At 36.3% G+C, this 72,089-nt stretch overlaps 5 protein-coding genes and 1 long non-coding RNA gene across 6 annotated transcripts in view; 2 read left to right on the top strand and 4 right to left on the bottom strand.

The window, feature by feature from the left end:
• LOC140181968 (uncharacterized) overlaps positions 1-1,602 on the bottom strand; it is a 6,687-nt gene extending 5,085 nt beyond the window's left edge. Inside the window, exon 1 of the mRNA XM_072227805.1 lies at positions 849-1,602. Within this exon, the coding sequence (XP_072083906.1) occupies positions 849-1,476 (628 nt within the window). The 5' untranslated portion in view covers positions 1,477-1,602. The remainder of the gene's footprint in view (positions 1-848) is intronic.
• A 243-nt stretch (positions 1,603-1,845) lies between these two features.
• LOC140181967 (uncharacterized) lies at positions 1,846-4,599 on the bottom strand. The gene is made up of 4 exons (XR_011877678.1): positions 4,455-4,599; positions 4,309-4,363; positions 4,092-4,220; positions 1,846-1,981 (listed from the first exon to the last, which is right to left on the bottom strand). It is a non-coding gene; the product is annotated as an uncharacterized lncRNA (long non-coding RNA).
• Positions 4,600-26,317: 21,718 nt separating this feature from the next.
• LOC112775019 (protein NEGATIVE GRAVITROPIC RESPONSE OF ROOTS) lies at positions 26,318-29,372 on the top strand. The gene is made up of 6 exons (XM_025818490.3): positions 26,318-26,463; positions 26,559-26,637; positions 27,477-27,997; positions 28,141-28,309; positions 28,407-28,467; positions 28,761-29,372. The coding sequence occupies exons 1-5, from the start codon at positions 26,458-26,460 to the stop codon at positions 28,424-28,426; spliced, it is 795 nt and encodes a 264-aa protein (XP_025674275.1). The 5' UTR covers positions 26,318-26,457; the 3' UTR covers positions 28,427-28,467; positions 28,761-29,372.
• Positions 29,373-36,074: 6,702 nt separating this feature from the next.
• On the top strand, positions 36,075-39,985 carry LOC112775407 (uncharacterized). The gene is made up of 5 exons (XM_025818994.2): positions 36,075-36,436; positions 37,444-38,362; positions 39,020-39,115; positions 39,360-39,496; positions 39,573-39,985. Exons 1-5 carry the CDS (start codon positions 36,237-36,239, stop codon positions 39,742-39,744), a joined length of 1,524 nt encoding a protein of 507 aa, XP_025674779.1. The 5' UTR covers positions 36,075-36,236; the 3' UTR covers positions 39,745-39,985.
• Positions 39,986-43,926: 3,941 nt separating this feature from the next.
• On the bottom strand, positions 43,927-45,275 carry LOC140182184 (uncharacterized). The gene is made up of 3 exons (XM_072228316.1): positions 44,583-45,275; positions 44,120-44,270; positions 43,927-44,024 (listed from the first exon to the last, which is right to left on the bottom strand). The coding sequence occupies exons 1-3, from the start codon at positions 45,273-45,275 to the stop codon at positions 43,927-43,929; spliced, it is 942 nt and encodes a 313-aa protein (XP_072084417.1).
• Positions 45,276-56,678: 11,403 nt separating this feature from the next.
• LOC112775570 (exocyst complex component EXO70A1) overlaps positions 56,679-72,089 on the bottom strand; it is a 23,529-nt gene continuing 8,118 nt past the window's right edge. The window contains exon 3 of the mRNA XM_072226918.1: positions 56,679-56,860. The gene's annotated coding sequence lies outside the window, so the exon portion shown is untranslated. The remainder of the gene's footprint in view (positions 56,861-72,089) is intronic.

Genomic DNA, 72,089 nt, shown 5'->3' with positions numbered 1-72,089 from the left:
GGATCGCAAATCAATCTTAGAAAATACACCGGCACCCTGTAACTGATCCATTAGATCATCGATTCTAGGCAACGGATATTTATTCTTCACAGTGATCTTATTCAATTGCCGATAATCGACACACAGCCGCATACTCCCATCCTTCTTCTTTACCAGTAACACTGGCGCTCCCCACGGAGAAACACTTGGTCGGATAAAATGCTTACCCAACAGATCTTCCAGCTGAGCTTTCAGTTCAGCCATTTCTAAAGGCGACATCCTATAAGGAGTAATTGAAATTGGACCGGATCCAGGTACCAACTCAATTGCAAATTCAACCTCTCGGTTAGGTGGGAATTCATTAATATCATCCGGAAACACATCTGGAAATTCACATACAACCGGAATTTGCTCTAAACTCTGATCATCACCTGATACTCCCGCAGTTAATAACATAATACCCTGACATTCGGTTCCAGAACAGTTTACTATCATAGAGTTCAAATAGTAACTATTCACCACAACCGGTGCTTCTGACCCTTCTGGCATAAACTGTACTGACTTCTCAGAACAATCAAGCAAAACATGATTCTTGGATAACCAATCCAATCCCAAAATGAGATCAAGACCAGTCATAGGCAAACAAATCAAATCATGCACAAATTCACGCTGTTGCACTCGAAAAGGAACTTGTGGACATTCTATCCTAGTCACCATAGCTTCATGAGTAGCATTATATACTTTCAAATCATAACCTAGAACCACCATTCTCAATCCTAATTCATGGGCCTTTTCAAATGCAATAAATGAATGACTTGCTCCTGAATCAAATAAAGCATTTAAGATTTTACCAGCCATTTCACAATTACCTCTAATCAGTGTCTCAGATCTCTCAGCACCAATGGTAGAAGTGGTGTATACTCTCCCCGGCTGTTGCACCCTACCAGTCTCATACTTCTTCTTCTCAGGGCAATTACTGGCTATATGCCCGGGCTGTCCACAGGAATAGCACACTCCAAGTCCTAGTCTGCACGGAACTCCAGGATGATACTTTCCGCACTTTTGACAATTCAGATCTTGCTGTGGCTGCTTCCCAAACCTTTTTCCTTGACTAGCATTGGTATTCGGCCTTCTGTAATTACCTTGACCCTGAGTCTGCTGTGAAACAAAGCCTCCATGTTTGAAATTCCTACCTCTCGGAGCAAAGTTCCTCCCTGAAGGCCTCTGAAAAGGAATCCTCAAACTCCCTTTCTCTGCTGCCGCCTTCTTCACACAATCCTCAGCCACCCTACTCTTATTCACCAATTCAGAAAATACCCTGATCTCCATTGGGGCAACGAAGCTCAGAATATCGCTCCGAAGACCTCCCTCATATTTAATACACTTCCATTCAGCAAAATCTTCAGGCGCACCTTGACAGATACGAGAAAAGCGACATAACTCCTCAAATTTGCTGGTATACTCAGCAACAGTCATTTGTCCCTGCTTTAACTGCATTAATTCAAGTTCCTTGGCATTTCTAGCTGAATTAGGAAAGTATTTCTTATAGAACTCTGTCCGAAAAACCTCCCAAGGAATCGCAGCACCATCAGGCTGCAGGATACGTCGTGTTCCCTGCCACCAATACTGAGCTTCACCTTGCAACTGATAAGTCCCAAATTCAATCCATTGCTCTTCAGGAACCTGTTGTGCCTGTAACGCCCTTTCCATAGCCTGAATCCAATTATCTGCATCAGTTGGATTTGAGGTTCCCCTAAAAGTCGGAGGGCGAACTTTCAGAAATGTAGCAAGTGTCATAGGACCGTCCTCATCATTATTGTTCCCATGATTACCCTGATTTATTTGATTACCCAGTGCCTCAGCTGTCGCCTGCATAGCTGCAGCCATATTTCCCAAGGCAGCCATAAAGTCTACTGGATCAGTCCCTGTGGGTACAGGAGTAACGGTGCCTGTCCTACCTCTACCTCGCCCGCGACCGCGTCCGCGAGTCGACATCTGGTCCCTATACACACCAAACAAGTGATATTAAGTTGATCAGTCTCAATATCGCAGGTCTAATGCTTTAAGTTCCAAATGCATGCTCACAAACGTTTATGCCATATATATCAATCAGATATCCTAATAGCACATAAACACATATACAGAGAATGCACAGAAGCACAATCAGTCCGTCTTTCAGGCTCTATAAGAACGAACTGCTCTGATACCATAATTGTAACACCCTACCACACAAAGCTTTACGCTTAAGTCGTAAAACAAAGGTGATGTGGTATTACGACCTCTAAAATAAAATAAGTACATATAATAGCAGAAGAGTTATAATATGCTAGGAGCCTTGAAGGATAGGGAAAATAAAAATCGCGAGATAAAAGCGCAACGCTCAAGGAACGAGTTAACTTGCATGCTAAGAAAACTGTAACTGTCAAACATAAGATAACAGAAGTAGGAATAGAGTGCCAAAGATACAAAATATCAAGCTCCTAACTCAGCCTGCGAAGTCAAGACTGGCCGGAGAATATTTACACATATATATACATACATATCCAAAACCCAAAAGTACATATACACAATCCTGCCTCTCCATAAACCTCTAAGAGGATCAAAAAGAATAAGTCATGCGGAGAGAAAACTAAGTACATATATATACATCATAGCATAACAAAATATCCCAGTAACCACTCCGCTTCAAGAGTCCAGACGCCTAACGAGATGCCTCTCGACCTGCATCTGAAAATTAACAACATAGTATGGAATGAGAACCGGAGGTTCTCAGTATGGTAAAGGTGCCACACACATAATATATAAGGTCCTGGGAATGCCAGAGGCAATCCTAGAACGCCGACACTCAGATTGTAGAGCTTAAAGTATTAAACAGAAGCCATAAAAGGTGGTTTCCTAGAAATATTTAATCCTAACTTAACTTAACCTTAAATCTAAGTCCTATACTGCCATTTCTCCATACCTCCAATTCCATCATGCATTTTCACAGACAAATAAACAGATAAAGGCAAACACAAGAAAGTTACAACTACTGCAGGTAACAAATACACATTTAGCATGGCAAATACAGATAGGCACACCCAATTAGAGCACAAGCAAGTAATTCAGGTAATATGCATATGATGCATGCCTGTCCTATGGCTGATGAGGCTCATCTGTCGGTTATCCAGCCAACCCGACAAGTCTGAATTGTCCTTAGACTGTCCCCCGACGTGCATCCCCAAGAGTCTATGCATAGATTTTTCTCAAATAATCAATATTGCTCAATGGGGGTAACATTCCCGGGAATTTATGTAGTGCCCGGTCACACTTACGTCGTAGGGTCAACAGAGTATCGAGTTTTCAACCTGGTACACGTGGTGGCAAGCCACGGCACTTAATCCAGGGAATCTCGTATCTCAGATTATTCAAATTCATAAGCCATATAAATAATTCAATTATAATTCATCAACATCCACATCATTCCCAATTGCATCTCATTCATCATCATACATTAAACATATTCAATCCTTATCCTTCATTATATCACCTCCCATTCCATCCATCAATAGTTTCAATTCAAAACATAATTCATCCTTTTCTAAGAATCAAACTTCAAACTTAAAACATACTCACTATCTTAATAACTCAAAATCAAACCATATAACCTTTAAATCTAAATCTCTTTTAAATAATCATCTAAATAAAATCTCTAATTTTTTATAAAATTTCGGCAGCATCTCCTCTAAAACTCGGACTTTGCCACCCTTTTCGGGTCCAAACCTGCTTTCTTTTCAATTCAACATACCCTTCCTCATCATCATAACAATCACCACAATAAATCTACTTCAAATCAACAATTAAACTCATACAATATTCAAATCCAACAACCAAAATTCAACTAAGAATCATAGTTCACAAATCCTAGGCTTTTAACACAAATACCTCAAATCAATAATTCACCAAATCGTTAGTTAATAGCTAATTATCCAATAAACTTCAACCAAATATATATATTCATCGATAAATTACTAAACATTAAGCATACACCTGCATTCCAACTTATCCTATGGTCATCTAGCCTAAGTTTTCACAGAACATTATATATTAAATGCAAGAAACCTAAACCATACCTTAGCCGATTTCCACGTAACGACCAAAGCTATTTATTCAAAACCAAAACAGCCCCTCAAAACTCAACTAATCCGCTTCCTCCAAGTTCCAGTATTCACAATTTCAAGCTCCAATTATTTATTTTCAACCTAATACACATTCATAATACATGTATACCCAATTTAATACTCAAAGCTCAAATTTAATGAAATTAAAATAGAATTATCATATCCTCACCTTACCCAAGCTTCACATAAGCAAGAGTGAACGTTTCTCTCAAGCTAATTGGATCCTAAAACATCAGAAATCAAAGAAATTCAACATTCCCACTTAAAATTCGAAAATTGGGAGAAAAGAGGGCTGAGAGTGATTAAACAAGTTACCAGTGAAATTGTTCCGGTAGAAATGTAGAGCTCGACGCGGTGGACGCGTGGCCGCAAACGGTGCGGCGATCGGAGCTCGAACGGAGGAGTTACGTGCGTTGGAAAGTAACGTAAGGTTAGGGAAAGTTTTCTCTTCTCTCCCCTGCTATGGCTTCAGCGTATCATTTGCTGAAATGGGGAGGAAGAAACCACAATTCACTTAAACGTGTTGGGCTGGTTGGGCCCACGGGCCCGGTTTGGGCCCGGTTCGACCGGTTCGGTCCTTTCGGTCCATTCTTGGACCGTTTTCTTCAAAATTAGTGTCAAAATTCTCGTTTCGATGAGCTCTACCCTATTTTGATATAATATTCGCATTTCTAATCCTCCTTATAAAAAAATAATTTATTAACTAATTATCTACTAATTTAACCGGGGTTTACAATATACAAAATAAACAGAACAAATGCTAAAGCCTACTCTGCCTTATCACCTATGCTGGATCCCTAACTCTCACTTCCAGCAACACCCTCATCTTCCACAAGTTCACTGTTCACGATTACCTTCATAACGTCAAGTTTTGAAGGATCAGCTTCCGGATACAACACCTTGACCTGGGAAACAGCGCGGTCAAACCTTTGAGCAAAGGCCTCATAAATCCCACCTTCCAATTCTTTGATCCGAGCAGAGAGTTGCTCATTCTCGGATTCCACGACCTTCAACTTTTCAGACGAAGCCTTCTGGAGCTTCCGCTCATCTGCCAATTCCAAATCTTTCTTCTCCATGGAAGCAGAGAGCTCGGCAATCCTTTGATCTTTTTCCTGGATGATCCCAGACAATTCTTCAACCCGAGAAGCTTCCTTCTCCTCCCGGTCCAAGGCAAGCTCCTGTGCCCGGCCAATAGCAACGATCCGAGCACCAATCACCTACAAGTAAGTAAAACAAGTAAATAAGTGACATCAACCAAAAGTCACAAGAACAATAAAAGAACTTATACCTAAAGAAATCGGCTGACACCAGCTCGGCCAACCTCGTCAATCATCTTCATGTCATCCGGGAAACAGCAAAGCTCGTCAGCCATAACGCCAAAAGGATAAAGCTTTGCCCATAACTCGTCATATCCATGAAGTCTCTTTTGCGATTCATAAGCTGATTCAACCATTTGTAGTATCAGCGATGATTCCCCCTTAACATCCAGCACCTTGGCAAGGCTACCTTTGGCCTGGCCTCTCTTTCGTTTAGACCTCGGCCCAGGACCATACTGGGCTATCATAGCAGCAGGCCCCTTCCCCACATTGGAAGAAACTTCCTTCTCACTTTTCTTACGTTGGTTGAAGTAGGACTTCAACCCTGCAGTAGTAATTGCAGGAGCTTTCTCGGCTGAAAATTGCAAACAACCAAATCAGAAACGACAGAGTGAAGCAGAAATACGAAACAAACATAACAAAACACAATTACCTATATGATCATACACAGCCTGCCTATCGGTATCCTATTTCAACATCTCGGCAACTGACAACAAACCCTTCGGACCCAAAGACTTAAACAAGAAATTCATGATAATATCATCATCCAGTGACCTATCATCTACATCCAATGCCTGGTAAGGCTCGGCACACCAAAACAAAGGAAACTTTTCAACCAAATGCTCGTTCAAGTAAAAGGGAAAGTCCTCGGGAATACTCCTAACCTTAACAAACATCGATTTGAAATCCTTAAATGAAGACTTGTACAGACCAAATACTGCCCGACGAGGATAGCTACTAAGATTCACCCACAAACCCCTATTCACCCCCTTCGCTTGAAATAAGGAGAAAAACAACCTAAGAGACGGCGGATACTCTAAAAATTTCATCAAAACCTCAAAAGCTCGAACAAAACCCCATGAGTTGGGATGCAATTGGGTTGGGGCGCAGTTCAACCAGTACAAAACACCACACTCGAAATCGGTAAAAGGAAGCCTTACCCCCACCTCTGTAAAAAGACAACTATACATATAAAAATAAGACCAGTCATCTAATCGATCACAAACACGATCCTCCTTCCCACAAGGTAACAACTCAATCTTAACATTACTACCAGGCGTAACCCAAATACCCGACCCCAATAGCTTCACAGATTCTTCATCATCAAACTGGGACTTGCGCTCTCTCACTCTAACGTCAACCCAATCATATGAACTACCCACATTACAGTTCTCCATCAAGAGCAAGGAAAGAAAAAAGTAAGAAGATGAAGAAGAAAGAAGGAAAGAATCAGCACTGACCTTGCTTGCTCATTTTTTCAGACAAGGAGAAGAAAATGACCTTTATCCCAAAATACAGCAGTTTGGAAAGAAAAAGAAAGTGCAAGTAACATAAGTTCCACAAAAGAAACGGTTACTAACCCTATGCATTTACTTCAGATTGGCAAAAAAGAGGAAGCATTAAAACCACTACAGAAACTAATGGACAGGGGCGCCTAGAGAAGCAGAGCGGTTTTCACATCAATCACTTCACACTGGCGCAAAGTACGAAGCCACTCAAAACGTTCTGCATTCTCAGCAGAACTAAGCCGAGCTTGGGGGCTACAAGGACCATATACGACAAACAAAGTCAGCAACCGAGGATTCAGCACTCTTGGTCCGAAAGCTCGCCTTAGCCCTGTCCGCACCAAGGCAAGCTTGGGGGCTATGATACGTCACCCTTATCCTCGGTTGCGCAATAAGCTCGGCACGTGAGCCAAAAAGCTCGGTCCCGTATCAATCGCCCGAAAAGCTCGGAAGGAGAGCAGGACTGAAACGGCATCACCCAGTTGAAAATAAGAAACGTGCTCAATTAGTTTATAGCACCAAAACAGAATAATATAACTAACCTAGAAACTAGGACTTATCCACTAACGGGTAAAAACAACTCCTATAAAACCGAGCCAATATCCTCGGTTAAGGGTCAGGTTCTATCACTCTCAATCTTCTACTCTTTACTTTAACTCACTCACTGAGAATCATTACTGACTTGAGCGTCAGAGTATCTTGTGCAGGTATTTCCGCCGCAGTGTTTGACTTCGGTCGACGTAAAGCTCTTCCTCCTCGGTGGCGACTCACTCGGAAGCGCTTAAGCTCGGCCTCCCTAGTGTTCGGACGAACCAGTTTTATTAATTAAAAAATAATTTAAATATGTAATTAATTAATAACAATTATATTTTTATGAAGATGTAAAAAATATTTAGTATATGAATAATATTTTTCAACATCTTTTGCCATGTCAAAAAATAATATGTATAGATGTCTTACACATTTTCTTTCTTAGGTATTCCTAACCTAAATTGAAAATAAAATATTTTTCTGTGAAAAAGAATTTTATATTTAATAATAAAAGATATTAACCAATTTTTCTATTTTTTTAAAAGAATATTAAAGATGTAAATATATATGTGTATACATAAAGTCAAATCTTTAATTTTGATGAATGAGAACCTAAACATTTTAAAGATTATGTAACAATAACAAAGAAAACAATAAACAAAACAAGATTCAAGTCTGAAGAATATAAAAAAAAATTAGTATAATAAGACTTAGGTAATGTTTAGGGTTATGTATTTTTTTTGTTTCTAAGGTTTTGAGTCAAAATCAAAATTGTTCTTAACCTTTTTTTTTATTAAAATTATCCTCAAGGTTAGAAATTATTTTAAAATCATCATTTTTTACTTAAATATTAATTTTTGGTCCAACATACTTCTAATAAAAAATTTTAGAAAATACTCTCTCAGACTCCTACGGTTCTATCCTTTCTCACCACTAACCTAAACTCATCTTCTGCACATCATCATTACCATTAAGTATTATCACAAAAACAAAGATTGAATCACACATACAAATTAAAGAACTACAAAGCAAAAAGATTTCATCTGATGGAAACTTCTTCATGAGCCAGAAGTAGAGGCCGTTATTACTGTCGTCGATAAAGGAGCCGCAACAGATGATGGTGGCACTATGAAAGGGTGCGGTGGAGGAGGAAGACGTCGATGGCGAAGCCGATGCGGTCTTTATTCTGCCCGGAGATGTGGTGGTCATCAAAGAGAGCTTCACAGTGGAATTTATCGACGGATTGAAAGTGCTTCTCGAGAAGGTTCACCGCGCCATCCTTTCCTCTCCTCCAAATCCTATATGCTATACTAGTGAGAATGAAGTGATTCCGATTGGTTCAATGAATGAAGTGATTTTGAGTCCAAATTCCTTCAAAAATCTCTAATTGAATCCTAAAAAATAAAGAACTCATATGAATTTTTAGGGTTAGGTAATGCTCAAATTAGGGATTCACATGGTTCTAGCTAATTAAAAAATTTTTTTTTATTTTTTATTTTACTTTTTTTTTCTCAGCTTCGTGTATTCTTTTTTAAGGGATTTGATTGTGGATCTGTGTTGGGTAATGGAGTTTAAATTAAAAGGGTTGAGAATAGTGGGTGGGATGATGGTGATGGTGATAATACAAAGAAAAAATTGTGAGAAGATGTGGTGATATTGGTGATGGAGATAAGAAGATAGTGATGGAGTGGTTAATGGTGAGGGTAGTGGGTGGGACGGAATGTGGTAAGGTTCTATTCTGTTGAAGAAGAAGAAGAATGTGATGGTGAGGTTCTATTGTATTAATGGAAGAAGAAGAAGAAGAATTCATAGGCATAAACATGTGTTGGATGAAAGAAGGTGTTTCTCTCTTTTCTCACTTCAAAATTAAATTGATGTTGTCATTGTCATTGTTGTTTGGCTGAAGGGTGATTTATGTTGTGATGAATTCAGATTGATAGATGAAGAGTGGTGTGATGATTTTAGAGAGAGAGAGAGAGAGAGAGAGAGAGAGAGAGAAGTGCGTAGCGATGGTGATGATGATGCAGAGGTTAGTGGTAAGGGTGGAGAGGATTTTTTTAATTTTTGTTTAAGAGCAGAATTGTCCGAAAAATATCGTTTATGGACAAAAGGACGATTTTATAACGTTTTGTAACGTTGAGGATAATTTTAATAAGAAAAAAATTGGAGACGATATTAATTTTAACCCAAGACCTTAGGCAATGTTTGGTTTCAAAGATACAGACACAGAGACATGGACACGCTAGTATATGTCAATTGTTTGTTTGTTGAGACACAAATTTTGGATGAACACGTTAGTACACAAATGCACACAGAATACATGTATTTATTATTCCTCCAAACTGTTGAGACATAAAGATATAATCAATTGGAAATAATTTTTTACACTTTTATCTCTTATTAATTGTTACACTTTTATTCCTTATCAATTTTTTTACATTTTTATCCTTTATCAATTTTTTATACTTTTATTTCTTATTAATTTTTATAAAATATGAACTTTTTTAAATTTTATTCTATCTTATTCAGTATTTTACCAAACACACTAGATATACACTAATAATTTGTGTCCATATCTTTAATGTTTATGTCTCCGTGTGTCTTTAACTTAAAGACATAAACTAAATGCTTCCTCAAAGACAAAAAAAGTACTTAACCCTAATTTTTATTAGAGAACCATAGCTTAGTATCTTTTGTATATGTTATTTTAAAATATTTTGAGTAATACCCCAAATAGGTCCCCAAGGAATTCACGATCAGACAGATTTGTCTACAAAAAAATTTAACTAAGATTTTGGCCCTTTTGTTTTTAGTTATACATCAGATACGTCTTCATGGCAACTTGACCCGGTCAGGACTAACGGTGACGTCCTACGTGGAGGTTAACGGGATGACGTGTCAGGTTAACTGCGACATGTCATCTCCAGGACAATTTGGTCCCCATCCAAGGTGAACAAAACGACGTCGTATTGGATCATGAGGCGAACGACGTTATTTTGTGGAGGACAGATTCGTCCCCACCATGGAAGGTAGAGTTGCGAAATGACGCCGTTTTAAATGGGGACCTATCTGCCTGATGATTATGCTTCTATAGCGACTTATTTGCCTGATAAGTTAATGTTAGGGAACTATCTGACCTATAATTGGTGACATTACCCTCAAATATATTCATTGCCCTTTTTTGGTTTCATTGAAAACATAAGTTGATGTATCTGGACCTGGTAGTTTGCGAAATTCTAATCCTCCCTCTCATGACACTCAAATTGAAGATTCTCCTTCATATGTCACAAAAAATGTTCAGGCAATTCCAATGTATGCTAATTTTGAATGACTTAATGCGTATGTTAAAATCTGTATGAAATATTCTCATAATAATTTTGTTAATTCTAGGCTCAGCAACCTTTTAGACATCCAAAGCAAATAGTAATCAGGCCCAAAATTCAGGGGAGTGTTAGTGCTGAGACCATGGTAGCTGCAACCAGTGGTACAACATCTAGATTGTTCAAATTTATTCCAACACCGGGATTGAAGCAGTCTGCGAAGAAATGATGCTTTTAAGGATTCCAACACCATATTTTGTTATGTTGGAGGAAATAGACCTTTTATTATTTGGGTTAGTTTGTTTGGTTTAGTCTATATTGAAAGAAATAAACCTTCTTTTGTGTGATTTGGTTTATGTTGCTACTAAACTTAGCTACTTGTGTGGTTACAATATTTTGATTATCAGTTATGTAACCATTTTGATAAATGAATGAAACAAACCAAAAGCAATGTGTTTATTTTATACTATTTCACCACCATTGATTTCATGCATATCCATCTAAATATAATGAGACATTTCAATCCAACAATTTGATAATCAACACATATTTAAACTTGCCAAAACAGCCACCACATACATACAAAACACAACTACAACTACCAATACCCCAATTATTATACCCCTAAACAAATAGGTCCCCAAACATGAGCTTTGATAAACCACTATTTTATGGTTTATCTTGTGCTAATTTGAGTGATTTTATCAACCCTTTACTCACTTATTCATACTAATTGCATGATTTTACAATTCCTTCCTAATTATGCTCTATGATTGAAAACCTGCTTCCTGAGCCTTTAAATTGTGTATTCTTAATGTCTTCTCATACCATTTGATGCCGTGATCCGCGTGTACGTGTTTTCAGGCTTTACAGGACAAGGAATGGCTTATAGGATGGAGAGGAAGCTTGCAAAAATAGAAGGAGCACAAGAAATAAAGGAGACAACCAGCGAGAAGCTACGCGCACGCATGGCTCACGTGTGCGCGCGAATTGGAGATCTGCATAGCGACACGTGCGCGTACCCGATGTGTGCGCGTGGAAGCGAATCTGCACAACGATGTGTGCGCGTGCCTGACGCGTACGCGTGGATTGGAGTCTGCACAAAGGACGCGTATGCATGGATGACGCGTACGCGTGACAAGAAAATTCGCCAAATGACGCGTGATGAGCGGATAATTTATACGCTTTTTGGCATTGTTTTTAGTATGTTTTTAGTAGGATCTAGTTACTTTTAGGGATGTTTTCATTAGTTTTTATGTTAAATTCACATTTCTGGACTTTACTATGACTTTGTGTATTTTTCTGTGATTTCAGGTATTTTCTGGCTGAAATTGAGGGACTTGAGCAAAAATCAGATTCAGAGGTTGAAGAAGGACTGCTGATGCTGTTGGATTCTGACCTCCCTGCACTTAAAGTGGATTTTATGGAGCTACAGAACTCAAAATGGCGTGCTTCCAATTGCGTTGGAAAGTAGACATCCAGGGCTTTCCATCAATATATTATAGTCCATACTTTGGCTGAGTTTAGAGGACGTAAAAGGGCGTTGAACGCCAGTTCTACGCTGTTGTCTGGAGTTAAACGCCAGAAACACGTTACAAGCCAGAGTTGAACGCCATAAATACGTTACAAACTGGCGTTCAACTCCAAGAATGACCTCTCCACGTGTAAACTTCAAGCTCAGCCCAAGCACACACCAAGTGGGCCCCGGAAGTGGATTTATGCATCAATTACTTACTTCTGTAAACCCTAGTAACTAGTTTAGTATAAATAGGACTTTTTACTAGTGTATTTGACATCTTATGATTTTTTAGTTCATCTTTGGATCATATTGATCACGTTTGGGGGCTGGCCATTCGGCCATACCTGAACCTTTCACTTATGTATTTTCAAACGGTAGAGTTTCTACACTCCATAGATTAAGGTGTGGAGCTCTGCTGTTCCTCATGAATTAATGCAAAGTACTACTGTTTTTCTATTCAATTCAACTTATTCCGCTTCTAAGATATTCATTCGCACTTCAACATGAATGTGATGAACGTGACAATCATCATCATTCCCTATGAACGCGTGTCTGACAACCACTTCCGTTCTACCTTAGATTGAATGAGTATCTCTTGGATCTCTTAATCAGAATCTTCGTGGTATAAGCTAGATTGATGGCGGCATTCATGAGAATCCGGAAAGTCTAAACCTTGTCTGTGATATTCCGAGTAGGATTCTGGGATTGAATGACTGTGACGAACTTCAAACTCGTGAGTGCTGGGCGTAGTGACAGACGCAAAAGGAGGGTGAATCCTATTCCAGTATGATCGAGAACCTCAGATGATTAGCCGTGCTGTGACAGAGCATTTGGACCATTTTCACAAGAGGATAGGATGCAGCCATTGACCACGGTGATGCCTCCAGATGATTAGCCATGCAGTGACAGCGCATCGGACCATTTTCCAGAGAGGATGAAAAGTAGCCATTGACAATGGTGATGTCCTTACAGAAAGCCAGCCATAGAAAGGAGTAGGACTGATTGGATGAAGACAGCAGGAAAGCAGAAGTTCAGAGGAACGAACGCATCTCCATACACTTATCTGAAATTCTCATCAATGATATACATAAGTATTTCTATCTTTATTCTTTGTTTATTTATTATTTATTTTCGAAAACTCCATAATCAATTATTATCCGCCTGACTGAGATTTACAAGATGACCATAGCTTGCTTCATACCAACAATCTCCGTGGGATCGACCCTTACTCACGTAAGGTTTTATTACTTGGACGACCCAGTGCACTTGCTGGTTAGTTGTATCGAAGTTGTGAATGAAAAACGATTTATTAAGACGTGCGTACAGAGTTTTTGGCGCCGTTGCCTGAGATCAAAATTTCGTGCACCAAGTTTTTGGCGCCGTTGCCGGGGATTGTTCGAGTTTGGACAACTGACGGTTCATCTTGTTGCTCAGATTAGGTAATTTTCTTTTTGTTTTATTTTCAAAAATTTTTCAAAAATCTTCAAAAAAATTTCTCCTTTATTTTCAAAAAAAAAAATTTTTAAAAATTCTTTTCAAAAAATTTTTATTATATTCTTCAGAATTTTTAAGAATGAATTCTAGTGTTTCATGAAGCATATTGAAGCTTGACTGGCTGTAAAGCCATGTCTAAATTCATTTGGATAGGGGCTTCCAACCATCAGCATAGATGCAAGTTAATTTGATAATTAATGAGCAGTATATCTGAGTTACATTCTAAAGCTTGACTGGCTATTAAGCCATGTCTAACCCTCAGATTGGAGCTTTAGAATAAGAATGCAAGATTCCTGGAATTCATATTAAAAATTTTGGAATCCTTATTTTTCTTTTTCACAAATAATTTTCGAAAAATACAAAAAAAATCACAAAATCATAAAAAAATAAAAAATATTTTGTGTTTCTTGTTTGAGTCTTGAGTCAATTTCAAGTTTGGTGTCAATTGCATGTTCATCTTGCATTTTTTGAAAAATTCATGCATTCATAGTGTTCTTCATGATCTTCAAGTTGTTCTTGGTAAAAATTCTTGTTTGATCTTAATGTTTTCTTGTTTTGTGTATTTTCTTGTTTCTCATGTGCATTTTTGCATCCATAGAGTCTAAGCATCAAAGATTTCTAAGTTTGGTGTCTTGCATGTTTTCTTTGCATCAAAAATTTTTCAAAAATATGTTCTTGATGTTCATCATGATCTTCAAAGTGTTCTTGGTGTTCATCTTGACATTCATAGCATTCTTGCATGCATTCACTGTTTTGATCTAAAAATTTTCATGCATTGCATCATTTTCATGTTTTTCTCTCTCATCATAAAAATTCAAAAAAAAAAATATCTTTCCCTTTTTCCTCTCATAAAATTCGAAAATTTGAGTTGACTTTTTCAAAAATTTTTAAAATCCAGTTGTTTTCTATGAGTCAAATCAAATTTTCAAATTTTATCTTTTTCAAAAATCATATCTTTTTCACTTTTCTTATTTATTTTCGAAATTTTTTAAAATATTTTTCAAAAATCTTTTTCTTATCTTTATCTCCTAATTTTCGAAAATAACATCATCAATTAATATTTTGATTCAAAAATTTCAAGCTTGTTACTTGCTTGTTAAGAAAGATTCAAACTTTAAGTTCTAGAATCATATCTTGTGATTTCTTGTGAATCAAGTCATTAATTATGATTTTAAAAATCAAATCTTTTTCAAAACTAATTTCAATCATATCTTTTCAAAAATATCTTTTTATCTTATCTTTTTCAAAATCATATCTTTTTCAAAAATTTGATTTTAAAATATCTTTTCTAACTTCTTATCTTCTTATCTTTTCAAAATTGATTTTCAAATTTGTTTCAACTAACTAACTAACTTTTTGTTTGTTTCTTATCTTTTTAAAAACTACCTAACTAACCCTCTCTCTCTAATTTTCGAAAATATCTCCCTCTTTTTCAAAAATTCTTTTTAATTAACTAATTGTTTCAAAATTCAATTTTAATTTATTTCTTCTAATTTTTGAAAATCACTAACTCTTTTTCAAAAATTATTTTCGAAAACCTCCCCCTCTCATCCTCTTCTATTTATTTATTTATTTACTAACATCTCATCCTCACTCACCAAAAATCCGAACCCCCTCTCTCTCTCGGAGTTCAGATTTTCTCTTCTTCTTTTCTTCTACTCTTCTTTTCTTCCACTCACACAGGGGAACCTCTATACCTGGGTAAAAAGGATCCCTACTATTATTATTTTTCTGTTCCCTCTTTTTCATATGAGCAGGAGCAAGGACAAGAACATTCTTGTTGAAGCAGACCCTGAACCTGAAAGGACTCTGAAGAGGAAACTAAGAGAAGCTAAAATACAACAATCCAGAGATAACCTTACAGAAATTTTCGAACAAGAAGAGGATATGGCAGCCGAAAATAATGATAATGCAAGAGGATGCTTGGTGACTTTACTGCACCTAATTCCAATTTACATGGAAGAAGCATCTCCATCCCTACCATTGGAGCAAACAATTTTGAGCTGAAACCTCAATTAGTTTCTCTGATGCAACAAAACTGCAAGTTTCATGGACTTCCATCTGAAGATCCTTTTCAGTTCTTAACTGAATTCTTGCAGATCTGTGATACTGTTAAGACTAATGGAGTAGATCCTGAAGTCTACAGGCTCATGCTTTTCCCTTTTGCTGTAAGAGACAGAGCTAGAATATGGTTGGACTCTCAACCCAAATGACGCGTGATGAGCGGATAATTTATACGCTTTTTGGCATTGTTTTTAGTATGTTTTTAGTAGGATCTAGTTACTTTTAGGGATGTTTTCATTAGTTTTTATGTTAAATTCACATTTCTGGACTTTACTATGACTTTGTGTGTTTTTCTGTGATTTCAGGTATTTTCTGGCTGAAATTGAGGGACTTGAGCAAAAATCAGATTCAGAGGTTGAAGAAGGACTGCTGATGTTGTTGGATTCTGACCTCCCTGCACTCAAAGTAGATTTTCTGGAGCTACAAAACTCAAAATGGCGCGCTTCCAATTGCGTTGGAAAGTAGACATTCAGGGCTTTCCAGCAATATATTATAGTCCATACTTTGGCCAAGTTTAGACGATGTAAAAGGGCGTTGAACGCCAGTTCTACGCTGCTGTCTGGAGTTAAACGCCAGAAACACGTTACAAGCCAGAGTTAAACGCCAGAAATACGTTACAAACTGGCGTTCAACTCCAAGAATGACCTCTCCACGTGTAAACTTCAAGCTCAGCCCAAGCACACACCAAGTGGGCCCCGGAAGTGGATTTATGCATCAATTACTTACTTCTGTAAACCCTAGTAACTAGTTTAGTATAAATAGGACTTTTTACTAGTGTATTTGACATCTTATGATTTTTTAGTTAATCTTTGGATCATATTGATCACGTTTGGGGGCTGGCCATTCGGCCATGCCTGAATCTTTCACTTATGTATTTTCAAACGGTAGAGTTTCTACACTCCATAGATTAAGGTGTGGAGCTCTGCTGTTCCTCATGAATTAATGCAAAGTACTACTGTTTTTCTATTCAATTCAACTTATTCCGCTTCTAAGATATTCATTCGCACTTCAACATGAATGTGATGAACGTGACAATCATCATCATTCCCTATGAACGCGTGTCTGACAACCACTTCCGTTCTACCTTAGATTGAATGAGTATCTCTTGGATCTCTTAATCAGAATCTTCGTGGTATAAGCTAGATTGATGGCGGCATTCATGAGAATCCGGAAAGTCTAAACCTTGTCTGTGATATTCCGAGTAGGATTCTGGGATTGAATGACTGTGACGAACTTCAAACTCGCGAGTGCTGGGCGTAGTGACAGACGCAAAAGGAGGGTGAATCCTATTCCAGTATGATCGAGAACCTCAGATGATTAGCCGTGCTGTGACAGAGCATTTGGACCATTTTCACAAGAGGATAGGATGCAGCCATTGACCACGGTGATGCCTCCAGATGATTAGCCATGCAGTGACAGCGCATCGGACCATTTTCCAGAGAGGATGAAAAGTAGCCATTGACAATGGTGATGTCCTTACAGAAAGCCAGCCATAGAAAGGAGTAGGACTGATTGGATGAAGACAGCAGGAAAGCAGAAGTTCAGAGGAACGAACGCATCTCCATACACTTATCTGAAATTCTCATCAATGATATACATAAGTATTTCTATCTTTATTCTCTGTTTATTTATTATTTATTTTCGAAAACTCCATAATCAATTATTATCCGCCTGACTGAGATTTACAAGATGACCATAGCTTGCTTCATACCAACAATCTCCGTGGGATCGACCCTTACTCACGTAAGGTTTTATTACTTGGACGACCCAGTGCACTTGCTGGTTAGTTGTATCGAAGTTGTGAATGAAAAACGATTTATTAAGACGTGCGTACAGAGTTTTTGGCGCCGTTGCCTGAGATCACAATTTCGTGCACCAACGCGCACGCGTGACTGATGCGTACGCGTGACCTGCACGATCTGCAGAATTAACAGAAAACGCTGGGAGCGATTTCGGGCCGAGTTTTGACCCAGTTTTCGACCCAGAAACACAGAATAAAACCAGGAAACATGCAGAGACTCAAGAGACACATTCACATATTCTCATTAGGATAGTTTTAGGTTTTTAGATCTGAATTTAGAAAGAGAATTACTCTTCCTCTAGTTTTTCTTTACATTCATAGTTTATTAGTTTTATGCTTTTGCTTTTGGATATTGAAGAAGTCATCACCTCCGTTGAAGATACTATTCTAGTTTGTTTCCTTACTCTTTTATTTATTTATTCCATATTCTTAATTCTTGTTTAGAGTGATAATTGGATTATTTTCATGGATTGTTAATGCAAAGGATTACTTTTACTCTTAATTAATTTAAATCTCTATTTTATTTAAACTATCATGTCTCTTTTCTATTCCAAACTCCCAATAACAAAGATGGTATCCATGTCAATAGAGTAGATTCTCTACTTGACATAGGGGTTGATTAGGATGAGACACTTGAGTTGAAATGCTCAAGTGGTTAGTTAAATTGGAAGTTGTTGGCTAATTCTGTATTTACTAACGCTAGACCTTCCTAAGGGAGAGGACTAGGATTTGCGAATAAAAGTTAGCTCAATCACTTGACTTTTCTTTATTTAGTAAGGGTTAACTAAGTGAAAATAACAACCTCTTTATACTACACTTGAGAAAATTCCAACAAGGATAGAACTTCCAATTAATCATTCCCCCTGTCAAGACTTTTTAATTAGAATATATATATTTCTCTTTTAATTTACAATTATTTATTTTCTGTCATTCAACTCTCAAAATTCTCGGAAAACTCCTGATTAATAACTTAGCACCCTTTCTAGCAACTCGTTGGGAGACGACCTGGGACTCATACTCCCAGTATTTTTATTCTAAACTTTTTGTGATAACCTTTCTAAATTGATGAGGCGGATTTTTGCTGGTTAAGAGCTATACTCGCAACGCTGTTCTATTATATTATAATCTCTTAATTGGTCTAACTTCTGCCACGCATCAAGCTTATCAGGCAAATAGGTCCCTATAGAAGCACAATAATTAGGCAAATAGGTCTCCATTTAAAACGGCGCCGTTTCACAATTCTTCCTTCCATGGTGGGGATGAATCTGTCTTCCACGAAACGACGTCGTTCGCCTCATGATCTAATACGACGTCATTTTGTCCAGCTTGGATGGGGACCAAATTGTCTTGGAGGTGACACGTCGCAGTTAACCTGGCACGTCAGCCCGTTAACCTCCACGTAGAATGTCACCGTTAGTCCTAACTGGGTCAAACTGCCATGGGGACGTATATAGTGTATAACTAAAAACGTCAGGGTCAAAATCTTAGTTAAATTTTGTTGGGACAAGTCTGTCCGATCATGAAATCCTTGGGGACCTATTTGGGGTATTACTCAAATATTTTTTACAAAAGCATTTATAAATACTTGTAAGAAAACACTTGAAAATCAAAGAGTTCAAAAAACATTAGTTAAGGATTTTTGAAACATAAAAAATGTCAAAACAGAGTAAGAGAATTGATTGAAGATATACAATTGTCCAACTGTTTTATTTGATATGAAAATTTTAAACTAGAGAATCAATTGGATGAGTCAGCGAATCAATTGGCTTCAATTGATTGGTTCAATGAGCGAATTGATTGATTTCTTAACAAAATTGATGTCACATTTTGAAGAAGCAAATGACTTGGCGACCACCTTACCCTTTTCTTTGTTGAGTTGTTTTTGAGATTCCATTCCTTCAAAGAGTACAAGAATTGTGCAACTTCAATTCTCATGAAAATAGAGTGCGTCAACAAGTAAAATTTCGAGAATAAGGTTGAAAACTTGAAATTGATGATAAATGAGGACGAATAGTATTATGTGAAGAACTATATTCAAATTATAGCAAGTTGGTTGTGAAATGTTCAATAAGGCATTTCATCGAACATTCTGTTTGTGTATATTGTTCAAGTCCTATTATCAAAATAACACTGCCAGTTCATCACATTCAACATACGAGATGAGTAAGGAGAAATTTAGATAAATTGGACACAAACTAAGCCTAAACATTTTATCGAACAATTAGCCAGTGCAGTTTAAGTTTTAGGGTTTAGGATTCCTTTGCAATTATTTCCAAAATTTGAGTTCCCTCCTAGGAGAACATATTTCAAATGTTATAGAAGTGGTTTCCAATTCCATGGCTACATTTTGCACGATGCTGGTTAGGGGATATAGTATATTCAACAATTAAAGATAGGTTCATGAAGCTTATAAAAATCCACTCCTTCAAAATTTCAAACATTCAAAAATTTCATAGAGACTCACATCTTTCATACGCCAACTCATCTTATTAATAAGGCTGTCTAATATGTCACACCGGAAGAGCCAATAGTCGTTTAGTGCATCTTTTATTGCCTTGGCAACATCAAAATATACAAACTTGTCATCCACTTCCAAGGAAATTGTTCTCAAATGCATCCAATTTTTTTTGGTCTTACACAACACACACTCACTTACATATATTACTGTGAATTTTATATTCCATTTCCTGAGTTTAACCCATGATTCGAACCTGGTGCAGCTTTCTTAGAAGCCAACAAATCTTCCAATATGTCGTTGCCTAAGCTGCTGAAGGCAACCAACTTAAACTTTGCAGTCCTAAGATATGGTCTACCATGGTGTATAGAGGAAGGTCTACTTCGGGTATTTAAGGCCATTTCGAGGATGTAAAAGTATGTTACACATGGAGGAGGACATGTAGTTTCTAGTAGGCATGGCAATTTCTCCTAACGGGTGGGTATGCGCAGGAAATTACCCGTCGAGGAACGGATTTGGGGAGCAAAATCTCCCTGCGGAAAATGGGGACGAAAACCCGTATAACAAACGGGACAGGGCGGGGATAGAGGTCCCCGCCTCGTGGGGATCCGTATAATCCCGTTATAGGAAAAGACCAAAATGCCTTTCATATTTATATATATTATTTTCTGAAACCCAGTAATCCTTTCCTCTTCTATTCGTTTTTTTCTTCAGTCACATGAAAGGGATGAAACCCTAACCTCCCTATTCTCCAGAAGTCCACCTCTCTTCTTCCAAATCTCACCGTTGGCTACCACCCCCCAAACCCCTTCACAGTTGCACTCTCCCAAAATCCTGTTACTGTTGCTGCTGTCTTCATGCGTCAGAGACGTTGCAGCAGGATTACAGGTGCGTGCGCCGTCACCGTCTTCGTCGCAGTAAGAGCGTTGCGCCGTCACCGTTCAGTGAGTGTCACGCCGTTGCCGTTTAGTGAGCGTCACTGCCTTCGTCATTCTTCTTCTTTGTCATTCAGTGAGCATTGTTCTTCTTCGTCCCCTATAGTTTCCATTTAACTTAAAAATTCTGTAATTTCTGTGATTCTGTAAGATCTGTGATTCATGTGATTTTCTATAATTTATGTGATTTACCTTGAATCATTTGTTAATTTGATTTCTGTCATATCTGTGATTTTTTGCAATTTCTGCGATTATATCTCATATGTGTGACTCACTATCTCTGTAATTTACCTTCAATTCTGTAATTTTTATTTTTTTTCATTTTTTTCTTTTTTTAAATCTGTAGATACCCGAGTCCCCGACAGATGCGAGGTCTCCGTTACCCGTCGCGGGGATGGGACAGGAACGGGGACTGATAATGGAGGCGGGGCAGGGGGCAGGAGGCGGGGGACATGTCCTCGCCCCATGAGAACCCGTTGCCATCCCTAGTTCCTAGATTAATTTGAATCCTTATTTTTTATAAGTATGAAATGCAAATTTTAGGTGCTTTTTAGTTTTTTTTTTTTATTTTGATTGTACTTTTTTTTACGATATCTCTCAATGCGTTGTGTTAAACATTATTCCGTTGCGAATTTGAATTCTATGGTTTGTCGCTAGTTAATAGTTACTATATGTACGAAGCGGAATTCTAACATTTGACACTTGCTTAAACAAACTAGTAAATTGACCACTTGAATAACCCAAATTAATTATTTTGAGTATACTTTTAAATTTTAATCAATATGATTCTCCTTCGTTGTAATTTGCCCACTTATTTTGTTTTGGTCCTAGTGAAAATATTAAAAGACAAAGATAAAAGAACAGAAACCAACTAGAACCGTGGAAGAGAGGTTTTGGTTACACATACATAGTATATATATTACATGTAGGGCTCCCCATGTATTATGTGAGATTTTGTTTGGTGTACCCAAAAACAAAAAATTTTAAGCGTAATACTATATAACTAATTTTTTTTAAGTTAATATCAATTAATTTTTTAATATTATTTTAAATTCTAGATTTTAAATCGTAAAATTTTAATTATAAATTTTAAATTATAAATTAAATTTTAAAGTTGATTAATAATATTAATTAACTAAAAATTAGTCGTCTGTATTTTCTCTAATTTTAATTAATAGTGTTTTTTTTTTAATTGAGGTACTTATGTATTATTTACTTAAAAAATTCTCATAAAAGTGAGGAAAGACTAAAACTCATTACTCATCTATGTTTTGAATCTTTACTACATGGGGTAACCTAATTTGGATTTTAGCTAGCTAGCTAATATGTAAAAGTTGTCATATGCATGTAATGAGATTATTGTTTCAACGAAGATAATAGCACCTTCTACATTTGCCACCGGCCAGGCCATATATACTTTGGAGTTATTGTTCTTGTACGTTGGTTCCAAGCTTGATTCTAATAAAGCACTAGCTTAGCTAGCTAGTTTGCAATGATAGTGTTACATTATATGGAATCAGCAAGAGTTGGAGCAGGTGAAATTGCATGCATCACTGGTCCGGTAAGAATGAGACACTGGCATGAGAGGTGTGGTTTGTATTGTGTGTTGAAAGTGTCGCACATACACGTACTTATATAACTCTAACTAAGCAAATGACCGGACCCCATTCACTTCTTCTTGGTTGCCCATACTTCCGCGTTCACAATGTAATTAGTTTAGATTTCCATCTCAATGTGCGCAGCTGTTTTGGACATTAACAACTTACACCAACATAATACGTATAAAAATATTACATGCATGCACATGAAAAGCTAGTCGCCAATCCAATCCCTGTATTGTTTAATTTATCTTCGATATGTATTTTATATTAATATATCTTCTATCCTTATAATTGATTAGTAACTAATTAGTGACTATCTTTTATATATACTTAGCGTATTATATATGTATTGTAAATAAGTACATGTACTTGTTTGTAGCACATGATATTCTAGTATTGTTTGTCAAATTAATCATTATACGTGTATATTAAAATAAATTAAATAATATATATATGTTAAAATATATGTTAAAATATATGTTAAAATATAAAATATATATAAAAAATAAATTAAATAATATATATATATTATTTATATATAAATACACGATAACTGATTTTAGTGTTAATTTTGATATATAAATAATATTTTTAATAAATATATAATATATGCGGGGTATAAGTTTTTTCAATATGTACAATTGAAATGAATATTTATTATACTATATTTTTAACGCAAATTTAATTACACCTTAATCATTTAAATAACAATTACTATATATGTATGTTTACAGAAAATTTATGTCTTATAATTTTTAAAAAATATTATTTGTATATTAAATTAGTTATTATATATTTTTATAAAAATATATGTGTAATTTAATTTATTTTTAACGATAATATTAGAAAGACAAAATAAAATTAAATTTTATTTTATATAGTATTCATTAATTGTTATAATTGTTATAATAATTATAATAATTAATAAATAAAAAATAAGATAAATTTTAATTGTTTTTAGTTAATTTTTTTATTAATAAATATTTTTTATTTTTAAATAACTATTTAAGTGATTATTGCAAAGTTATTATTCTTGTAATAGTTTTTGGATAATACTATTTACTTTTAAGCTAAGTCTCGCAATCTTAGCTTAATCTAAAAATTGGTTCCTCCTCCTCTTTGTATTTTGTTTTTTTCCATGCAACACGTTTCTCTTGCTCCGATTATATTCATCATATATTCCCATATCAGTTCTGTAGGCTACTAGGCTAACTTGTCTTCTAGAGTTTCCAGATTTATTTATTTCTACATTCTTTGTTTTTTATTTAACATACCACAAAACTTATATGTGGCTCAAAATAAAAGGATCACAGAAAAAGAAATCCACACACTCTAAAATTATCGATAAATTTAGTAATGCCCATGTATACGACCCGGGTTGCCACAAACTTTTTCAATCTGATCAACCAAAATTTGATCGTTTTCCTTTTGTTTCTTTCCCTTTACCAGCTACGTACAAATAGCTAAATCAAAAAGCTTCGTTAGTTTACACATTTCTCTTCTAGATTGAACTTCCAAGTTCCTATACACATGCTATAAGATATGGCTTTGGCGCAAATTTCCAAGGTTTGCTATAGTACCCTGATTCGTAATAAAATTATATTAAGTGTACTAAAATATAAAATAATATATATTTAAAAAAATATTAAAAAATTATTATAATTTATTATTTTTAATTATTAATTAATTACTCTTAAAAATAAATTAAAATATATTGTTAAATTATTAAATTAAAAAAATTAGATTAATAATTAAAAAAATAATAATTTTTAATATTTTTTATTTAAAAATAAATTAAATTACATATATTTATATATAAGTATATAATGATTAATTTTAATATATACGTTTATATTTTTATTAGTGATATGCAAGTAACCGACAGAAACTAGACTACTCGCGAATTTGTAGCTAGATGGTTTTGAAAATTAGTATATTCTAGTCTTGTGGAACAGGAACTTCGTATAATTTTAGTAAGTAATGAACGTACGCTATTAGGAATTCCATATATAGTGTAATTACTGTATGATTAGAGGTATATTAAAGTAACTGAGTGTTTATTCATTTTTTTATTTTTTAAAATCTTTAGGTTACAGCGTGCAGCACTTAAACTAACCTTATGCTTTTTTGCTGGTTTTTTTTTTATAAGTTAATTATGGATGTTCTTAAAAGAGCTTTAGTTAGAAATGCAGCAATTCATTCACTCCACCTTCTTTAATGATACTTATATATACAGTTTAGTCATATTTTTATAATTTAAGAGTCTAAAATATAATTTTTATTATTTAAAAAAATTAACATAAAATAAAATAAAATTTTTATAACATAATTAAAGATTTAGAATTTAATTTTATTTATTTAAAAAAATTAGTTATAAAATAAATATAATATATATATATATATATATATATATATATATATAAAACTCAAAGAAAATAAAGAAACTCTCGCATATATAAAAGAGACCCGTGTTAAAAATATAATTATTCATGTATATATTTTTATTTATCAACTTAAATATTTAAACTAAATAATTTTATGATAATTTTTTCTTTACAATTAATTATATTGTTAGTGAGTGGTATATGTTAATTTAAAGGCTTACACGTACATCCCAAATTAAATAAATGAAATATCGCCATGCATTCCTTAAACGGTTAAGTTGTTTTTTAAAATGTAATCATAAAAAAAATTTTCACATTATTTTTCTCCTTAATTTTTTTTCAAATCATATCCAGATTTTCCTTCTTTATCATTTGAAAACTCGAACAAAACCCTAACCCCAAAATATAATCGTAGAAACAAGCCTCCAACCTCACACCCAAAACCAACCTCATCCAGAATACATCATTGAATAATTTTTTTATCCATATGATTTTTTAAAATTGTTGGATGAATTAAAATCTCTTCTAAATCATCTTTTAAAAAATTCATATCAATTTAAAATCATTTACTATATATATATATATACATAAAAGTCAATTTATAATATATTTATTCAAAGGATACATATTCAAGATCTCTTGAATTACGTACTTATTGATATTCTGTTTGGGTAAAATTTGGTATATATAATCTTCAATATATTATTGTGATCCAACGCGGTTTGACCGATAATTGAAGTATATCTTCTATAAAGAATTATAATAAGCACTTTAATTAATATTAATGACACCCGTACAAAGAGATAAAAGGCTAACAAAGTAGTTAATATAAGTAAGAGTTGAGCTACATGTTAATTAGTAGAATTTTAAACTTTTATTTTAATAAATATATAACAAATGCACTGAACTTATAGTATTTGTCATTAAAAAATTCTCAATTTGAAATATAATAAGTTGTTCAAGAATATACATATATGAAAGAGGATGTCTTTTATGCCAGTTAATTAAGTATATTTTTTTTTCTTAGAGATATATGGGTAATAGCAATTAGTTCAAAAGAAATTTATTGTCTCTTGAACCAACTTTACTTAAAAAGTTCTTTTGCTGTAGCACAATTATTTAACAAAATTCCGGAACCTTGAATGTAGACTTTAAATTTTATTGATGTAAAGAAACAAATTACCAGAATCAAAGAATGATTGTGAAGAAAAGAATGGTTTAGAAAATAGGTGAATTAAGTCTTGCTTAGGGACTTGAACCAAAGAGAAAAAGAAGAAATGAGTCCAAGAGGTAGCTCAATTTGGCCATGAAATTCATCAAACTCTCATCTTACTTTTCTAATCTCAAGACTCATCCTGATTGGCTTTTAAGATCTGGTCTCAAGGAAACTTTGTTATAAAAAAAATGACTTTATTATCATCCCGTATGTTATTGACACTTGGCACTCTCCCCCACTAGTGTTACCATGATTGCAACCTTTTCTTCTTAGTCCCTTACCTTATATATATTTATTGCTAGCCAGCTATCACTTTCAGGTTGGGAACCTTTTTTAAGCTCTTTCATTCATTCAATCCTTCGTTCCCCCTTGCTTCCCTTGGTCCTCTCATAAACAATGAAGGTTAGTATTAATGTTAGTGTTTTAGTTCCTTTTGGAGGTTCAATTCATTCTATTGTAAAAATGATATGATAGAGTTGTATGAATTATTTTTGCAGTTCCTCAGTTGGATGCAGAATAAATTTAGTGGAAATCAAGGGAGCACAAAACAAAACTCATGTACAACTACTACTACATGTAAGTCTTCATCCATATACTCTTTTCTTTTTTCTTTGGGCTAATGCTACGCCAATAGGATGCTATAGTTTAAACAAGCATGTTAGCTATACACACAAAATTTGCCACTAAATTAATTATTGGTATAAAATATTAAAATATAAAATATATTAAAAATAAATTAAATATTACATTATTTATACATGACTGGTTTTGCTAGTTATTTTTTGTGTTCACGTAGTATTTTTGTGGTTTAAATTGTGTGATTTACCAAAACATACTAACTTCTCTCTTAAGGAACGATGACAAAAATGGAAAACATTTAGTGACTTGACAGAGAGAAGGCATAACTGCTTACATATATTATTTTATGTTTTGACCAGTATCTCTCTCTTTCTTAAATTTAGATTTTTAACTTTATGTTATTGTTATAGCTGCCAACTAAACAAGAGACTGCTAAATTATATTAAAGTTCTCTAAGATTTGTATCCTAGTATTGAATCATAATCAATTTTCGTTCCTAATAATCTAATTGACATCCTAGAAGTTGAAAGTTGTGGATGTCACTGTGTATCTTGTAGTGCACATAAGAAAATAGAAAAACAGAAAGAGGAGGGTTAAGGGTCAACAGGTTTTGTAATTTATAGTTATCAATTAACTATTATTAATATTTTTAATAGTATGAGATTACATTTAATGATGTGAAATTATTCACTTTTTTTTTTTACTAGTTAAGTGCTGGTCATATTTTATAAAAATGCTGGCTCTTTAGACTTTCTCAAACACAAATACAGTTCAAAAATGGTGGTCTATCCAAGAATTAAAAACTGACTTGATTATTTGTTGTTTGTAATGCACAGATCATGCAAAACAAGAGCCTCGAGAGGAGTTCAGTGATTGGCCTCATGGTTTACTAGCAATCGGAACGTTCGGAAACAACAGCGAAATAAAAGAGAGCCAAGAAAACCAAAACACATGTTCAGAGGAACCATCCTCTTCAGAGGAAATAGCAGACTTTACACCAGAAGAAATCGGTAAACTACAAAAGGAGCTAACTAAGCTCCTGCGGCGAAAGCCGAGTGTGGAGAAGGAGATTTCCGAGCTTCCTCTGGATAGATTTCTGAACTGTCCTTCTAGCTTGGAGGTGGACAGGAGAATAAGTAACGCGCTTTGCAGTGATTCCGGTGATAAAGAGGAAGATATTGAGAAAACACTTAGTGTCATACTCGGTAAATGCAAAGACATTTGTGCAGATAACAGCAAGAAAGCAATTGGGAAGAAATCACTTTCTTTCCTGCTCAAGAAAATCTTTGTTTGTAGAAGTGGATTTGCTCCAACACCTAGTCTTAGGGATACTCTTCAAGAGTCAAGAATGGAGAAGGTAACCTTTGATTTGGATTCCAATTTGCCTCTATATTTATATATTTAATAATGTTAGGGAACTAATTTTTTTTAAATTATTTTGTTTGTCTTAAATTCTAGACTCTAAATTGTAAATAGTGGTGTGTTGTTATTGTTATACAGCTTTTAAGGACGATTCTTCACAAGAAAATATGCACCCAAAATTCTTCCCGGTCGCCGGTGATGAAGAAGTGCATACAGGACAAGAAGTCGGCAACAAAGAAGAGGAATATGGAAGAACCAGAAGAGAGGAAAGATGATGGTTGTAAATGGGTCAAGACAGATTCTGAATGTAAGCTAAGTTCATTTTAGTCATCAACATCATTGTAGAAAAATAGAATCCTAGACATAAACGGCATGGACTCATGAGATCTTTTTTCTTCTTGCAGATATTGTTCTAGAGATTTAAATCTTGCTCTATTTTTAGTTGCAACGTTATTATATGCTCAGGTGAGTTACTTTCTTGTGCTATATCTCATTGCAGAGAAGGTGGAAACTCAAGTGTTGATAATTGAGAGTTATTAGATGAAAATTTAATCAAATAATTCAAATTAATTAACGACTCTCAACTATTAACTTCATATGAAGTAGACTGCACCTGAGTTTTTAACTAAAGTTAAACTTTCATAAAAAAATGACAACATTTTTTTAAACTGCTTTAAATTATTTACATGGTGACAAGCTAAAAAAATATATTACTATTTCATCAAATCTATCTTAGAATTCAATTTTTTTTGTTGCAGATTTAAAGAAATCGAAGATACAGTACATAAAGACATTGATGAGAGAAAAGAAGAATGAGAGGAAACCAAAGGGAGGGGGTTGATCGGGGAAAAGTAAAAAGAGTAGTGATAAATGATTTTTTTTTTCTTTTTGTAATCATCATATACTCATTTTCATTTCATCGTTATAAGGAGTGAATGTGGTGAATTTTATCCTACTTTAATGAAGTAATGAGTACACAGAAAGTGTAAGAAAAAGAAATCACAAAAGCATACCTGATAACAAAGTGGAGCTCACCTTTTTTCAAAAAAAAAAAAAATGATCTGGGATCTACAAGAAGAATTGTGGGGTGCAAAACATAGTAGTATCGATCTCTATTTTTGGTAACGGTACATTCCGTTATTTCTTTTTCATGGTTTTGTTCCCTGATGTGGAGCAACTCATGTTACTGAAAATCATGATAGATTTCTGGTGTGGCTGCTGGTTAAATTACACTTCTGTAGACTGGGCACACAATTTGTTATTCCACTTTTTTTTTTTTTTTTGTGGCTGCTCATGTCCTTGTAACAAGATTTGGAAATGAACAATACTTGCTGTTGTATTTATAAGATAGACCTGATTATATCGCCAAATTATAGTCATTGAACATCTTTACTAGTTAAACTTTGAAATAATCATTGTCCTTGTAAGTTGTAACGATTTGGGAATGAAACAATACTTAGCTTGATGTTTGTATATACGAGATAGACCTGATATACAGTAATACTAGGGAAATAAAAAATAGTCAAAATTTATTTTATTTAATATTTATTAATTATTACTAAAATTAATAAATTAATAAATATTAAATAGGAGATTTTTTTTCTTAGCAAACATTTTTTATCATTATATTATATTGCCATAGTCACTGAACACGTTTTAATAGTTACACTTCGAAATAGTCAATTCGTTTTGGGTAAAGATTGCATGTGTATATGTATGTATGCATTGAACAACACCTACACTGCCATTCGTCTAATTTCAATAACATAGGCTGCAACTGATTTTTGAAATAAGACTCATTTTGGTACCCGATTTTTTACCTTATAATAAAGGTCTTTGTTATGGTGTAATAATTCATATTTTTTCTTCGCATGTCGAAGTTAACTGATTGAGTTGGGTATGGACATTTGTTATTGAGATTGGGAGAAACGCAACAGTTTTCTAAGGTTGCCACGAATTTGTGAGATTTGGTGTTCTTTGTTATATGTAATTGTTTCACTTTATTTTTGATAATTTTGATAGAATGTCGAATTAAGCTTGTATTAATATCTTAGTTTAAGAAGCAAATACAACTTTTTTAAAAAAGAGTAGGCACAACTCGAAAATTATTTAGTTTTTGTATTATAAAATATATAAGATGCGTCGAAAAATAAATAATTATAAAAAAAAATAACAAAACAGAAAATAGATGGATAAAAAAATTGTAAATGAAACAATAAATAACTTATGGAGTTTAAAATGAAAAGGAAATAAAAGTACTCGAAATAAAAATACTTGAGAAGAAAATCAAAGCAATAAAATAAATTGAAAATAAAAAAAATAAAAGAAATAAATAAAAAGAACAAAAAAATTAATAAAAAAAAATTGACATCAGATACTTACTTACATTGGTACTCCATGATTCTCTTTGATGTTAGTGTGGCTTAGATGTTTGTAGAATTTAGTGTGATTATTAAGTGTTTCGATTGAAGTCTTTAAACTCTTCTAGACTCTTCTTATTTATAGACCACAAGAAGTGAATTGCAGAATGATCCTCTCTTGATACGATCTAACTTCTTCCTTTTTCTCAAGATTTTCGTGATTTACGATCTTGTCTTGACCACGAAGAATCTTGACTTCTAAGTTTGACATCTCACGTCCTCTCTTACCTTGATCTCCAAATCTCATGTTCTATATAACACTTCTAGATAAAGTCACGTGCAATTAGCGCATTTCGACTTTAGAGACTTCCGACTCAACTCATCTTATAATTGACATTCTACTTCCTTATGGTCGAGTTTTCATAGTAAGTCAAAACTTTCAATATAGATTAACCCTTGTGCCATATCATTGCGATCTGCACCATACTTCGACTTTTTCATGGATCGGTCGATGCTTTTTGCTTTACCATAGTCGAATTACCTGACCTGTCAACTTTTGTACCAATAATAATATATATTTTTTTGGGTAAAATATATTTTTTATCCTTAAAGTTTGACAAAAGTTTTAAGAATATTCTTAAATTTTATTTTGTTTTTCGATTTTCAGCAAATATACCCATGGAGGCTAATTTTTCAAAAAACTTAGGACCAATTCGACAATAATTTCAAAAGAACAACCTTTAAAATAAGCAAATCAAGCATAATTTCTATGCATTATTATTGAATTAGTCTTACTTTTTTAAAAAAATTTATCTGTCAAGGATATGTTTGATGCAAATCGAAATCTTTTAGGACAAAATTAAAACAAAATAAAATTTAGAGATGTTTTTAAAATTTTTGCCAAACTTTAAGAAAAAAAAAATATACTTTACCCTTTTTTCTTTATTTATTAGTTTACAAATGGTGTAGATGAAATTTTTATTTGTTACAAATTTATTTTGTTTTGACCTTTTTGATGGTCTTGGAAAGAGAGAATGAATTTTTTTTTTGTTTGGTGTTTAAACAAAATAAAAAAAATAAAACAAACTAACTAAATTGAGTTAGAGTAAATAATTTGCTCAAAGTCTTCACTAAAAAATTTCAAATGACATGACTTTGATTAACTAAAGTTTCATAACGCGTTATTCAATCTGCAGCTTTGTTCACTTCACAACTAACCCATTCAAAATGGACGACTCATGGTCTGACCAAGAGCTCTTTAATCTTAGCAACTAGATCAAAGATATTAAACATGTCACTATGAGCACTATAATACAAAAGAAGTAAGATATTCAAATAGTTAGTTTTACGGATAATTTATTTGATATCATACTCCCAAGTTAGAATAAGTCTTCTTCAAATAACGAATAACTCACATCTAAAAATAGACAAAAAAAAAAATACTACTCAAACAATCCATCACCCAATAACTATTAAAATCTCTAATTATACATCCAAAACCAATCACTTGCGAATATGAATAAATGGTGGTTCCCAAGATATGAGTTAAAAAAATAATTTTATTCACTTGAGATTAATATCTTTGGAACAATAAATCACTAGAATGATCACAATCATGACAAAAATTTCTTTCACTTTCACTAATCATAAAAATATTCTTAAAATATGATAAAAGAATATTTAACGTTAAATATATATTTTTGAATAATATTTTAAAAATTAGATTTTGATATTATTTTTTATAAGCATCATTAAAAAAATATTAGAAATTATCAAATTTTTTTATTTTGACCATTACTTAGTCATCAATTCAATTCCTTTAATCTAATAATCCAATAATATACTTTATCTCATACTTTTAAACATTGATAACTAAATTGATGGCCAAAAATAAAGCTTTGGAGGCATTACCCCATACAAAAGGAAGTAATCAGTCAAAGATTGAAGTAAGAAGAGAGAACTCACAAATATGAATCAACTCAGTACTTTTGCCACTCAAGTCTGAAGTTTTGAAAGCAATGTACCTACACTAAAAGGAGCATTCCGCCAAGATGGAAGGCAACATTTGAGAGTTCTAAAATTAGGTTATGCTTATAGTGTTCAAGCTGTTTTATTTCTTCTCCTTCATGATTCTTTTATTGAATATTCTGGTTCTTCAGTGTATCTTTCTTTATTTCATTCGATGAAAAAAGACATAAATGTGAAGATTTAGAAAACAGTCATTGAGAAAAAAATTAAAGAGAGTTAGCTTGAAAAAAATAAAAAATTATATCAATCTCTTTTGTAATAATTTTCTGTTTTGTTTCTTAAACCTGAGAATTTTTTCTTGCTAAGTTGGGTGAGTACTTAGTGTTGAAAGAATATGAAGTGAACCTAGCTAAATCAAATTTGGTTAGAAGTTTGGTTTGTCTTGGATAACAACAACAACAAAGCCCTGTCTCACTAGATAGGGTCGGCTACATAAATCAAATGACACCATTGAGCTTTATCATGTTTACAGAGAGACTATTTATATGTAGATCTTGTTTGACCACCTCATGGATGATTTTCCTAGGTCTTCCTCTGCTTTTCACCCATTGCCCATCTTCCATCTCATCCACTCTCCTGATTGGGTGCTCTATCGGTTTTCTTCTCAAATGTCCAAACCACCTTAGATACGATTCTACCATCTTTTTCACAATAGGTGCTATTCTAACTCTCTTTCTTATATATTCGTTCCTTATTCTATCCAATCGCATATGATCACTCATTCATCTCAACATCTTCATCTCTGCCATACTTAACTTATGTTCATACTCCTCTTTGGTTGCCCAATACTCTGTACCATAAAGCATAGGCGGTCTGATAGCACTGCGATAGAATTTACCTTTAAATTTTAAAGGCACTTTTTTGTCACATATAAAACTAGACGCACTCCGCCATTTTGACCAACCTTCTTGAATCCTATGATTTACATCATATTCAATCTCTTCATTATCCTGTATGATGCACTCAAGATACTTAAAATTTTTAACTTTTTGTATGATGTTTTCTCCAACCTTCACCTTTATATTAAGGTTTTTCCTTCGACGACCGAACTTACATTCCATATATTCTGTCTTTCTACGCCTTATGTGCAGACCATACACTTCTAGAGCTTCTCTCCATAAATCAAACTTCTTATTTAGGTCTTCTCTTGACTCTCCCATAAGGACGATATCATTGGCAAAAAACATGCACCATGGCACATGCTCTTAGATATGCTTTGCGAGTACTTCCAAGACTAATGTGAAAATGTATGGACTTAAAGATAATCTCTGGTGTAAACCTATACCAATAGAAAATTTCTCTGTCACATCACCTTGATTATTCACACTAGTTGCAACCTATCATACATATCTTTAATTGTACGAATATATACAATCCTTACTATCTTCCTTTCCAAAATCTTTCATAAGACCTTCCCTTGGCACTCTATCGTACGCTTTTTCCAAATCAATAAACACCATATGTAGATCCATGTTATTACTTATTACTACGATATCTCTCTATCATCATTCTTAACAGGTATATAGTTTCAGTGGTGGATCTTCCTGACATAAAACTAAATTAGTTCTTTGTTACTTGTGTCTCTTGTCTCAACTTCCGTTCTATCACTATTTTCCATAACTTCATGGTATGTCTCATGAACTTAATCCTTCTATAATTTTCGCAACTCTATATATCTCCTTATTCTTATAGATAGGTACTAAGGTGCTCTTTTTCCACTCATCTAGCATCTTTTTTTTTACCTTAAAATCTCATTAAAAAGCTTGGTTAATCAAACGTTACCTTTCTGTCTAAGGCCTTCCAAACTTCAATCGGAATATTATCGGGTCCTACTACCCTGCCATTTTTCATCCGCTTTAGAGCCTCTTTTACCTCGAAGATAATTCTTTGATAGTAGTCGAAATTTTGATCTTCTCCCCTCGTGCATAACTGACCAAGGCTTGGAAGAGTCTTCTGTCCTTCATTAAATAACTCGTAAAAGTAGCTCTTTCACCTTTCATTGATCTTCTCATCTTAAGCCAAAACCTCTCCGTCTTTATCCTTTATGCACTTAACTTGATCCAAGTATTTCATTCTTTTTTCACGGCTCTTTACGTTTCTATATATACATTTTTCTCCTTTTTCATACCTAAAGACTAGTAGAGACTCTCATATGCTCTTGTTCTTTCTTCACTTACAGTCACTTTTATCTCTTTCTTAGCCGCTTTATATTTTTTCCAATTATCTGCATTGCGGCACAAAAACCACTCTTTAAAGTACTCCTTTTTGTCTTTATCTTTTCTTATTCCATCACCAGGACTCTTTGTCTCTTGGTCATATCCCTCTAGATTCATCAAAACTTTTTTTTGTTGTTCTTCCAATAACTTTTGCCATCTCTCTCCATATCTCTTCTGCACTTCCATACTTCCATCCCCTTCCCACTTTGCCTCTTTTTCTAACCATCTTAGGAAGCTTCTTTGTTTCCCACCTTTCATTCGCCACCACCTCGTCCTTGGTTTGTTCCGGATAAGATTAGAAATAATCCTAAGAAATTGACGATTGTTATATTCGATAAAGATAGTAAAAATTCTACCATAGTTATGGTAGAGACTGAATGTAGACCACATTGTATAAGGTGGTTGGAGCAGGATACATGATTGTATACTTCCTTTTTCTTTGTTCTGTTTTCGTTTGATTCGTTATGAGACAAAATTAAATTATTTCCTACATAATTTATATTGCAAACACAAAAAAATTTATTTTTAGAGTTAAAATTTAACCAAACTAAAGAGTAAGTCATAAATTCAAACTCATTCTCTAGAGTATTGAAATCTTTAGAATTAGTACTTAATCCAAGAAGACTAATATAAAAAATATTTAAAATGTAATATGAATTAAAATTTAATTTAAAAATATTTGAAAAAATAATATCTTATAAATATTATTTTATAGTAAGAATTTCAAGTATAATTGAAGATTAGATATAAGTAAATCTTGGATAAACTAATATGTAATATTATGTATTCTCTTCTAAATTTTATCCTTTTTTTAATGTTTTATTATTCAAGGTGTTTAAATACCTCAAAAACAATTTTGAGAAAAAATAACATTAGCTTTCTTAAAATCAGAATTAATATATTCTGTTGCTAACAAGGTCCAAAGCTTGATCAGCTTTCTTAATCAGCCAACACTCTTTTCTCACACATTTTAGCTATTTTATGACAGATTTTAAATTACAAGACTAAATTATTTTGGCCCGCAAATCCAATTTCCAAACCCCAATATCAGTTTTTGTTTAAATGTTTTTGCCATTTGCATGAAATAGTTACTATGAATATTTATTTACCATAAAATCATCAAATTTTAACAATAACTTATATATATATATATATATATATATAAAATAATATCAAAATCTTATTTTTAGAATATAGGCTATTTTTTTTGGTTATTAACTCTTTTGAGTTATATTTGTCTAATCTAGGTCAAAATAGAGTAATATTCTTAATCAAGCTAAATTTTTTTGTAAAACATTTTAGTTTTAAACAAATCTAATTATTAGGCCTATTAAAAAAAATTATTTCCCGGACAAATTAATTTTTACAAAATAAAATGTTAGAGATTAATTCAATAATTATAATTTGTTAAATTTGTCTGATTAAAAATTTTGGGAAACTAATTTAAGATATTTCTAGTCAAAATATTAGTTTAATTAAAGATGGATTAGCTCTCACTCGAATTCTCAACAAATTCATAGACTTTTCTTCTCTCTCTTCTCTTCGATGTTCTGTCCAAAAACAAATTAATTAAAGACACACTCTTCACTCTTCATCGGAACAGATCCGGAGCGCTCTCTCGATCGGTTCAATGCATCGGGTCTCAGCTCTCGCGCTTCTTCTTCTGCTGCTTTCTGTGGCCACCGACGCATCGGTTCACACTTACAGCGGTGACAAGTTCGCCGACAAAGGCAACGCCTTTGTTGTACACGGAGGCAGTGAAGGAATTTACTCTTCTGCCCCTAACCACAATGACACTTCTTCCGCTGCAAATGGCGACTCTTACATTAGGTCATTTCATTTCCTTCCTTCCTTCCTTCACCTTTTACCTTCAAATCATATGATATTTAAGATTTTGCATGATCTCTTACTTTTCAGCTGCTTCTTTATGCTTCACTTTCTATTTTAGGAATTCGCTCTTGATTGCATAAATAATAAGTAACTTTCAAGTTTGGGAGCTGTGTGTTGTAATCTTGTGTGAATTGGCGAGCGGCATTAAGCAGAGACATTAATCCAAGTTTATATTTGTGTGTTCACTGTTGACAAAATCAAAATTTTTTCCCCTCTAAAAATGAAATAGAAAAGGAATACCTTTAGCATAATAAGTCCACAATCGACTTAATATGTTAATGTGCTGGGTTAGTTGGGATTTTGGTACTAGGACCTGGATGCGGGTGGTTCCATGCTATGCTGCACCAAGATGCGTACAAGTTCCCGAAACGGTGCGACTACGACTAGACTACAATTTTTTAAAAGGTGACTACTCACTTTCAGGTGAAGGTGACAATTGAGAATGGTTAGATGATTTGACATGGTTGACTAAACAGCTTGACATCTTCATGCAAGTATACATATATAAGCTAAGTAGAGTTTGAAGGAGAAGAATAAAAGAAAAGTAGTTTCAGATGATTTATGATCAAAGGAGTAGTGTAAAAATTTGAAATATAACATGTTTGGTATTATTAGTGGACATGCTAGCCTAACCAATCATTAATCAAAAGAAAGAAAGGAAACTGGAAGTTTCTGAATTTTTGGTACCAGTATAGTTTCCCGTACGTCCCTGAAATGGGGATGGAAGGGAAATAGGCATTTCTGTGCATCATAGGTTCCATAGGGATCAATATATAAACGCTTAAATTTTCTTGTAACTGACACTCCCAAAACATGATATATCGCTCACATCCAGCACTAGGATTTTTCATGTTATTTTTTTTATGGGATTTGTGCTATTCTGCTAATTATACTGATGCTTGATTTGATATTAGTTTGTTGATTGGCTGTTATAATTTGAAAAACAGGTTTGAAAGGATAACATTCCGCAGAAACAAAGACTTCACTAACTTTAGCTCATTGCCGATTCAAGCTGTTGTTTTTGAGGTTGAAGATAGGGAAACAATTGGCGGCTCAGCATATGGGGGTCAAAGGGCTGTCTGTTGCACCAGTGATCTAGCAAAACTTGGTGTATGTACTGAAGGACAGGTTATTCACCGTCCTTCTGCTGAGAATTCAGATTGGCCTAAAGTCTTTGGTGTCTCTTTTGAAATGGATGAAGATGTTGCGGCGCTGCCATTAAAATCTATAGAAATCACAAAAACTGGGATGTATAACTTATATTTCATCCATTGTGATCCAAGGCTCAAAGAAATTGTTGTGGAAGGGAAAACTGTATGGAAAAATCCATCCGGTTATTTGCCTGGAAGAATGGCACCGATGAAGATTTTCTACCAGTTCATGTCTTTTGCATTTGTTTTCCTTGGGATCTTTTGGTTCTCTCAGTATGCTAGGTCTTGGAAGGATGTATTCCCGCTACAGAATTGTATTACTGTCGTTATAACGTTGGGGATGTTTGAGATGGCTCTGTGGTACTTCGACTATGCGGAATTCAATGAGACTGGAGTCAGACCAATGGGGACAACCATCTGGGCAGTCACCTTTGGGACTGTTAAACGCACAGTGGCACGAATGGTAATTTTGATGGTTTCGATGGGCTATGGTGTTGTGAGACCAACCCTTGGTGGGCTCACATCAAAGGTGGTTATGCTTGGTGGAACCTTCTTTCTCGCATCTGAAGTTCTCGAATTGGTAGAGAATGTTGGAGCAGTAAGTGATCTTTCTGGAAAGGCAAGACTGTTTTTGGTTCTTCCTTCTGCAGTATTGGATGTGTTCTTCATTCTTTGGATTTTCACTTCACTCTCTGCAACTTTAAACAAGCTTCAGGTATATATCTGCAACTGCAATGGCATATTTCCTCACTGGTCATTTCATTAAACCTCGTGATCCTTTTTTTCTGTGTTCTGTCTCATACACTGTTTTCCTGTAAATGGGATGTGACTGCACAAAGCTGAAAAGTTATCTATTGCCATGTTGTAGTTGTTATTCATATTCTGTTGGTTTTTGTTAAATCACTTTTGGAAGCAACAGACAAGAGGGGTATCGTTATCTCTTTACTTGGTGTGATAGAAATATGTAGAACATGACAATATTTGGATTCAGTTTTGTACTACACAATGCTCTCATGGTAGGCCAATAGTTTGTGTTATTTTATTTTATTTATTCTTTTCTTGTTTGTTGATTCCCAGTTTATAATAACATTTCTTCAGTAAAGTATTAACTATGTAGGAGATGGTCAATTTATGTTAATCCTTTTGATGGTAAAAGTAAGCAAAGCGAATTTTCTTTACTGGCTTTGGATATTTTGCCCGGATTTTGTTACTCTATGAATCCAATTCTGCTTTCTAGCTTTTTTAAGTAGGATGATTATCTCGATTTTCTTGTGTGAACCTGCACAACGTGATGTGATGAATAACAATAAATTGTCATACTTTTCGTGTAATTATCTAGAATTGACTCGTCTCTAATTATGCAATTTGATAGGCCAGGAGGATGTTGGTAAAACTGGACATTTACAGGAAGTTCACTAATGCCCTGGCAGTCGCTGTGATTGTATCTGTGGGATGGATATGCTACGAGGTAATCCACAGACATAAAGAAACTTGAGTTCAATTGCTTTTACTGTTACCTAGGTTTACATGCCTGGTTATGAAATCAGTGGATTCAGAGGTTGTAGAAAAATTGAAATCAGGTGTAACTTTGGCCTGGAACAGGAAAATGCTGAACCTATATGCTAGCTTCTTTCTTTTTTTTTTCTTTTTCTTTAATGCATTGATCAGATTCGGTTATTTCTAGTTACTAATCTTTCAACATTTTCTTTCAGCTCTATTTCAAATCAAAGGATATATACAATGAGAACTGGCAAAATGCGTGGGTTATCCCAGCCTTTTGGCAAGTTCTATCATTTTCTCTCCTGTGTGTTATCTGTGTTCTTTGGGCACCATCCCAAAATTCAACACGGTAAAAAAATCATTTCTTTTCCTTAAGGTTTTTGGCGCATACATCATTTGTTTCTAACTGTTGCTGTTATTGACAGTTATGCTTACCGTGACGATGGGAGTGAAGAGTTTGACAGGGACGAGACTACTTTGACGCTCATAAAACCGTCGCCAATTTCAAAAGAAGTTCGAAGCTTGCCAGATGATAGATCAGTGCAAGGGAACAATGGAATTTCAAATGGTGATTTAGAAGAAGACAAGACGGAATAATAACTGAATAAGATAGAATTACAGTTGTGCTTCTGTTCGTGAAATTAGCTATATAAGTCTTAGATTCGTTGTAGTGAATCTTAGTTCCAGATTTGTTGCATTTTCAGCTGGCACGTACTTGCGAGATTAATTAGATTGCACCCGAGATCTTCGAGTTCCTGTGACGCTTTTTCCTTTGTACTATAATAATATAATGATACGGTTCACTTTTTTCTAATAATGAGGAACTTTATTAAAATTATGTTGTAATCTGTTATCCATGTGCCTCCATGTGCATTATTAAAAACATGCCATGTGGGGAAGACTTTCACTAATATTTACGTATTGAATCTTCAGGTTGTGACTACTTGTAGTTATGACCCATGCAAAATATGCTTTGTGCAGGGTACGAAAAATTACACAATTTTTTTTTTTTATACCAAGATAGGAGACTCGAACCCGCAACCTTTTAATTGAGTATGGGGAGACTATGTCATTTGAGCTATTACTCATTGGTAATGAGTAAAAATTACACAATTTATCATTTAAAAATAGATAAAGTATATTTTTTGTTTTTAAAATTTGTCAAAAGTTTTAAAAATATTTTTAAGTTTTATTTTGTTTTAATTTTGTTTCGAAAGTTTTCGATTTATATAGAATATGCTTCTGTTAAATTTTTAGAAAGTCTAGGACAAATTTAGTAATAATGTATGAGAATTATATCTGGTTTGTTTGCATTGAAGGTTGTTCTTGTGAAATTGTTGCTGAATTAGTCTTAAAAATTTTTTAAAAATTAGTTGTCATGTATATTTGATGCAATTCGAATGCTTTTAAAACAAAATTAAAACAAAATAAAATTTAGAAGTATTTTTGAAATTTTTAACAAATTTAAAAAATATATATACTTTATTTTTTAAAAATTATTTTCATGAATAAAATATTTATAATTAAGTTCATATTTTATATTTATGTGATTTTTAATAGTAATATATCAAATAAAAGTAGTCTAATTTCCAGTTTTACCCTTAAATAAGTCCAAAAAGTTTCGACATTCTAATAAAAAAAAACTGAATTCAACAGTTTTTTTTTATTAAGAGAAAATTACTTTTCATAACTACTAAACTTAAATCTTAAAAATTTTTAAATTCTAAATCGTAAAAATCTTGAACATAAAAAAAAATGTTATAAAATACCATGAATCATGAATGTGTCTTGCTTCAAAGTTTTAATTAAATGAAGATATACAAAATCAACAAATAAGCTTTAATTTTTTTTTCCTGGTTGGAATGAAGGGGTCAAACCGTCAAAGACCCAAAAACAAAGAAAATAAGAAACAAAAATTAGTCTCTTCTCAATCTAAAAGTGCCAGAATGATTTCATGTCAAAACCTGCACAATATCAAAAAGAGAACGATCAAACAAATAAAGATAATTTGGGAGGTGTTGTCCCTTTTTAGCAAGAAGATCGGCAACACTATTTACTTCACGCAAGGCAGGGTGCCAATCGACGTTCTACAGCTTTTTTACCAGATTTTCAATATCAATTAGAAGAGGTTTGCATTGATGATTGCAGGACATCCATCCCTAATAAGATGGATGGTCAGCTAAAAATCAGACTCCACCACAAGGTACTGAAAATTATTTGCACATGCCATTTGAAGGCCTTTTACAATATCCTAAAATTTCACTTGTAAGATTGAGCAATTTTCCAAATTACAAGAGAATTTAGTCATATATCTTCTAAGATGATTTTGAAAAATTCCACCACAAACAGCACTATTAGAAAGGGATAAAAAAAAACATCACTTTGGAAAAAAAATCTACCAAATCAACCGAGCGTTCTCCCCCAAGAATCTGTTAGAAAGAATATTACTTCCTATAACATTCAGAATTTCAATACTACGAGTTTTAGCTGATTCAGAGGCTGCAGCTAAGAGAATACTCTTTCTTAAAAAATAAAGCAGTTTTTATGGTACCAAAGAGAAGAGATTGTTATCTCAAAGAGAATTGACCAATCATAATTACTAGATAAATTGTTTATCAACTAATTTCTTAGGTCTAAACTGAAGAAGTCATGGATTGCTTTATGGGACCTCATGAATGGCCAAACACGTTTTGCAAAAGAACAACCATGAATGACATGAAGAGTAGTTTCATCATGTTCAGTGCATCTTAGACAAGTAGCAGAATTTGATGGATGTCTTCTTCTCTCAATATTTATAAGAATAACTTCATGCACAACAAGTCAAATGAAAGATTTGATCCTTTCCGAGCCTCTCCACTTCCATGCAAATTAAAGACTTGGTCAGAAGATTTAGAATCATCAAGCAAGGACTGCTAGATTGTTTTAAGGCTAAAAGTATCATCTTGCGTTTGGCTACATGCCACCTAGTTAGGCCCTTTCTAAGAGGAGGGAGACGACATAGCTAGAATTCTCCTGGAAATACCTTCCGAAAGCATTTGGTTAAGCTTTTTCTTGTCCCACTCACTTGAAACATTAAGAAAATCGGTAAGGTTTGAATATAAATCAAAATTTGACAATACCTGTGTCGCATGATCAGCGAGTTTGCCAAGATTTGGCACCCAATTGTGATATCATAAATTAATCTGATAACCATCACCAATGCGCCAAATAATATTGCTTTCCACATTATTCCACGTAGAGCAGATTCTTCTCCAAAAATTAGAGTTCCTGCCCCTCCTAGCAACCTTTGGCAATATATCATTTTCACAATTATACTTAGTGCAGAGAACTCTAGGCTAAAAGAAATTCTTTTTCTCAACAAGACCCAATCTCATTTTTATTATGTAGGCACAGTTAACCTTTTTAGTATATCTTTTTTTAGGCTATTAATTTGCTTTGACTTGTTAACTTCTCTCCAATTCAAGAGATAGATCTTTTTAGATTGTTCGGTTCTAATTGCTAAATTTTTTAATGATAAATAACATTTAAATGTGTTATTTACTGTAGTGAATTATAAATATAGTTGAGACAATTTAATCTATTTCACTTGTATCTTAAATGTTTTTTGACGTAAATCTTAAATTGAGTTTTGAGAGTAATTTACATATATAAAATATTTGTGTCACAAATTTATGCAAATGTTTTAAAAGAAATTACACTCCACATTTATCCTCAATTATCTTAAATTGAGCTTTGAGGGTAATTTACATGTATAAAATATTTGTATCACAAATTTATGCAAATATTTTAAAAGGAATTATACTCCACATTTATCCTCAATTTTATTATGTAAATCGTGGAATCTATGTTTTACAGTTGCTTATAATAGCTAATGAAACCAATAATTTAGTATGGAGCGCAAACAACACTAAATCGTAGGTTTTTACCATGATTAGGTTCAAAAGCAGAAAACGTATAAATCATGGTTCAAGACAACAATTTAATATGGGGAGAGAATATCTGGGTAAAGCCAACGATTTAGTAAGAAAGGGGGTAATACCTAGAAAGTTCCCACGATTTAATAAAAACCTCAATCACTTCACGCATCTATAAACAGTAGTGTAGTAATTTCATCATAAGAGTTGAGTGTAAAAAAAAGGGATGATAAGTTCTTAGCATTTTTACATCACAAGAGAGAAATTAAAGAAACTAAGAAGGGGTAACTTTCACATGCAAGAAGCTAGCTGTTGCCTTTATAAAGCAATCAATCACATTTGCAGAATTACAAAATAATATTTTATAGAAAATTAGTGTATACAAGAAAAAACAAGTGGCTTAGCCATGTTGGAAAATAAAAGAACAAGGCACACACTCACGAAGAATATAAAATGAAGCGAAATGTATTGAATGTATTTGTGTGTTGTTATTTATGAAATGATTACATATGTATTTATACTTTTCTTTGACATCTAAATTTAATTTTTTTTTGAATGCAAAGCTCAACACAGTAAAGTGGAGCAAACATGGTTATCCAACAAGACAAATAAAATAAAAATAAAACTAAAATTTAGACAGCTGGGAACTAGAGCAACTCCACAAGGCCGATCCCCAAGTCATCTCCGGCATAGCCATCAACAACACAAAGGATCCACACAACTCCACTCATTAGCGCTAAGGAACGTCATGTTGATAACTTCTTCAACGCCTTTGCTGGTATTCTGAAAAATCCTCCTATTTCTTTCCAGCCAGATGTTCCAAAGGATTGCACAGAAGCACCTCAACCGCTGCCTTTGGTTCTCCTTACTCCGCGATTTCTCTGTCCAGCTCAAAAAGTGCTCTTTCAGCGTCTCCGGAAAAGACCATTGTCTGCCAAAAGCTGATATCCAAGCATTCCACACCTGCCACGCAAAGGTACAGCCTAGAAACAAGTGATGTACATGTTCCACATCATTATTACATAATACACAGACATTATCTTCCTGGGTGATGATACCAAACCGGCTTAGCCTTTCCTTAGTATTCACTCGGTCTATCAGCACAAACCAAGCAAAAAGCTCAACTCTCGGTGGCACCAGACCTTTCCAAATACTCTTAGTAAAACTGAAACTGGTTATCGCCTGTGGTAGTATTTCCTCCTGCCATACCTGCACAAATGAGTTAGTTGAAAAAACACCTTGCCTGTCATATTTCCATACCACCCTATCCTCTCTGTTTTGTACTAGCCTCACCGGTCTCAAAACCTCATGCAACTGGTCTAGAAGTTCCAATTCTCATTGGAAGAGCTCACGCCTCCAATGAAAATTCCAAATCCACTCTAATCCATCCCAAAACCCACACACCCCGATAACAGATCCCTCCTGGTTTGAAACAGAGAAGAGCCTCGGGAATCGATCTTTTAGAGTTCCACCGAGAAGCCACACATCCTCTCAGAACCGAGTCCGTTGCCCATCACCCACCTCCATTGACAAACCTGTGACCATCTTATCCCGAAGCTGTTGATTCGTGAAACTTACTTGGCATATATCCCTCCATGGACCTCCTCGCGTAGGTAATACTTGAGTTGAGAGGAGTTCATTTGAGTTCAGATTATGACACGAACACACTACCTTCTTCCATAGTGGGCAATCTTCCTTAGCAAAGCGCCACCACCATTTAAACAACAGAGCAGTGTTCCGAATCAAAGCGTCCCCCACTCCCAACCCACCTAACTTCTTAGGAGCCTGCACCACTTCCCATCTTACCAGAGCCATACCATTTCGACCATCTTCCTTACACCACAGGAACCTTCTTTGCAAGGATATCAACTTCTCAGCAACTCCCTTCGGCATCTTGAACAGACTCAAGTAATACACCGGCAAGCTGTTTAAAACGGATTTGATAAGCACCAATTTTCCAGCTTTATTTAACACTTTAGCTTTCCACATACTGAGCTTCTCCTCCACTTTATCAATGATAGGCTTCCAGGTCTTCACCAACCTCGGATTTGCACCTAACGAGATTCCAAGGTATTTGACAGGAAGAGTGTCTCGCTTACATCCCAACAAGTTGCACATATGCTGGACCCACTGCTCATTGCAATTGATTGGAATCAAGCTGGACTTATCGAAGTTGATACTAAGCCCTGACATCAACTCAAAGCACCTCAGCATCCTCTTGTAATTCCTAATAGACTCCTCTTCTGGTGGGCAGAAAAGAATAGTATCATCTGCAAATTGGAGGTGTGACAATTCTATACTGTCCCTGCCCACTAGCAGTGGCGATATCCGTCCGTTCCTAATAGCCTCCCCCAATCATGCGATGCAGTACATCCACAACTAGAACAAACAAGAAGGGGGAAAGGGGGTCACCTTGTCTCAAGCCTCTTTCTATCTTGAACGGTTTAGAAGGCGATCCGTTCATCAGAACCGACATGGAAGCAGTGGTCACACACTCCATAACCCATGCTCTCCATTTATGTCCGAACCCCATCTTTTGCAGTACAATATCCACGAAGCTCCATTTGACTCTATCATAGGCTTTTTGAAAATCCAGCTTGATTATTGCTGCCTCCTTTTTCCTCAATTTAAGCCAGTTCACTGTTTCACATGCAATTAATGCCCCATCATGTATTTTTCTTCCCTGTACAAAAGCACTCTGAGTCTCTCCTACTAAAGCTGGCATCACTGATCTCATCCTTCTAACTAGGACCTTGGATATAACCTTGTACACGCATCCCACCATACTGATAGGTCGCAAGTCTTTAATTTCCTCCGCACCAATGAACTTAGGTGCCAGCGCCACCCAAGTAATATTGGAGTCCGCCGGAAGGCTGGACGTCTGAAAGAACCCCATCACTGCTGCCGTGAATTCTGCTCCAATCTCATCCCAACATCTCTTGATGAAATTCATATTATACCCGTCGCATCCTGGTGCCTTAGATGACTCACAATCCCATACTGCCTCTCGGATTTCCTCCGCCGACGGTAGCACTTCTAAAGCCGCAGCATCTTGCTCTTCTATTTTCTCCACCAACCCATCCCTGAAGCTCACCTTGGGAGACCATTCTTGATGATATAACTCTTTGTAGAAATCTCTGATAGCAATCTTTATTCTAGCTTGGTTCCGGACCCTTCTGCCATTAATTACCAGTGCATCAATCCAATTATTCCGCCTCCTTGCTGATGCTATATTGTGGAAGTACCTGGTGTTTTTGTCCATATCCTTCGCATGCCTGGAACGAGACATCTGTTTCCAATATATCTCTTTTCTCATATACCATCTCTCACAGCATACAACCAGCGCCTTTCTTCTAGCCTCTATCGTCCCATCATACATTCCATTACTTACCATATCATCAATTTTCTTGATTTCTTCCTCAAACTTGGCAATCTTCTTGTCCATCTCACCAAAGTTATCCTTATGCCACCTTCCCAACGGTCCAGTCAAAGCCTTCAATTTATCTGTGAAAGGTTTGTCCCCTAGACCTCTCCACTCCTCCTTCACCATTCTGAGAAAACCCTCATGTGTAAACCACGAGTCCAGGCTTCTGAATGGCCTTGGACCAACCGACAACTTTCTGTCCTCAACGATTATGGGGCAATGGTCTGACAATCCCCTTGGCCCACCTCGAAGTCGGTACTCTGGGAATTCTTCTAACCACTCTAAACTCAGCAGAGCCCTGTCTATCCTGCTGCAAGAACGTCCCCGGAACCATGTAAACTTGCGATCAGAGAGCGGCATATCCACCAAGTTCATGTCTTGTATCCAACTCTTGAATTCTTCCGTAGACCGAGTCAAGCCCGTGGCACCTTTTCTTTCCCCTTCATGTACTATTTCATTAAAATCTCCCAGAAAGCAACAAGGAACCTGACATAACCCAGCTATATAGCTCAGCTCCTCCCAAACATGATTTTTCTCTGCTCTAGTATGTGCTCCGTAAACTAAAATAAAAGAACAATTGAACTGTCTCTTTAACATAACTCCTTCAACACACAGCCACCTCTCCCCTTTATAGCAATTATTCATTTTAAACACCAGGTCATTCCAAATTAACAACATTCCACCGGAGGCCCCATCAGATCCGACATATTCCCAACCTACACTGTCATACCCCCAAATTCTTGTAACGTCAAACCTCGTCACTACCTGCTTTTTGGTTTCAATCAACCCAACCATGTCTAATCTATATTTATTCCTAAGGTCCTTCACCATTCGCAACTTTCCATCACCTCGTAACCCCCTAACATTCCATGAACTAACAATCATTTAAAATACTTTTTTACACACCTGGTTTTTGTTTTTTGGTCTGCACCGTCATCTTCGCCTTTTGCTTTGCCAATCTTTTTTTACGAGCTATTTCTGCGTTTTGTTCTTTGAGAATTTCCATAATATCCACAACCTCATCTTGCAATATGGCACCAGATTCTATACCCAGCTCCCAGGTCCGTTGGTTTTCCAGTAATTGCTCCTCCACCTTTGAATACCGACTTTCACCATTCTCTCCCTCGGCTTCCAGGTCCTCCTGCCTATCAGCCTCCCGTTCAGTACCATGGCCATCCTTGCCCTGTTCGCAACCCCATGGCCATCCTTCCCCTGTTTGCACTCCCCTGGTCATCACCAGAACTCAGTTCAAGCACGGCACCCTTTTGTTTCAGTTTCCCGTGGTCCTCCGGATCGTATCCATCAAGCGCCGTGGTCTCTACTTCCTCACCCCGCTCATCCCCCTCATCATTCCCTCCGGCACACACGTTCTGGTCCTCCGCCACCCCTATCGTCTCACGCTCAGCCCTGACTGCCAGGAGCTCTTCTTCGCCAGTCCCGGGACTGCCTTCATCGTCGGCTGCATCGCGAGGACCGGATCCCTCACGAGCGCCGCCATCCACTTCGCAGGCGTCTCCGTCACGAGAGCTGCCTTCCCCTTTCGCACGGTTTGGCTCCAGCACTCCTACCGCACCACTCCAGTCCCCACAATGACCCGACTCGTCCAATTCGGGCCCTGCAGGAATCTCCACTCTAGCTAGAGGCATGAGGCCCAATTGGTCCAGCCTTTCCCCACAGTTCTTAGTTGGACACCCAATCCTTCCATCTCCCTGTAAATTAGTGTAACCGGTTCCAGCTCCCTTTTTTTGGTTATGTGTTTTTTCAATAGTGGGCCTCTTTGGCAGCCCATGAAGAATGCTAGTAACGGTCCTCTCAGAGTCAGCCTCACTACTCTGGGCGTTAGTTCCGTCATAATTGGGAGCGCCGTGATTCTTTCCTCTATCAGCATGATACGTTATGATCTCCCCATAATTGCGATATCCATCCTCATTAATCCATTCATTCAAAATTTCGTCAGCAATTACTATTTTACCCTTGTCATCATCCTCTCCCTGAGGTCCCATCATCCCCAACTCTTCGTCATGGAAAACTCCATTCCAGGATTCTGCTTTTTGACTCGGCCATATATCCAGTCCTGATTTCTTGCTTGTGCTACCATGGTCCAGATGTAGCGTTTCGTCCCTGGCTTCAGAGTTCTCTGAGTCTATTAGATTACACGTCTCATGTCCAATTTTTTTAATCAAAATATCAAAGCCCTCTGTTCCAACAGTGATATGAATCCACTCCTGAATGATGTCCTTCACACAAGTATCAATCTGCACCCGTCCCACAGTGAAAGAGCTACATAGTTCAGTTCTTTGATCGCATGCAATCACATCACCCCATAGGCCTCCTATGGTTTTGAACGTTTCCACTGACCATATGTGCAACGGAACCCCAAAGCATTCTAGCCACACTCTCTGCTTATCACTATGCTTCGATGCCTCCCACCGCCTTACACTATGAAACAGTTGTAGAAGACTATTCATATTAAACATATATGCTTCTTCCGCCCCGAACACTATCAAAAGTAATAAGCGCTTGGTATGCTCCCATTTCCCGGACCTGAATGACGTTTGGCAGGTTTTTCGCGACCATCTTCTTCATAGAAGCAACGTTAATGGGCATTGTCGTACCCACTACGAGGCTCCTCTGCAGCCATTCCATATTTTCTGTCACCACAGCTAAATCGACGTTTTTTACGCGCCTATCCTCATGGGAATCCTTCTCCAATCCCTCCGTCCTTTTTTCATTTCCAACCACTAATTCATTCTGCACGACCTCTTGCCTTATCTGCAGTATTCTGGGATTTTCAGTTTCATCCCCTTCATTTCTTTTGTTCATGTTGTCGGACTCCGGTGCTCGTCTATACTTGGCCTCTCCCACAAACACCACCCGTCCTCTCAGTCGCATTTGATTCATATTTGCTATAGCTTTCAACGCCCCTCCTTTTTTTGTGTATCGAATGAACACAAACATGTATATATTCGTGCCTTTATTTTTCCGAGTTAGATATATGTCAATGATGCGACCCGTCCAGTTGAACAAGTGGAATAACTCTCTCTTTGATATGTCGCCTGGCAGGTTACTCACAAAGATTGAGAAAGACTCATGCTCCAGCCGCCGATACTCTTCTCGATTCCAAACCCGGGGATCCCTTCCTAGGTTCCTAGTTCTACCCCTCCCAGTGTTTCCCTCCTACGCTCTCTCTCGTACTCTCATTCTTTCTATTATCCGGACATCTAAATTTAATACATCCTAATAAATAAATGGTTTAAATTAAAACTAAATATAAATAACTTATTCAAACTGTGGTTTCTATTCATTCTTAAATTCTAACTATCAAATTTATTTTTAACATTCTCTCTTAAACTTGATAATTTTTCGACTCCAATCATAATCCTTAACTTTTGAAAAAGCATAATATTTCAGAGGTTTTGTGAAAATGTCAATAACTTGATCAAGTGATTTCACATACTCAAACTCCACATGCATGTTCTCAATACATTGTCGAATAAAATGATACTTTGTTTCTAGGGATAAGTACTTTTTCGTCCCCAAGGTCTGGGGTCAAAATCAAAATCGTCCCCGACCTTTTTTTTTTATTAAAATCATCCTCAACGTTACAAAACGTTATAAAATCGTCATTTTCTATTTTTTTGGACCAAATTACCCTTAACTATTAATAAAAATTAAAAATAATATTAAAAAAAAATAAAACCCCACCCCCACCCACACCCATCAGCATTTCTTCGTCTCTCTCCTCCCCCCTCCCCCCAATTTTCCTTCCTCCTACACCCACCCCCAAACCTTCACTCCATCACCCCCAACCCGCCGCCGCCCCGCGTCCAGCCCGCAGCCGCCCCGCGTCTAGCCCGCCGCGCCCCGCGTCCAGCCTGCCGCCGCCCCTGCGTCCAGCCCGCTGCCGCCCCTGCTTTTCTGCTTTTGCTTTCTGTCTTCTGCTTCTTCTTATTCTTTTTTTTCTTCTTCTGTGAACTAAATTTTTGATGAAATTTGTTGTTGTTGATGAAATTTGTTGTTGCTGAAATTTGAATTTCTGAATTTTTGATGAAATTTGTTGTTGTTGATGAAATCTGTTGATGATGATGATGATGACCATGAAGAGAGGGGCATGAGGAAGGGGGTTGGAGGTTACGGTGAGGAAGTGGGGTGAGGGGTGGGGGGGTTACGGTGAGGGAGTGGGGTGAGGGTGTTGTTGCTGTTTGGTGGTGTTGGTGTTGGTGTTGGTTGGTGTTGGTGGTGGTGGTGGTGGTGGTGATGGTGGTGTTGGTGAGGAAGGTGAAGAGGAGAATGATGATGATGAGGGTATTTTGGTCCAAAAATTCGGGAAAGGATGATTTTAAAACGTTTTTGAACGTTGAGGATGATTTTAATAAAAAAAAAAGGTCGGGGACGATTTTGATTTCAACCCCAGACCTTGAGGACGATAAAAGTACTTATCCTTTGTTTCTATGTGCTTGCTTCTGTCATGAAACACTGGATTCTTTGCTAGGACAATCGCTGACTTATTGTCCATCATGATCTTGGTGGATTCAGCTTGCTCAAAATGAAGTTCCTTTAGTAGTATCTTCAGCCAAATTGCATGACATGCACAGGCAGTGGCAGCAACATATTCAACTTCACAAGTTGAAAGAGTGACTATAGGTTGTTTCTTTGAACACCAAGAAATTGCATTATTTCCTAGAAAGAAAACAAATCCAGTAGTACTCTTCCTGTCGTCAATATCCCTAGCATAATCACTATCACAATAGCCCATTAATTTGAATTCATCTGAAACTGAATAAAACACGCCATACTCAAGAGTACCTCTAAGATAGCGAATAATTCTCTTGACTGCATTCATATGGGTTTCTGTTGGATTCTCCATGTAACGACTAACTAACCCAACTGAAAATAAAATGTCAGGTCTGGTACAGGTTAAATACCTTAAACTCCCCATGAGACTTCTGAATAATGTTTGATCAACTTTTCTTACACCTTTTTCCTCTTTGGAAAGTTTGACTCCACACTCCATAGGTGTATTAGTAGGATTGCAGTCTAGCATGTTGAGTTTCTTCAATAGCTCTCTTGCATAAGCCTCTTTTGAGATGAAAATTTCATCCTCTATTTGTTTCACTTCAATTCCTAGATAATAAGACATTAGTCCCATATCACTCATCTCAAATTCTTGAGCCATTACTTTCTTAAATTCTTCAAACATTATTTGATTATTTCCTGTGAATATAAGAGCATCCACATAGACACAAAAAAATAACAAATTTCCTCTTTCCTCTTTCACTAGAGTGCATATTCATGAATGCACCTAGTGAAACCATTATCTTGAAAATACGTATCAAGACGATCATTCCAAACTCTTGGAACTTGCTTCAATCCATATAAGGCCTTTTTAAGCCTTAACACCTTATCTTCATAACCCTCAACAACAAAACCCAAAGGTTATTCAATATAAAATTCTTCCAAAAGATTACCGTTCGGAAAAGCAGACTTCACATCCATTTGGTGGATTTTCCAGTTGTTCTGTGCTGCAAGTGGCAACAATAGCCTTATCGTCTCCAAGCGAGCAACCGGAGCAAACACTTCATCATAATATATTCTTTACTTCTGTTTATACCCTTTTACAAAGAGTCTTGCCTTATACCTTTCTATATCACCTTTAGAGTTCTTTTTAACTCTGTAAACCCACTTGACTCCAATAGCCTGATGACCACTTGGAAGTGATGCAAGTTTCCAAGTGTTGTTCTTCTCAATTGCTTGAATTTCTTCCTCCATAGCTTGTATCCATTTCTCATCTTTGACAGATTCTTTAAAACTTAAAGGCTCATCATTGGAGAGTAAACACAATAAATTTTCATCCTCTAGCTTTTCTGTTTGCTTATAGAGATAAGGGAGATTTCGATATCTATGAGGGCCTTCGCTTGAACTAGAGGATGGAGAAGATGATGATGATGCTAGTGGGGTTAATGCTGGTGTTGAAGGATCGATTTGGCCTTGCACTTCTTGGATAGAGCTTCTTTTTCCTCAAAGTAAGGCAGAAAATTATAAGTGACTTCATTTTATGTACTCCAGTCCCACTTTGCATTTTCTTCAAACTCAACATCTCTGCTTATTATTACTTTATTATTGATGGGATTGAAGAATTTGTAGCCTTTAGTATTCTCCTCATAACCAATAAATACAAGCTTTTGGCTCCTATCATCAAGCTTCAATCTTTCTTGCTCAGGAATTTGGACATACACAATAGATCCAAATACCCTTAAATGTGATACATTAGGCTTCAAACCACTCCATGCTTCTTGAGGTGTTATATCTCTCAAACTCTTGGTAGGTGAGCGGTTTGAGAGATAAACTGCACATGCAACTGCTTCTCCCCACAACTCTTTTGGTAATGATTTACTTTTTAACATCGTTCTTGTCATATTTAGAATTGTCCTATTCTTTCTTTCAGCAACCCCATTTTATTGAGGTGATCTAGGAATAGTTAGGGGACGTCAAATACCATAATTTTCACAAAACATATTGAATTCATTTGAAGTGAATTCTCCACCTCTGTCAGTTCTGAGAGCTTTTATCTCATAGCTACCTTCTTTTTCAACAAGGGCTTTAAATTTCTTGAATGCTTCAAATGCTTCACTCTTTTGCTTCAAAAAATAAACCCATGTTTTTCTTGAATAATCATCAATGAAAAGCAAAAAATAGGCGCTCTTACCAAGTGACAAAGGCTTGATAGGTCCACAAACATCCGCGTGGATAAGCTGAAGTGGCTTGATAGCTCTTGATTTGGACTGCTTTGGAAAACTCTTTCTTGAATGTTTTCCAAGTAAGCAAGCTTCACATAACTGATGAGGATGATCAATTGTTGGAATATTTTTCTTGAATAATCATCAATGAAAAGCAAAAAATAGGCGCTCTTACCAAGTGACAAAGGCTTGATAAGTCCACAAATATCCGCGTGGATAAGCTGAAGTGGCTTGATAGCTCTTGATTTGGACTGCTTTGGAAAACTCTTTCTTGAATGTTTTCCAAGTAAGCAAGCTTCACATAACTGATGAGGATGATCAATTGTTGGAATTTTTTTTACCATCTTCTTTGTTTCCAATTCTTTGAGTCCACCAAAATTTAAATGTCCATATCTCATATGTCAAATCCATGGTGGATCTTCAATACATGACTTCAAATATATAGCTCCATCGCTTCTCATTTTTAACAAGAACATACGATTTCTTGTCATAGAAACCTTAGCAATAAGATTTTCATTTTTATCTCTAAGCCAAAGATAGCGATCTTCCATGACTATCTTGCAACCATTCTCCATAAATTGCCCAATACTCAAGATATTATTCTTCATCTTTGGGATGTAATAAACATTGGAAAGAATCTTATGACTTTCATTCTTCAACTCGAATAGAATCGTCCCTTTGCCATTGATCTCTACTTTTGATTCATCACCAAAACGCACGTGTCCTTTTACGTTGGTGTCGAGTGCTACAAATTTACTTCTATCACCTGTCATATGGTTGCTAGCTCCATTGTCAAGATACCACGTACTATCTTCAGAATTTTGATCTTTCTTGAGCGTAAGGAATAATGCTGGTTCTTCAACATCTTCACTGTACACAAGAAGTTTATTTTCTTCTTCTTTGGATGTCTGACACTCCCAAGAATAATGTCCATTCTTTCCACATGAATAGCGTTCAATGTGTCTTTTGTCAACTGTTCTTACTCTTCCACGACCTCGAGAAAAATTTTGATTTCTTTTCTCTTGAGAATAATTTTTCTCATCTCTTCCTCTTTGGTAACCACGTCCTTGTCCTCGTCCACGGCCTCGACCTCGTCTTTGTCTTCCTCTTTGTTGGTTTCTCCTTAGCATTCCACGAAAGTTTTGCCTGCAAGACATGCTCCACACGTTCTTGCTTGCCTTTATCCATTCTTTCTTCATAGGCCCGTAAGGAACCATTCAACTGATCAATGGACATCGTATCCAAATTTTTGAACTCCTCAATGGCTACCACTACATGATAAAATTTTGAGTTGAGAGAACGAAGAATTTTCTCAACAACACGAACATCTTCTAATTTTTCTCCCAACCTTTTCATTTGGTGCACTACCGTCAAAACTTTGGTGAAATAATCCGAAATGGATTCAGTCTCCTTCATCATTAGAGACTCAAACTCAGCCCTTAGAGTTTGAAGACGAACCTTCTTTCCCTTTTCAACTCCTATGACGGAATTTTGAAAAGTATCCAAACTTTCTTTGCATTGGTTATATCAGCAATCTTCTCAAACATAACATCATCCAAGCCTTGATGAATGATAATAAGTGCACATTGATCTTTCTTTCTTTTATTTTCTAATTCTTCCTTTTAAGCTTCTGTTAGCTTGTCCACATTCTCTGGTTCTACATAGCCTTTCTCAATCATCTCCCACACTCCTTGAGCACTGAGAATTGCTTTCATTCGGACTGCCCAATTGTCATAGTTGAGTTTAGATAATTGTGGATATTGAAAAGATAAAGTAGTTCCTTTTGACGAAGACATTTTATAAGTGGCTCTGATACCACATTCTTGAAAAATAAAAGAACAAGGCACACACACTCACGAAGAATATAAAATGGAGAGGAATATATTGAATGTACTTGTGTGTTGTTATTTAAGAAATGATTACATATGTATTTATACTTTTCTTTGACATCTAAACTTAATACATCCTAATAAATAAATAGTTTAAATTACAACTAAATATAGACAACTTATTCAAATTGTGATTTCTAATTCATTCTTAAATTCTAGAGAAAATTTCACTCCCCTCTCCTGCGAGATGCTAAAATGACATTCCCCTCCCCTCTATTTTATAAATGTATATTCTCCTCCCTTCTAACTTTTAAAAAACCTCCTCTTTAATCCATTTTAAATTTTGTGTTAATTAATATTAACTTTATCCATTTTTTAAGAAAAAATAATTTATTTTTTGAATAAATACCCATTAGCAAAAATTTTATTTTTTATCATTAAATTTTGTTTACCAAAATATCTTTTTAATAAATTATTTTTTTATTGATTAAATTGTATTTTTATTAAAATATTTTTAAAAAATTAATAATTAAATTATTTTTTTTTAAGATACCTATCCTTCAATAATTTTTTAATTATTAAATTGTGATTTTATCAAAATTTTTGTTAACAATTATTTTTATATTTTACTCTTAATTTTTTGATATCAATATATATTATTTTAACATTAAATAAAAAAATCTTATCACTGTTAATATATATAACAATTAATATATATTGATATTGAAAAATAATCTTACTAAAATTTTTTATTTAATATTAAAATAATATATATAGATATCGAAAAATTAATAGTAAAATATAAAAAAATTGTTAACGAAAATTTTGGTAAAATTATAATTTAATAATTAAAACTTATTGAAGGGTATTTTAGAAAAAAAATTATATAATTATTAAATTTTTTAAAAAATATAATTTAATCAATAAAAGAATAATTTATTAAAGGATATTTTGGTAAGCAAAATTTAATGATAAAAAATAAAATTTTTACTAATGAGTATTTTTTTCAAAAAATAATTTATTTTTTCTTAAAAAATGGATAAAGTTAATATTAGTTAACATAAAAAGTTTTAAATGGATTAAAGAGGAGGTTTTTAAAAGTTAGAAGGGAGCAGAATGTATATTTATAAAATAGAGAGAAGAATAGTATCATTTTAGCATCTCGCAGAGGAGGGGAGTGTAATTTTCTCTAAATTTTAACTATCAAATTTATTTTTAACAAGCCCTTGATTAGAATTCCGATTGCAGTTGAACCATGATTTGTGAAGTACGCTTTTTTTTTTTTTTACTTACAGAACGATAATCAATTACAAGTAGTAATGTTTTACTATTGTAAAAACTTTCGAGAGATTTGTACGACAAAATTATGAGTCAGAGGTTGATATAAATCAAAGAAATAACTCAAAATTATCTTACGTTATACAATCGATCGTGGCAATCGATTCTTTCACTTGAGGAATCGATTCTTTTATTTGAGAAGTGCATTGTTTCAATAAAAATAGTTCAGCAATTGATTTTCTTATAGAACAATCATATCTTTCCTTTGGTTTTGGCATTCTCTAAGTTTTAAAACCATTTAGACCGAGATTTTTCAAAACCTTTGTTTATGGAACGATTTCTAACGTGTTTTTATGAAAACTTGTACTTTTCAAAAACATTTTAATATATTTACAACAGAGATATTTAGATTAGAGTTCTTAACAAGAATTATCTAAGTCCTATATGCAAACTCTTCATAATCTTGAACTTGACTGTCTTGATTCTTTTGTTAATTTTCTTGCTATTGCATGACCGATGCAGTCCCTTCAACTACATCCACCACGTAACCAAAAATATCATCAAATCAAAGAAAAAAAAGTCACAATATATATGTCAATATGATAACTGTTCCTTAAAGAGACAACATATATAACATCAGGTTAATACCATTTTCACAACCCAACTACATCAATGAAACAAAACACAGCATTTGCATTTAGAGTGTTATCCTTTTTAACTTGTCCCTACCAACAGTGACAGCACTGTCGACACTCAAATCATCACTGGAACTTCTCCCATATGGATGAAGGTTGATGTGCTACCCCGCTTGCCATTGACAATGTTTACAAGTTGCTCTCTCAAATACGAAGGTGTGGAGATTGAAGAACACAACCTATTTTTGCATGCTCCAACACGAGAAACAATTTTGTTTTAGTTAAGCCCCACTTTGGATTGGCGAATTGTACTTATTTGTTCTCTGACTTCTTAATTGCTATAGTTTGGTCTCTCAAATTTAAAAAAGTGCAACAATGTAGTTCTCCGTGTATCTTCTGTCACCAGAACTCAATATGTATCGTTAGTGACGTAGCTCAAACCTTGCTACACTAGACATATTAAAACAATGTCGTATGCATCTTAGCACTAAAAAGATACTAAATGGCGTCGATTGAGGGTTTTAACAATACTAAAACATTACACCCCTCCCTTTTAGTATTGTTCAAACCCTGAATTTAGCGCCAAAACATATACAACGTCATTTTAATATATCCAACGTGACAAGACTTGAGCTGTATCACTAACGGCGTTAAGAAGAGACTATATTAGTACTTTTTTTTAATATGAGGAATCAAATTGTAGCAATTAAAAAGTTAAAGACCAAATCAGCAGTACAACTTACTAATTTCAGAAATCAGAGTAGGGTTTAACTCGATATTTTGAAAAATTTATTTCTGATCAGAATTTGTCTTACCAAAACAATGTATTATGAGCTGCGTGAAAACTGTCATTTTAACCACATCAGATAAAGAGCAATTTGTCTCTGTGGTGACGTGTATCATCACCATAGCCATGTCGGCCTATTAACGGACGTATAAGAGATTAACTAATTTGTAAAAATATTTTCTGTTTTTATTTTTTAAAAATAATTTTTATTTTTAACTTTTTGCATTTTAAAAACTGCAATTAATTTGTAAGAAGAAGATTTATTTACTAGTATTGAAAATAATAAAAATATATTTTGTTAGTTTATTTTTAAAATATACTTTTGATAGTTTAAAGTTATAAAACTATATTTTTATTAAATGTTTTGGTTTGAAAATTATTGAAAATACATTTTAAAAATAAACTAACAAAAGAAAATCATAAAACGAAAGATATGATTTTAATTACTAAAATCATACTTTCCTCTCAAAACCAAAACTACCGTATTTTAGTTTGAAAATATTTTTAAAAATTAAAACTAAAAAGACTGAAATATGAAAATAGTGCTTTTAATTTTGTTCTATTTTTTAAAAATATTTTTTTAAAGTATTTTTAAAATATTTAATTAATTATAGTTTTATGTCTTATTTTTATTTTTATTAAAAATAAAAATGAAAATGCGAAAATGCTTAAACCAATGGACCCCTAAGAATTTTTTGTCAGTGTCTACCGAATGAAAGTAACAAATAAACCTATGGCACAAGAAGCTAGGAATCTAAAACCTAATAAAAACTTGTTGGAGAGAGATGTGTTTAATATAAAATTTTTTGAGATCTATTTGAAATATTACTCTATATTTATTCTGGTTAAATTTAGCTCAATTTTTTTTACGCACTCCTCAAATTAACCACATTTTTAAAATGTACACCATTTAATTGAACATTCTGATTATGACAAGAAGAATAATATTATCAAAGGCTCTTAAAATTGTTTTAAGTAATTGCAGTAATCTATATAAAATCAATTATGATAAATGTTAAAGTGAAAAAATATAGAAAAAATATTATTTATTATTTATTAATCATAATATATTTTCTCATTTCATAATTATAATATCTGTTAATATAATCTTTTTTAATTAATAAATTATTAAAATTCAAAACAAAAATTATTTTAAGAGAAGAGAAATGCGAGGTAAACAATAACTCAACATTAATAAAAAAGAATACAATTTAAATAATACTCTCACCTAAAGGAGTGTGCTATATCACATTCCATAATAACCTGAAACATTTTTTCTTTCATCATAATGATTGATTTAATTAATTACACCACATATCAAATTTTAGATTTTGTGCGGTTAAATTAAAAAATTCTTTATTTATATTCTTTTCTATTATATCTATTGTCACTTAACCTCTAAGTTTGATAATAAATAGTTAGAGTAATTTAAGTTAGGAGCTGATATGTGCCTGATCAGTTAGTCATGTTGATAATTATATTAGATGACACCTCAGCAAATTGGTTACTAGTTTGTTAGAAGGGTGCTGATCTAGTGCAGCTAAGATGTAGTGTAGGTGCTGTATATATATGTATTTGCAACTCACCTGTAAAGTGTGATTCACCATTTTATGCTATTAGGTATTTTGCAATTGTGCCTTTCTCTCTGGTTTTCTCTCACAGAAAGTGCAGCTACTCACACTTGCAACACCTTCAACATGGTGCGGTGAGCGTGGAGTGTGGCAAGCACTGAGATTCAGATTGAGGAAGGTGCAGCCTGATCTGAAATCTTGCCAATTTTGCAAGAGCTCAGTTATGCGAATGGTGATCCAAATTCCTTTCTTCTCGATCCAGATTCTGTATCTCGTTCCAAACTGAAATTTCTTTGAGTTTCTTTTCAATTCAGCGTGTGATTCATCTAATTTCAATTTGAGTTTAATCCGTTGAATTTCTTTCTTTCTCCATCTAATTTCTCAAGTCAAATTCATTCTCTCTTTCTGTCTTTCTTCTCTTCCTACAAACTTATACGATAGAGCTTGATGAGAGTGCGCCGCCTCACACTCTCTGTAACTGTGAGAAGGTGACTCCGATCAACGAGATTGTAGGAAGAAGGTTAATCACTGAGGCTTCTGTCAATCGACGTTGCTGGAAGGTGCGATGGAAGGTGTAAATGCAGAAGCGTTCATGAATTTTCTGAATCAGCTCACAACATTTCAAGCGAGTATTAGCAAGAAGAGTACCAAACCGAATCAGGATCCAGAGAGCATCTATTATCTTCATCCCTCTGAGAGCACTGGTATTCCTCTTACTACTGTTATTCTCGATGGTAAAAACTATGGTGATTGGAGTAGATCTGTGCTGTGGGGACTGAAAGGGAAGAACAAGATGAAATTTATTGATGGTAGTTTGCCTAAGCCTAATAAGGATGATGAAACCTTTGAGGCATGGGATAGGTGTAACACTTACGTCGTAGCTTGGATAAACCTTTCCCTTAGTCCAGACATAGCTAGAAGTGTTGTTTGGAACAATGTGGCCAGCAATCTGTGGAGTGAATTGAACCACCGATACTATCAAGGAGACAGATTTAGGGTGGCAGAGTTGCAAGAAGAGTTGTTTGCCATCAAGCAAGGAGACCTAGATGTAACTAAGTATTTCACAAAGTTGAAATCCATTTGGGAAGATCTTGACAGTTTTAGAGCTATACCCGATTGCGAATGTTCAAACAAGTGTAATTGTGGCTTAAGTGTGATGCGACAATATCGAGTAGAGGATCATGTAACACGATTCTTGAGAGGGCTGAATGAGCAATACTCCACCGTTAGATCTCAAATCATGTTGTTGGATCCTCTCCCTGATGTAACCACTGTGTTGTCCATGTTGACACAGCAGAAACGACAATTTCAGAATCCAGATACCGCTTCGGACATCAAAATTACATATGCTGCCATTCCCTCGAACACTGCAGGATCCTTTCAAGGCAGAGGGAGAGGGAGGGGCAGAGGTGGACGATCCCAAGGTGGTAGAAGTCAGGGAGGAAAGGCAGACCACAATGCTCCTATTGCGGAAAGCTTGGCCACAGTGTTGACGTATGTTATAAGAAACACGGATTGCCACCACATTTAAGAGGTAAAAATGCTGCAGATGAAAATGGAAGCTTTGCAGCAGCAATGAACACTGAGAGTGAATCAAGAAAACTCAGTGAGCACGACAATTCATCGCGTTCCTCCCATTTAGAGAGAGTTGGAAGTGACACACTGGAGTTCACCCTTGAGCAAAAGCAGGCATTGCTCACTCTTCTCAACAAGATTCATGGAGAGCAGCCTCATAGCATCAACGTGACAGCATCAAAGGTTTCATCCGAGTTGCCTCATCAAGGTAATTCGGTGCATACACCAATCCTTCATCTAGGGAAGTTGGTAAAAGTCATGCATTTTAAAACAAGCATTAATGCATTGAATATTTCTTCAAACAAGTTCTCATCCTGGGTAATCGATACTGGTGCAACTGACCATGTATCCCATTGCCTTAATGATTTTTTCACATATAAAGAAATAGCTCCTGTGATAATTAAATTGCCCAATGGGGCTTGGACTACAAGTAGAATCATGGGAACTATTGTTTTCTCAAACAAACTGTTACTGCACAATGCCCTTTACATCCCATCTTTCAATTTCAAGCTCATTTCTGTTTCAAAACTCACCTCTGCATTGCATTGCCAAATGAACTTTACTGACATAAGGTGTGAGATACAGGATTGGAGCTTGATGAGGATGATTGGAGCAGCTAGAGAAAATGGTGGTCTCTACATATTAAATAAAGAGGCTTTAAAACTCCCCAAGCCAAGTACACAATTATGTTCGGTTGTAAGCAATAATCACAGGCAAGATCGCTGCATTTGGCACTACAGGTTGGGTCACTTGCCAAATGATAGACTAATAAAGATGAAGAGAGACTTCTCCTTCATCTCATTTGATAAGGCAGCAGCACCATGTGATGCTTGCCATCTAGCTAAACAGAAAAGACATCCTTTTCCTGTAAGTAGTTCTGACCCAACTCAATTGTTTGAGCTTGTACACATAGACATTTGGGGGCCACTTAGAGTGCCATCCACCAGTGGACATCGTTACTTTCTAACCATTGTAGAAAATAAATCAAGATATACTTGGGTGTACTTGATGAAATTGAAGTCTGAAGTATGCAATTTAGTTCAACATTTCATCACTTTCATACAAACTCAATTCAACAAATCTATCAAAATCATTCGGACTGACAATGGTCCAGAATTTCTCATGGAATCTTTTTTTGCTAAAACTGGAATTTTGCATCAAACTTCCTGTGTTGAGACTCCTCAACAAAATGGGATAGTAGAACGAAAACACCAACATATTCTTAACATCACCAGAGCTATACTATTTCAATCTCAAGTCCCACATTGTTTTTGGAATTTTGCTGTTAAGCATGCTGTTTTCTTAATGAATAGGATTTCTTCTACTTTTCTCAAGGACAAGTCTCCTTTTCAAATATTGCATCAATCTCTCCCTGATCTAATGACCCTAAAGGTCTTTGGTTGCTTGGCCTATGCCAGCACCATCAATGATCACAGGTCCAAGCTGGATCCTCGAGCCAGGAAATGTGCTTTCCTTGGATTTAGGGAGGGGACAAAAGGATATGTTTTAATTGACTTAAAATCCAAAGAAATTTTTGTTTTTAGAAATGTGGAATTTTACGAAAACCATTTTCCTTTTGCACAAGATAAAAACAATCATGCATCAACATTAGAATTAGAAATAAATAAAACCATTGCACCACCTGCACTAAGACCTGAAACATTGGAATTGGACCATGGCCCTTCTTCCTACAAGCACACGAGTGACTCATCGAGAGTCACTGAAGGTGACTCAACAAATCAAAGGGAAAATACCCAAGAACTAGCCAGGGAAAACTCACAACTAAGATACTCTGAACATAATGTACAAAGGAAATCCACAAGGGAGAGAAAGCCACCAGCTTATCTAAAGGATTTTGTTTGTATGAGCACCACCATTGACAAAGCTAATCCAAATCAAACCATCAACAATAAAGTCAGGTATCCAATGTCAAACTTTGTGTCTTATGAATCTCTTTCTGCATTACATAAAGCATATTCACTTGCACTAACCAATGATATCGAGCCAAAGTGTTATGAGGAGGCGGTGTTACAACCCTGTTGGCAAGATGCGATCAATGCTGAGCTTAAGGCTCTTAAAATGAACAAAACGTGGAGGCTTACAACTCTGCCTCATGGGAAGAAAGCGATTGGAAGTAAGTGGGTCTTCAAGATAAAACACAACCGGACGGTTCGATAGAAAGGCACAAGGCACGGTTAGTAGCAAAAGGGTATACACAGGTGGCCGGTATTGATTATCTAGACACATTTAGCCCAGTGGTAAAACTGAAAACACTAAGGATTGTGCTAGCCTTGGCTGCCATGAAAGGTTGGATGCTTAAACAAGTTGATGTAAATACTGCATTCTTGCATGGCGTACTCAAGGAGGAGGTTTACATGAGGCCACCACAAGGTTTGGAAATTGAAGATGGGAAGGTGTGTAAGCTGGAAAAATCGCTGTATGGACTCAAGCAGGCTAGTCGGCAATGGAACCACATGCTACATTCTGTCTTGGTAGAAGCTGGATACACCAGGTCAGCATCAGACCATTGCTTGTTCACGAAAGGGACATAATCTGGTTTTACAGCACTGCTGGTCTATGTGGATGACTTAGTGATAGCTGGAAATGATGAAAAGGAAATCGATCGAATTAAGAGGATCTTGGATGAGAAATTCAAGATCAAGGACATAGGAGATTTGAAGTTCTTTCTAGGGATGGAAGTTGCAAGATCAAAGAAAGGTATTGCTCTCTATCAAAGAAAGTATGTGATGGACTTGTTAAAAGACACAAGATTTAAAGGTTGCAAACCAATAAGAACACCATTGGAATATATCGTGAAGCTGTCCAGAGAAAGAGGAGAACCACTGAAGGATCATTCAGCTTTTAGGAAGCTAGTTGGGAGGCTCTTGTACTTAGCTAACACCAGACCTGATATAAGTTACGCAGTTGGAAAGCTCAGTCAGTTTTTGGACTGCCCAACCACACAGCACATGCAGGCAGCACATCATGTGCTCAGGTACTTAAAAAGAGCCCCAGCAGCAGGGTTGTTTTTCACATCATAACCAGATTTCAATCTGACTAGGTTCTCAGATTCGGACTGGGCAGCATGCCCAGACACTAGGAAATCAATTTCAGCCTATTGTTTCTACCTGGGAAACTCACTCATAACATGGAAGAGTAAAAAGCAATTGACAGTGGCTTCATCATCCTACGAGGCAGAGTATCGAGCATTAGCGAGTGCGACTAGAGAGGCACAATGGATTAGTTACATCTTGAAGGATCTGCAGATCCCTCTTACCAAGGCTATCAACATCTTCTGTGATAGTCAGTCAGCAATATACATAGCATCTAACCCTGTGTTCCATGAGAGGACGAAACACATAGAGGTGGATTGTCATGTGGTGAGGAATAAAGTTCAAGAGGGACTCATTCATTTGCTACCCATCTCAACCCATGAGCAAGTGGCTGATTTGCTCACCAAAGCACTTGCACCAACCGTGTTTAGTAGGCTCCGAGATAAACTAGGCATGCTGAACATATACGCTCCTAACTTAAGGGAGGGTGTCACTTAACCTCTAAGTTTGATAATAAATAGTTAGAGTAATTTAAGTTAGGAGCTGATATGTGCCTGATCAGTTAGTCATGTTGATAATTATATTAGATGACACCTCAGCAAATTGGTTACTAGTTTGTTAGAAGGGTGCTGATCTAGTGCAGCTAAGGTGTAGTGTAGGTGCTGTATATATATGTATTTGCAACTCACCTGTAAAGTGTGATTCACCATTTTATGCTATTAGGTATTTTGCAATTGTGCCTTTCTCTCTGGTTTTCTCTCACAGAAAGTGCAGCTACTCACACTTGCAACACCTTCAACATCTATAACTACCCAATTTTTTCAAATAGAAATCACAATTTAAAAACACAACTTATATAAAACATCCCAAAATCTTAAAACATTACAAATCTTGAGAGCATACACACTTAGTGCAAATTCACCTATAATTAGTAAAAGATAAAATTGATTACGTTCTCAAAAAACGCAATGACATCAATATGGGTGACTGTCGGTAAAAAAAAAATTGCAAAACGAAACAGACAGACGGAATAAACGAGTGCAATGTAAAATAAGATAGACAATTGAGATCGGACAATAAAACATGTCAAACGAACTGTTCATATCCTGACCCAATGATAAAGCCCAGGTACAAACGAAAGGTCCAATCTAAAGGATTAAGCCTCGCTCTATACCGACCTTCACCCCACGAAGTCGGTTTCTACCTCGACTTGCTTTAAAGAAGTCGAGACGAAGATTAGTTGGCAGATAAACACTCATTTAAAAGAGTAACTGCCCCTAAAATCTCTCTACCCACTTCCTGGAGCCATATCTCAACCTCCCTAAGATAAAGGGACGGTTATTCCCCATGAATAACGGAACTACACCAACGATGGTTATGGGTTCACCACTATAAATACACTGGCACTTCTCAGGTATCACTAAGCCCAATACTCTCTAGACCTGTTTTGCTCCCTTTGCTGACTTTGGCATCGGAGTGTCTTTGCAGGTACCACCCTCCATTCTCTCATACCGAAGTAGGACGAGGGCCTTGGAGCATCAATCCGCTTGGATACTCCCTCATTCTAACGATTGGACCAGCCAAACGAATCCAACCCAATAATCTCCGGTTACCCATCGTAACATTGGCGCCGTTGCTGGGGACCCGAGAGATCAACCAGTAAAGGCGGACATGTCACAGGAAGACGGTCATGTGGCATCAGATTCCGAACAAGAGAATCTGGATAACGGAAACCACGACGTAGAACTGACCCTTCACCAGGAAACCAACGACCAACACAGGGAAGGAACCTCCGGATTTAAAAATCCGAAGACAAATTCCTCGGAGGGGCGTGAGTCAGAAAAGGATGGACCACCCCACGCAACTGAACTAATGGGGCTAGTCCATGTCCACCAAAGTCACTTGGAACAGCTGGAACAGGAACGGGAGCGACAAAGGAAGATAGAAAAGCACCTAAGAGAGGAGATGGATCGACGAAAAGAGTTAGAAAAAAAACTCTTAAAGTTAGAATCCTCCCTCAGAGGTCGGAACTCCCGTGAAGATCGAGAAGAGTCGCCCCCGGGAGGGGAGGACCCTTTCAGTGAGGACATAATGAGGGCAAAAGTTCCAAAAAACTTTAAAAGTCCCAATATGGACCTCTATGACGGAACCACCGATCCAAAGCATCATCTAAGCAACTTTAAAAGTCGGATGTATCTGGCTGATGCTTCTGATGCAACGCGCTGCAAAGCTTTCCCGACCACCTTATCGAAAGCAGCGATGAAGTGGTTCGATAGTCTCCCTCCAAGGTCGGTCACCAGCTTTGAGGACCTCTCGAGGAAGTTTCTGATGAGGTTCTCCATTTAGAAAGATAAAGTAAAGCATGCACCGAGCCTCCTGGGAATAAAGCAGGAGGTCAGAGAACCTCTAAGAGATTATATGGAAAGGTTCAACAAAGCATGCTTAGAGATTCAAGACCTGCCCACCGAGGCAGTCATTATGGGGCTAGTAAATGGACTTAGGGAAGGTTCCTTCTCACAGTCCATATCAAAAAGGCACCCCACCTCCCTGAGTGATGTACAAGAAAGAGCTGAAAAGTACATCAACATGGAGGAAAATGCCAGGCTGAGAGAGTCGAGCTAGCGACCTGGGCACCTTCCCTCAATAAAAGAGAGAGAAAGGGAGCCCAAGAAGAAAGAAGACCTCGGTCCTGACAGGCCCAGGAAATATCACTCTTATACTCCTCTAAAGGTTTCTATAGTGGATGTATACAGAGAAATTTGCAATACTGAAAGGTTGCCACCTCCCAGGCCCATTAAAAATAAAAAAGGGGGGAGTCGCAGCGACTACTGTGAGTACCATAAAATATATGGTCACTCGACAAATGACTGTTACGACCTTAAAAATGTGATAGAAAAGCTGGCCAGAGAAGGCCGACTTGACAGATATCTCATAGAAAGGTCGGACAATCATGGGAAGAGAAAGCGAGACAATGCGGATAGAAGAGACCCACCACCGCAGACTCCGGAGAGACATATACATATGATCTCAGGCGGATTCGCGGGAGGGGGACTCACCAAGTCCGCTCGCAAAAGACACCTCAAGCGAGTCTACCAGGTCGGAAATGAATCATCCGACCTCCCCACTATCTCATTTACAAAAGAGGACGGGCAAGGAGTAATCCCTGGACACGACGATCCAGTGGTAATAACTATGATCCTAGCTAATGCCCATCTCCACAGAACCCTAGTAGATCAAGGAAGCTCGGCGGATATCCTTTTCAAGCCCGCGTTTGACAAACTAGGGTTGGATGAAAAGGAGTTAAGAGCCTATCCCGACACCTTGTACGGGCTAGGCGATACGCCAATAAAACCACTAGGATTTATACCCCTCCACACTACCTTCGGAAAGGGGGAAAAATCCAAAACTCTGTATAAACTTTATAGTCATCGACGTAGGGTCAGCATACAATGCCCTAATCGGCAGAACTACCCTGAATCGACTCGGAGCGGTGGTGTCTACCCCCATCTTTGCATGAAATTTCCGACACCTACGGGAATAGCAACAGTGCGGGGAGACCAGAAGTTGGCAAGAAAGTGTTACAATGAAAGCCTGAACCTGAGGGGAAAAGGCAAAGAGGTTCACACCATAGAGCTCGGTGGTGCAAGAGCCAAAGAAGAGCTACGACCACAGCCAGGAGGAAAAACTGAAGAAATACAGGTCGGCGAAGAGGAAGGGAAGAATACCAGCATAGGAGCCGACCTAGGGGAAACCCTGAAGCAAGGGTTGACTAAGCTCCTAAGAGACAATTCCGAACTCTTCGCCTGGAAGGCTTCCGACATGCCCGGGATAGACCTCGAGCTCATGTCCCACAAGCTTTCGGTACATCCGGGATCCCGACTTGTACAACAGAAAAGGCGCAAGCTCGGCCCGGAACGAGCCCTAGTGGTGGAAGAGCAAGTTCAGGCACTCCTAGAAGCCGGCTTCATTAGAGAAGTTAAATATCCAACATGGCTAGCAAATGTAGTTCTAGTCAAGAAGCAAAACGGCAGTTGGAGGATGTGTGTTGACTACACCGACTTAAATAAAGCATGTCCCAAAGACCCTTATCCACTCCCGAGTATTGATACCCTAGTAGACTCTAACTTGGGATATCAATACTTGTCGTTCATGGACGCCTACTCGGGATATAACCAAATCCCGATGTATAAGCCAGACCAGGAGAAAACATCATTCATCACGCCCAGAGCTAATTTTTGCTACGTGGTCATGCCATTTGGATTAAAAAATGCAGGGGCCACATACCAAAGGCTGATGAATAAGGTGTTCGCCCCTCACCTTGGGAGCTTAATGGAAGTCCACGTCGACGACATGCTAGTAAAAACCAAGGAAGAAGTCGACCTCTTATCAGACCTCTCGCAAGTCTTCGACACCATAAGGCTACACGGGATGAGGCTAAATCCCGCAAAGTGTGCCTTTGCGGAGGAGGCTGGAAAATTCCTAGGTTTTATGCTAACACAGAGAGGGATCGAAGCAAATCCCGATAAGTGTAAAGCTATCCTGGAAATGAAGAGCCCGACTTGCTTAAGAGAGGTTCAGCAATTGAATGGCCGACTTGCAGCCCTCTCCAGGTTTTTGGCAGGATCAGCACTCAAATCCCTTCCACTATTTTCTTTATTAAGAAAGGGATGCCAGTTCAAATGGACTCCGGAATGCGAAGAAGCATTCCAGGAGTTCAAAAGGTTCTTGAGTCAACCACCAATCCTAACCCGACCTCTAGCCAGGGAAGATCTCATCCTTTATTTGTCCGTAGCAGACAAAGCTGTCGCATCAGCCCTGATAAGGGAGGACGAGGTCGGACAACATCCAGTCTACTTCATCAGCAAAGTTCTACAAGGCCCCGAGCTAAGGTACCACAAACTAGAGAAGTTTGCCTACTCCTTAGTAATAGCCTCACGAAGGCTACGGCCTTACTTTCAAGCACATACAATAAGAGTCCGAATGAACCAACCCATGAAGCAAATCCTCCAAAAGACGGATGTTGCGGGGAGAATGGTTCAATGGGCAATAGAGCTCTCCGAGTTCAATTTGAAGTATGAAACTCGGACAGCAATCAAAGCCCAATGCCTTACCGACTTCATAGCTGAGTACGCAGGAGACCAAGAGGAAAAGCCAACTACATGGGAACTCTATGTAGATGGATCCTCAAATAAAATAGGAAGCGGTGCAGGCATAATACTGGCAGATGAAAGGGGAACTCAAATAGAGGTATCCCTCAAATTCGAATTCCCAGCTTCAAATAATCAGGCAGAATATGAAGCCCTGATTGCAGGGTTGAAGCTGGCAGAAGAGGTCGGTGTGACAAAAGTGATGATATACAGTGACTCTCAAGTGGTGACCTCCCTGATAAATGGAGAGTATCAGGCCAAAGACCCAAACATGAAGAAATACCTGGAAAAAACTCTGGAATACCTCGGACGCTTTGCCGAAACCGAAGTTAAGCATATAACTCGGGATCTCAATAGCAGAGCAGACGCCCTCTCCAAGTTAGCGAGTACTAAGCCAGAAGGGAATAATAGAAGCCTGATCCAGGAAACTCTCCAAGAGCCCTCTGTAGTAAAAGCAGAGGGCAAACAAGACGTCCTTGAGGTATATGGGCTAAATATCGGATGGATGAATCCTCTGGTCGAATACCTAAAATTCGACATCCTCCCCAAAGAGGAAAAAGAGGCCAAGAAAATTCGGAGGGAAGCACAATATTACACTCTGGTGAAAAATATCCTTTATAAAAGAGGAATATCAACGCCATTGTTGAAGTGTGTACCGACCTCAAGGACCGCTGAAGTGCTAGAGGAGGTCCACAATGGGATCTGCGGAAACCATCTCGGAGCCAGGTCGCTAGCCAGAAAAGTAATCCGAGCTGGATTCTACTGGCCGACCTTGCAAAAAGATGCCACAGAATTTGTGAAAAAATGCCAACCTTGCCAAATGCATGCAAATTTCCACGTAGCTCCCCCCGAGGAGCTCATTAGTATAACTTCTCCATGGCCCTTCGCAAAATGGGGAATGGATTTGTTAGGTCCTTTTTCCCAAGCGCCAGGGCAAGTCAAATACTTAATTGTGGGAATAAACTACTTCACAAAGTGGATAGAAGCAGAACCATTGGCCACCATCACCGCCAAGAGAAGTCGGAGGTTCTTCTACAAAAATATCATTACAAGGTATGGGATACCTCACTCCATTACCACAGATAATGGAACCCAGTTCACCGATTCCACCTTCAGAAGCCTAGTGGCCAGTATGAAAATCAAAAACCAGTTGACCTTGGTGGAACACCCACAAGCAAATGGACAAGCCGAGGCAGCCAACAAAGTCATACTGGCAGGGCTAAAGAAAAGACTACAAGATGCAAAAGGAGCCTGGACAGAAGAGCTCCCCCAAGTGCTGTGGGCTTATCGGACGACACCCAATCTGCAACTGGAGAAACACCCTTCTGACTTGTCTATGGGGTAGAAGCTATGATACCAGTAGAAATAAGTGAGCAAAGCCCAAGAATGATTCTCTATGATGAAATCCGAAACATACAGGGGCACAAAGAGGAGCTAGAGTTGCTCCCTAAAGTCCGAGAACAAGCCCAGATAAGAGAAGCAGCGCTGAAGCAAAGGATGGCTACCAGATACAACAAGAAAGTCATTCGAAGAAGTTTCGCACTAAGCGATCTGGTCTTAATCAGAAATGACATAGGAGTCAACAAATCGGGGGAAGGAAAACTCGCTGCCAATTGGAAAGGACCCTACAAAGTTAGCGAGGTCTTAGGAAAAGGTTATTATAAGGTGACCGACCTAAGCGGCGCCGAGTTACCAAGATCGTGGCATGCTTGTAATATGAAAAGGTACTATAGTTAAAAGCGAACTCTACTCCCTGATGTACTCTTTTCCCAACTTCACGATTTTTTCCCAAACATTAAAGGGTTTTTTCTGAAGAAGGATTTTTAATGAGGCATCATAGTAGAGGCTAAGGGGGAAAAGATTATTAAAAACCCTTAGTAGCAGTAAAGTACCTTCCCAAATTAATAAAGATCTTTTACAATATCTCTTATAAATTCCTTCTCGTTTATTTTTTCTTCCTACGAAACGCGCCGACTTAAGCTCGACAAAACGTGAAAATCCCATGAACCGACCTAGATGGTCGTCAGGATAAAACGACGAGGTACAAGTCGGTGTAAAGAGGTTATAAAAGTTGATCGTGAGAAACTCGGAGACATTCCGACTCATAAGTCGAAATGAAAAACCGAGTAGAAAAGAAAACGCATCGCAAAAATAACCTAAGTCATAGAACTCAATAAAACAAAGTTGAGTATAAGGAATAACAAAAAAGAGATAAAAAAACCTAAGAAAAAGCTTAAAGGCTGTTCTAAAGTCCTTAAAGCGAAAAGGCTTAGAAAGACAGACAAGCAAAAGGTTTTCAGAAAAGATTAAAGGAACTTCGAAAAATCAAAATCAGAAAGCATGCACACAAAAAGGTAGCTGAAACCCTTATACCAAAAAGGGTATTTTTTGTTAAATAAAACCCTTATCCAAAAAAGGGCAATTATAAATATTTTTGTTTACGGCCATAAAAGGCCAAGGCAAATGTCAACATACCACCACCACAAATATAAAGAGTTAAAGAGGGGACCCACAGGCCGGGCCCCTATATAGCCAACAAATTTTTAAAGAGCATCACCACCAGGACCGAAGGGAGTAGTCGGATCACCACCAGAGTCGGGAAGAGGAGTCGGAGCGCCATCAGAACCAGGGAGAGAAGTGTCCATAGGAGTTGGAGAAGAGGCGCCGTGAGGTCTTGAGGTGCTCGGAACATCATTTTGACGAGGAGGGGACTCAATGATTCTCTGCCCCCGAGTCTTCAAATCTGACTCGGTGACGATCTCGGGAGCTGGGGGATAAACTATGGCACCATCAATAACGATCTTATCAGGATTCAAAGGAGAGAGATCCAGGTCGGGAGCAAGAACTCCGACCTGCTCCTTAAAAATCCTCCAGGCCTCCTCGGCCCCCTCAGCAATAGAGTCCTCCAACTCGGCATAGGCAGTCTGAGAGTTCAACAAGTCCCTCTTTACAGCCACAAGGTCCTCAAATAAACTCTGATAACTCTCCTGCG

This window comes from Arachis hypogaea, chromosome 19 (genome assembly GCF_003086295.3).
Source record: "Arachis hypogaea cultivar Tifrunner chromosome 19, arahy.Tifrunner.gnm2.J5K5, whole genome shotgun sequence".
NCBI lineage: Eukaryota > Viridiplantae > Streptophyta > Magnoliopsida > Fabales > Fabaceae > Arachis > Arachis hypogaea.
Note: the sequence above shows the minus strand (reverse complement) of the source record. Positions and strands in the feature narration are given on the sequence as shown.

Excerpts from the sequence above, each read along its gene's own strand:
- LOC112775019 (XM_025818490.3), top strand. Across the intron at positions 27,998-28,140 it reads AAGAGTCAAGAATGGAGAAG|CTTTTAAGGACGATTCTTCA; the intron begins GTAACCTTTGAT and ends ATTGTTATACAG. Across the intron at positions 28,310-28,406 it reads GGTCAAGACAGATTCTGAAT|ATATTGTTCTAGAGATTTAA; the intron begins GTAAGCTAAGTT and ends TTCTTCTTGCAG.
- LOC140182184 (XM_072228316.1), bottom strand. The coding sequence starts at position 45,275 with ATGCTGAGGTGCTTTGAGTTGATGTCAGGGCTTAGTATCAACTTCGAT. Across the intron at positions 44,271-44,582 it reads TCACAGGTTTGTCAATGGAG|GTATGGCAGGAGGAAATACT; the intron begins GTGGGTGATGGG and ends TCATTTGTGCAG. Across the intron at positions 44,025-44,119 it reads GGAAAGGCTAAGCCGGTTTG|GTGTGGAATGCTTGGATATC; the intron begins GTATCATCACCC and ends TTTGCGTGGCAG.
- LOC112775407 (XM_025818994.2), top strand. The coding sequence starts at position 36,237 with ATGCATCGGGTCTCAGCTCTCGCGCTTCTTCTTCTGCTGCTTTCTGTG. Across the intron at positions 36,437-37,443 it reads AATGGCGACTCTTACATTAG|GTTTGAAAGGATAACATTCC; the intron begins GTCATTTCATTT and ends TTTGAAAAACAG. Across the intron at positions 39,116-39,359 it reads TGGGATGGATATGCTACGAG|CTCTATTTCAAATCAAAGGA; the intron begins GTAATCCACAGA and ends ATTTTCTTTCAG.